The 72,089-nt window shown below is 36.7% G+C and overlaps 1 pseudogene; it reads right to left on the minus strand.

The window, feature by feature from the left end:
* Positions 1-26,282: 26,282 nt before the first annotated feature.
* On the minus strand, positions 26,283-32,772 carry LOC106832270 (serine/threonine-protein kinase 35 pseudogene; annotated as a pseudogene).
* Positions 32,773-72,089: the final 39,317 nt, after the last annotated feature.

A 72,089-nucleotide genomic window follows, 5' to 3' on the forward strand; every position in this document is an offset into this window, starting at 1 on the left:
GCTTCTCCTCTACCAGTGTGTAAGGCCAAACAAAGTCGCTCACAAAATGCTGGCAATTTTTGTCTTAGACCAGGGTTGGCAAACTTTTTCTGTAAAGGCCGAGATAGTATATTAAATTTTGCAGGCCGCATGGTCTCTGTCATTGCTACTCAACTCTGCCACTGCAATGTGAAAGATACCATAGACAATACATAAACTTGTGAATGTGATAACATTTTATTTACAGACATTGACATTTAAATTTCACATTTAAATTTTTATGTATCATAAAATACTATTCTTCTTTTAATTTTTTTTTCAGTCCTTTAAAAATGGAAAAAACATTAGCTTGCCCACCTCTGTCTTAGAGCATTCATTTAGTTACCACTATTTACCCTCTCTTCAATTTCTCTTGTTCTGAAATGGCTTTCCCAGCTTTTATTCATTGAAGTCAATGCAGACTGTTAAGTTTATCAGTTAGAGGAAAGTTTGGAAGTGTGCCAGCTATTTCTCAAAGACTCCTGCTCCTAGATCACAGCAGCCTGCCTCAGATGATAGGAATGCACTCAGATGATAGACCTTTCCCTTGGCAGAACCCTTCACTCCACAGGACAGATTTGATAGTCAATTCCTGCTCTTTCTACCTGGTTTTAATTACATCAAATAGGAAGATACGTGCAAAGGAGTTCTGAAAAACCTAAAGTGCTATTTTTTGTGTGTGAGGAAGATTCACTCTGTGCTAACATCCATTGCCAATCTTCTTTTTTTTTTTTTTTTTTGGCTTGAAGAAGAACAACCCTCAGCTAACATCTGCACCAAAGCACGGCTGATGAGAGGAGTAGGTCCATACATGGGATGTGAAACTGCAAACCCCCAGCCACCAAAGCGGAGGATGCAGAACTTTAACCACATAGCCACAGGGCAGGTCCCGAAAGTGCTGACTTTAAATATAAATAATGGAGTATACTGCCTTGGACATGATTTTTCACTTGATACTGATTTTTTTAGCTAGTCATATCACCTTGCTACAAAGAAAAATTCCTTAAGGCCAGGCACTAGGCCTCTTTATCCCTTCATATATATCTGAGAGCCTAGTAAAATGCAAGACAGGTAGTAGACTCATCAATAACAATTTATGATATTAAATTAAGTAATGATGAAAATGATGAAGACAATGACCTCTATCTTTCACACTCAAACGTACCACTAGCTAATTTTTGTTCCAGTTCTGCCCAAATTACTCATTATTTTTCCCTCAAAACTAGAGCATGCCCTTGACACCACTGGTCATAGCTGAGTCATCACTTTCCATATGGTTACTACATACCTCGGTGTTTCCAATCATTTTGGAAGAACATAATTACAAAGTTTAGAGTAAAACAGCACACATATTTTTTTTCTTTCTTTTTAATTCACCCACATCCGGTCAGTTCCTAAGTCATGTAGAGACAATCATTGTAGTTCTTTCTCAGCTTCCCCCTCTTTCTTTTTCCAGTATGTCCATCCTGGGTCTGAATTTCATTATTTCCTATGTGAATGAATGTAACCTTCTCTTAGCTGCTTGCCTCCATCTTCCAATTTATTTTCCTACTCACATTCATCCTAAGTACAAATTACTTGAAAAAACCTTTTCCCCCTGGCATTTAACACTCTCCATCTTCATGCTTTGGCTCAGGCTCCTCCACCCACCTGGAAATTGTACTTATCACTTCAGCCCACATATCAGAATTCTATCCATCCTTGAAAGTTCATCTCAAATATCAATCTTTCACTGAAACCATTCTCAGTGCCCCTACTCAATGTGACTACTATCGTCTTTGCATCTCCATAGTAATTTGTTCCTTGTCTATGCCATTTAAAATGCCATAGACCTTGGATGTATTTTTAGTCTCTCCTTTAGTGGATTCTATATTTCTAGAGGGCACAAACTCTATCCTTTTAATCTTCATGTTCTCTGTCTTACCTATACATAATAAATGATGAAGAATAAATATGTTGTTTTCATCAATATGTTCCTCCAATTCAAAGTTGATATTTCTTTCTGTCTTATCTCAGGCATTTTGCAGGATCCTTTTTGTATGGACAAAACTGTAGTTGACTCTTTGATGGGACAGATTTGAGATAAAATTGTAGTTTCTCTGCTACAGTTATAGCAAGGAATAACCTACATACATTCTGTTTTGGAAATAGGGGAAATGGAAGAATGACACACACATAGCTCCAAGTTTAAGAGGGGTAGAGCATAATAATGATCAGAGTGGGACTGATCTGGGAAGTCTTCCTCAAGGACCCAAGTCAGGGTTTCTTATATTTATCTAAATACTTAATCCATCTGGAATCACAATAAGTATAATGTATATTTAAAATGTTAGAAATAAAGAATTTAGAGTTAATTGCATTTTTATTCAAGCTTAAGATTATTAAGGTATAAATATTCTACTTTTTTTCTAAACAGTTAAGATTCTATTAAAGAGTTCAAGAATTCAATCACGAACATTACAGGTGTTACTTGTTAATGTTTACTCTTTTGGACTTCACTTGGAACAGGGCCTGATATTTATGCACACTGTCGCTCTTCTGAGGTCATCTGTCCATTATCACTTGTCATTTGTGCCATCATACCATTGACTAGGCAGGCACTGTTGTCATACCTAATCCAGCAGATGAAGTGGTGCCCTGAAAACAATAAAAGATGGATGCGTGCCGATTTCAGATTTTCAGTTAGAGAAAAGGAAAGTGTGAGTTTGAAAGAACATGTAAAAGGAGTTAATGCATTTGAACAGAAACTTCAATTTTTAAAAGATCTCTTATTTGTCTGGGTTGTTCTTCTGTTTGGCTTGAAGACTTTCAAAGTATTTACAAAACCCTGATTATATGCTTGACTGTACAGAGCCCTATGGCTGAAGTAATAGAGCTGGTGTGAAGTTTTCCTCCTCCTGAGGCTGGAGATGTGGTGTGATTAGTTGTGACATTTTGAAGGGTGTGAATGGATTTAGAAGAACAGTGTAATGGACACAGATTGAATTTTGAATTAGCTGCCAAATGGTTATAAACTCAAGTACTATCAACCAATTTATTTACCTTTCATTGTTTTAGAGGCCAAATAAGAGTAGCAATATTGCACTAATTTGTTTAAATCGTGATTTACATTAAATTTTTCAAAAGAACATTCTCAAAGATATCAAAACTTCATGAAGGACTGTGACTTTGCACTGATGTAGACTCAGTAAACAAATGAGAAACTGATATTTTTTCTGTCATCTAGGTATCTTTCCCTGTTTCATAAGATTTTGGAATAATGGATGTCACGTGGATCCCTAATAAAATTGAGGGACTAGATGCTTGGATGTTTTAAGGATCAGATTCACCTCACCCCTGAAAGTCTACCTTGACTTTGATTACATATTACAGAATAAGTGTGTTGTTTCACGACTTAGCTACTAAAGGTAGCACTGGCTAATTAAAAAGATCTAGAAATAGATCCCAGAAGAGCTACTTTAATTAATTACAAAACTAAAGCAGTTTGAAAACACTGAATTATTGTTGAATCAGAATCTGTTGGGGCATCTGGAGATTTCCCAAGCTGTGCTGTGTTTCTTGCTTTTGCCCATGTGGTTGACTTAGCTCTCCTTAGTTTCAGCTCTGTAGGTGGGTATTGTGCCTTCTCCTTTTAACTTGACCAAGTCATAGAGCGGCCAGGTGGTAGCTGGCTTGGACTTAAGAGCTTGACTGTGGTTCTCAATACTCAAAAGAAAAAACTCACAGAACACCAACATCAGATAAGGTAACTCTGTGCTGTGATGGGCTAAGACAAAACAAGACAACCATTATCACGTATGAGCATAGCCAAAAACAAGCAATGTACAAACCACCAAATGACCAAACATTGCCATCTCCCAACTAATATAAGTGATTCCTTTACCCCTTATGGTCTTAGTCTTACTGCTCCTAGATAAACATTTTTGATGTACCCAATCATAGAATTACCCTTACTTCTGGCAGCACCCAAACCAGAGAAAACACCTGCTTCTTTAATTTCTTCTCAAAATTACCTATCACAGGCCCAAATTTTATAACTAACCCCTCCTGATATCCTTTATCTTAGCCAGCCCTCAGTTCCTCAGAGTGCACAGTCTTCCTTTTTGCATCAAATAATAAACTCACATTTGTTTGCTAAGGAGTATGTTCTTGGTGGTCACTGGCAGGTAGGCATTGACAATTTATTCACTGAGCATTCATCATATGAGTTCCAACATCACAGTACTCTGGTGGATACTATGGTAAATAAAAAAATATGAAGATGTCCCCTCTCTAAAAAGGCACACAGCATTTTAGAGAACAGAATATTCTTAATGATTCCTATATGTTAGGCAGTATGCTAATCACATAATGGGCATTAACTCAGTGATCCTTACAATACTCTCAGAAGGATGGTAGTGCTATTATCTTTATTTTTCCCAAAATAAAACTGGTTATACAGGAGTTATATTGTCCACAATCTCCATCGCAGAGATTAAAATTCACCCCCTCAGATCACCTGCTGAGGGGAGCACAGTGGATTGACAGGCCCAGGTGCCACCCCCTAGATCCACCACTGTGTTGCCATCAAAGCCATACTCCTCCTAGCTTCTCCCAGGCAAAAACACAGCACAGTGGGAGTATTAGAGTTGAACCATTCCTGCAGGACAGGACTCCTATAATGGACAGCTGTGGCTCAAAGACTCATAGTAGGCCTAACCAAACCTTTCTTAGAACGGAACTGCAGTCTGAGACTTTTCCTACCAATCCTCCATCCTTCCTGCTCTTCTTTCACAGGTGCAAGACGTGCATAGTGGTCTAAAGACTATCTTGCTGTCTCCTCCTTGTCTGTCACAGGTGTTTCCCCAATACAGCTCTTGCACACATAATCCCATCTTGGCATCTGCCTTTTGGAGAATCAGAACTCACACAATCACTCAAGGTGTAAGCAGAGGAGTTAAATTTTAACATCGGACAGTCTATTGCTGTCCCTAATGTTTTTAATACTCAGTGAAAGAATGAGACCATTTTAACTGTCAAACCTTGATGGATGACTTTAAGATGTCAAAGACAAATTTAACGGAGACAGTGCCAAACATTTTATAAAATTTGTCTGAGCAGCGTCATGCTTAATTTCATATGTGAGATATGGATTGCCTCCCTTAATTCTTCCCCTCATTTATTCCTGGGGCTTAGGCTTGCCTCTTGCCTCTGATACCTATATTTAAATTATGGATTTCCATATTTCATTAGCTCTGACTAGACCTTTCTTCCTTCCTATATAAAACCTCTTCTTCATTAAGATTCACTCAGCTTCTTGAGGGAGCTTCATGGATGTATCTGAAGGCTTGGTCTGGGTTCCTCCTTTTCATTCTACTACAGCACTTTGTGCTTATCACACATGATGAAAATCACTGGTTCTCCTACTTTTATCTCTCTTAGACAGTGTCAACAAGAAAAAATATTTTTAATAATTGCAGCTCCTTGCAGAGTTTCTGGTATATTGTTGCTGATAAATACATCATTATTAAATGAGTGAATAAGTGAATGAATGAATACTCATTGATTAATTATTTTGATTCACCTCTTAATTTCATATTTCTACATGTACTAAATGGTATTGGTTTTGACTCATGCAAATGTCTGTTGTTTCCTTTGCTGTCTGCCCACTGTACTGACTCATAAAATTTAGAGTCACATGCTCTACTAGGTCCTATCATGACCAGCCCTATACATCTTGACTGTTTTCCTGAAAAATCAAGGTATCCCTGGATATTACATTAGGGATGTATGATAACATGGAATATAAGTCCAATAATGGCAATGACTTAATCTGTCTTGTCATTGTTCCATATCCAGCACCTGACATGCACTAGGAACTCAATGAAGGAACATGGTATCCGAGTATATAGACTGCTACCAAACACAACAGAAGGTCTTGTTAAGAGGATGGGAGCTATAGAGATTTCTTGAAGAGGTAGAGGCTTGACATTTAGAGAAGAGGCGGACAAACCTATTATATAATTAAAGATTACTGGAAACTCTTCAGTACTGCAGAGCTTTTAACAATTACACAAAGGCACATGAATACCCAAATACTCATATACAGGCCTCAGAGATGGAAAAGCATGACATAAGTGACCTCATCAAACTTCAGCCATTCATGAATGTGCTGTGAATTACTGAAGCAGCCAACTTTAGCCTAGGTACTGAAATGTAGAAAGTCCAGAATCTGGACAAGGAGCAGTAAAGTCAATGGAATTTTGAAACAGTTCTGAGATTAAATTCATGTAGAGCAATGCATCCAGTATGGCATGTGGCTGAAGTGCTGGTAAATACTATTTCACTGCAGATTATCCATTTTATAATCCACACAAAAATGCAAAAAAGCCATCTAGGTGTGGTAAATGAAACAAATTGGTTGTTATATTTAGCAATGAATGGAATAGTAAGGTTTATAGATTTAAATATAAATAGGAACCTCTTTGATGTCAAGGAGGTTATATACAGAGAATTAACAACTTATTTATAGGACAATAAATCTCCACTGAGATGTTGTACTTAAAGTTGGAAGAATTTCTTCCAGATGGTAACATTTCCCATGAAAATCATGGGTCTATAAAGTACCCAAAAAATCTGGATTAAAATGGAATACGGTTGACAAAACCATGTGGATGTTTGGCCAAAACAAAGAAAAACTTATTGTGAAATCATGTTGTTGAAAAATAACACATACCTCCTCATGGCAGGAGAAAGCTAATGAGAAAAATTTTCAATAAAATCGTTAGTAACATTTCCACTTAGTAATAACAGCGTTTCTTTGTCAAGTTTAGGGGAGGTAGAAGAATAGTACTTTTGAACGTCATGATGGTAAACTATGCTTACTGGCCTAACTTTACAGACAAACGTAAGAATATTTCAGTTATGACTTTGCTGCTTCAAAAGAGGCTCCTCTTTATCTAAGCAGGTAAGGCAAAGTATAATAAAAATTCAAAAGCAGTTCTTGGCACAGGCCTACTTCTTTATCAAAAACGATCTCTGTGTTGCCCCAAATCTCTGACTGATATTCAGTTGGTCATTCAATCATGCATCTGCCAAATCCTTCCTGATTTCCCAGTAAGGGGCTAGGTAGCAGGGAGGCTACAGAATTCAGTATGGAAGGTAAGCCTCCTCCAATTGTGAACATGCTCTTGAGCATATGTAAAGGCTACCTCAGCTTCCTCATAAATAAGTGTCCCATCGAAGTCCCAGTGGAGGCCCAACTGAGGTAAGGGAGGTTGCACAATGGGGAAAGGAACCAATAATTTCAAATTAGAAGCCATCGAGCCTCAAATTCCCATTGCCACCTTGGACACAATTCCTAAGCAGTTGTTTTACTCAGTGCATTTGCTTCTGGGGGTACAAACCCAGAGGTCCACAGCAAATGTGAAGATTCTCAGCTTCTGCTGTGGAATAAAAAACCTAGGCTTGTTTTCTCAAATTAGCTATCAAACAATGGTTTTAAAATGAAATCTTTTGCAAAAAAAAAAAAAAACACTTCTGATTATCAATCTGAAGCAGAGAATAGTGCTTAGTAAACAGATTGATCGAAATAAATTAGGTGGATATGTCTTTTAATCACCACTACTTGGAAACTTAAGTTCTATGAAAGTTCAATATCTTGCCCAAGGTCACAATACCAGGAAATGTCTGACCTGGGATCTGAAGCCAGAGTCCACATTCTTTACCCCCTACTATATTTTGTGATATTATAAGGGAATATAAGATCAATGGGTAAAACTTACCCAAAGATAAATTTCAATTCAAAGTAAAAAGTATTGTCAGTAATTATAGTGCTGCATTAATTGAACACACTGATTCTTGATGTAGTAATTTCATATCCTTAGCTTTTAGGTTCTGAGAATAGTGAAGAAGTTAACTAGTCAGCTATCACAGATGGTATATGGGAACCTGAACTGTGTTTCTACTGACTGTAAATTATTAAAGTATTTAAAGGTTAAGACATTCTTGCCTTAGTCTAAAACCTTAGCTGCAAGAAAAAAAAATTCAGTCTAGGGAGGTTACATATAGATTAATTTATCATAAAGAATTAGAAGAATAAAAAAAGTCTCATAGAAGCCAATAAGTAAAAGTACAGAAGTGTCCCAAGGTGAACTAGGGTGATGCCCAGTTCCTCTCTTGATAGATAGATACACAGAAAGATAAATAGATGTAAATAATTTTTACAGTAAAGTATATATTTCAAATATATTTAGCATATTGTATGTTAATTGTACCTCAATAATTGTTTAAAAAGATGAATCACTTCTACTCTAAAAAACTGGTAATAAAAAATTGTTTCTCTCTCTCTATATATAAATAAATATATATATATATAAATATATATACAAAAAAAAGAGAGAGAGAGAGAGAGAACTACATGTGTTGGCTGCAGGCTACCAAATGGGCTTCCTGAAACAGTCTTATCCTCACCTCCTAAAACATAAACCTGCAGTCAGCTTTGTGTTGCTGGCATGGTAGCTCAGGCATCAGGACCATAAGGAGTTAGAGAACAAAATGCATCCTTTCCTCAGTTTGAGTCATCTATCCACCACTGGCACAACCACCAGTGGTCAGAGAGTAGGGTCACCTAATACTAACAAGGCTTTCCAAAATCATTACTTCACCTAGGACTGAGGTGGTGTGGGAGTCTTTACAAAGCAGTGTGTGCGTGCTGGACAGATTTCTCATTGAAGCTCGGCTTGGTCAGCATTCACACTCCCCTCATCTACTTGTTCTTCCAAGTCTCCTCAACAATCGGTTCACACTCCAATTACAAACTCTAAATTCTAAAAATCTAAATTCCTACTGTAGAAAAGCAACTAAAGTGAGGTAGAATATCTTAATTGATTAGAGGTTATGCCAAGCTTCAATCATTCTGTCTTTCTATCCCTATTCAACTGTCACCAGCTTAGATTACCAAATTGCTTCAGGATTTGAAGCCAAAGCCCGTTCTTTAACCTCTAGGAACCTGAGTTGAGTAGGGAAAGCATTTTCATTTTATGCAGAAGCTTTTGGTATTAAACTTCATGTATACGCATTATGTTACCATTCATTATTTAATCTTTTGGTCACCAACATCCCTCGAAATTGAAACTTTCATGTGAATCTGCCAGAATGCATTCTTTCGTAAGTGATAAGTTTGGCCTGTCATTCCAGCATGACAGATTAGCTACATGATCTGAGTTCTTGTCCATCAATGGTCAGTGACAGATGCCACAAGTGAGTGATAGACCTGGCAAAGCTTTACATCAGTCCATATGCTCTGATCTGACTCTGGACATCAAACTGAGTGTCTTTCCTCCCACACATTTAAATTATAGTTACCCTTTCGGCCATAGGCCTGTTTTGTGATTCCATGCAATCTTCTGCATACCCCAGCCCTTCTTTTTCTTCATATATAAAATAAGTATGTACACCTCCAACCTCCAAGGCTACTTCCAAGGAATATTATAGGATTAAGGTAGAGATTCTGTAAAGTGTGCAAAGAAAAATGAAGTCTAAAACAGTATGCAGATATACAGAGCTGGAGAAACAATTTTTATCACTATTTTTTTAGAGTAAAAGAGATTCATCTTTTTAAACATTTATTCAGGTACAACTAACATAAAATATGCTAAACATACTTGAGCTGTACAATTTGATGAGTTTTGGCATATATACATACACCTGTGAAATCATCACTACAATAAAGATCATGAACGTATCAATCACCCTAAAAGTTTCCTCATGCCCCTTTGTAACCTCTCCCTCCCACCCCCCTTAACCTCTCCAAGCTACCACTGATCTGTTTTCTGTTACATATATTATTTTGTATTTTTTAAAATTTTACATAAATGACATCATAAACGTTTACCTTCTTTTTTATCTGGCTTCTTTCTTTAGTCTAATAATTTTGAGATTCACTTATGTGGCTGCAAATGTCAGTAGTTCATTTCTTATTGCAGAACAGTATTCTACTGTATTTCTATACCACTATTTGTTTATCCATTCATCTGCTGATGGACATTTGGGTTGTTTCTACTTTTTGGCAATTCTAGATAAAACTGGTAGGAACATTTGAGTCCACTTTTTGGTAGGTGCATATGCTTTAAGTTCTCTTTGGTAGATTCCTAGAAGTAGAATGGCTGGTGGAAAGTATATGTTTAACTTTTTAAGAAGCATCCAAAATATTTTTCGGTTTTCTTATAATTGAGTCTTGTGTGAGGTTTTTTTTTCTTTTTTAAAAGATTGGCACCTGAGCTAACATCCGTTGCCAATCCTCCTTTCATTTTTCATCTTCATCTTTTTCCCCAAAGCCCCCCAATACATCGTTGTATATTCTAGTTGTAGGTCCCTCTGCTTGTACTATGTGGGACGCCACCTCAGAACGGCCTGCTGAGTGGTGCCATGTCCACACCCAGGATCCGAACTGGTGAAACCCTGCACTGCCAAAGCTGAGCGTGAACTTAACTACTTGGCCACAGGGCCAGCACCTTGTGTGTTCTTTTTTTATGCTGGAAACAATTCTTTCATCAGATAAACAATTGGCAAATATTTCCTTCTAGGCTGTGACTTGTATTTTCATTATCTCAACAATGAATTTGAAGAGGAAAATGTTTTAAATTTTTGATATGATAAAAACTAATTTATTTCTTTAAATTTGGATCATATTTTTGGTGTTATGTCTAAGAAACATCTGGTTAACCCTGGGTCACAAAAGATTTTCTTCTGTGTTTTTGTTTAGTACTTTTATAGACTTAGGTTTTACAATTATGTTTTTCATAGATTTTGAGTTGAGTTTTTTATATGGTATGAGGTATAGAGTGAAGATACAGTTTTATGATTATCCAATTGTCTCATCACCATTTGTTGAAAATTGCCCTTTCTCCCCTGAATTGTCAATGTACCTTTGTTGAAAATCAATCGTCCTTATGAGTCTTTCTAGTAGTCTCTCTTCTGTTCCTTTGACCTTTTTGTCTATTTCTATACCAATACCACAATATCTTAATTACTGTAGCTTTATAGCAATTTGAAATCAAGTTGTGTTAGAATTCCACATAATTCATTTCCACATGAATTTTAGATTTGGTTAGTAAATTTCTCCAATATAAGCTTTCTGAGATTTTGATTGGGATTACATTGAAACTATAGATTAATTTGGCGAAAATGACACCCTAGTATTGATTGTTCTGATTTATGAACATGGAATTTATTAACACCTATTTAGTTCTTATTTATCTCAGAAGTGTTTTATAGTATTTATTGTACAGGTATTGAACATATTTTGTCAGATGTATCCATCAGTATTTCATATTTCTGTTGCTATTGTAAATAGTATTGTTTTTTAATTTTAATTTCCAAATTTACATTCTAGTATAGAAATTCAATTGATGTTTATATACTGATCTTGTATCTTGTTACCCTGCTAACCTTGCTTGAATTGTATATTTTGTTTTATTTTTGTAGAATCCATTAAATTTTCTACATAGATTATCACACAAAATGTAAATTAAAAACAGTTGTACTTCTCTTTTCCAATTTGATACCTTAATGTCTTTCATAAATTTCAATTAGGTCAAGTTGATACCAGCTCAACACAAGGTTGACATAAGGGAAGCCATATTGTACAAAGGAAACCATATTGTAACTTTAAGTGACCTCTGACTAACGAGCGCAGACATGCTCTGTAGATTTTGCAGCCCCTCTCAGCTGCTTTAAGATGATAACTTTGTTCTTTTGAGTTTCTTAGGAATGTGATGACCCTCAGGGCAGAGAGCTATGCTGACAGCCATCATCAATGGCAAGTGAAAGATCAGGGTGTAGGGCAGCTGCTCCAGTCTCTGACGCATATTCAGTAAAACAAAGGACTACCAGGAACTGGGACCGATGTCTGCCCTCCCCCAGAGACCAGCCACCTCCTCCATCTGGAGACCCGGCCCCTGTATAACTGGCCTGTATTCTTTGTTCTGCAAGATGGTTCTTTTGGAGATGAGTCAGCTGTCTTCACTCTTGCTAGCAAGCTGTAATAAAGTCCTTTCTCTACCACCTTGCCTCCTGACTGTTGGCATGTCTTGCGGCAAGCAGATGAGCCCCTTTGGGTGGTAACAAAGTCAGCTGAAATTGTTTTTCAAGTCTTCTATATCCTTACTAATTTTCTGTCTACTTCTATCAATTTTTTGAGATGGTTATTGAAATCTTATATTGTAATTTTATTTTTCTATTTCTCCTTGTAGTTCTATAAGGTTTTGCTTCATGCATTTGAAGCTCTGTTATTAATTGCATGAATATTTAGGATTTGTATGCTCTCTTGATAACCCAACACTTTTATCACTATGAAACCACTTCCTTTATCTCAGATAATATTCTTTCCTCCAAAATTTATTTTATATTATATTAATACAGCCACTCAAATATAACAGATATACTCAAATATACTCAAAGTATAACACTCAATATATGCCATTTGTGTTAGCATATATTGTTTCCCATTATTTTACTTTTAACCTATTTGTGTTTCTATATTAAAATTATATTCCATTGTAAACAGTATTAATTTGTGTCATGCTTCTTGAACCAATCAGTCTCTCTTAATTATATTTACTATGATAATGTGGTTAGTTTGAATCTATCATTTAACTATTTGTTTTATATTTTACATCTCTCCTTTGTTTTTCTCTTTTTGTGCCTTCTTTTGTATTATTTTATTATTGTTTTATATTTCTTAATCTACTAAGTATAACTCTTTCTGTTTTGACTTTAATAGTTGCTTCAGAGTTTATAAAGTACACCTCTGTCTTATCAAAGTTGACCTTCTAGTAACATTGTATAAATTCAAAGATAGCTAAGAACCATACAATAAGACACTTCCATGTCCTACTTTCTATCCTTTATGCTATTGTCGTCATATCTTTTATTTACATATATGTTATAAAACCAAGTCCATTGTAATTTTTCAGTTTTACATTAAAGATATTTACATCATAAGAAAAATAATATTATATAATTATCCATACAGTTACCTTTTCTACACTCTGTTCACTCTGGTGCAGTCTGTTCCTTTTTTTCTTTTTTCTCATACAGTAGTTTCTTTTTCCCTGAATGACTTACTTTAACATATTCAGAAGTGTGGATTTGCTGGTGATAAATACTTTCAGCTCTCATACATTTGAAAATGTTCTAATTTTGCCTTCTTTTTTAAAAGATATTTTTGCTGGCTATATAATTATAGGAATTTTTTTTTCTCTAAAATGTTGCTCCACACTCTTTTTCTACAATGTTATTCCACACTCATTTCAATTATCTTGTGTTTTTTGAGAGTTTTCTTTCTATAGTAAAAAAGAAAAATTGGACTTCTGGTTTCCAGTCTGACATTTAAAGAGCTTAGAAGCCATCACAACAAAAAAACAACAAAAACAAAACAACACCAAAAAAAGCTGAAAAAGTGAAAATCAACAATTCTTCTTAGATCCATCAGAGAATGAGGGTCACAGGACAAATGACTGAAAACTAGAGAGAGAGCAGATAGAGAGAACCACTTCTTACCAACAGCAGAAACCACTGCTGGAACCAGCATCAAATAGGACTACTTTTAGGGTAGTGGAATAAATGCTGAAGACTGGGTATGGACTAGCTTGAAAGAGGAAAACTCCTGTAGGCCCAACCTTGGGGGCATCCCCACACTTTTTGAGTTTTACCTCCAGGAGATCCACCAGATTTTTACTTGAATATTGGAGAAAAATTCCCTCCTGCTTCGAGCAGGAAGAGAGGAAAAGTAGCCATTGCAAAATAAGCCTACACACTTCTGTACTCCTTAACAAAATCTTGCCCTCAAGGGAAATGATTTTATAGAGCTTAACCAATGTGAGGGAAGAGAAATACTCAATTGCAGCCCTTCACAGAACAGGTGAAGAGACTCATTAAAAGACTGAGATTTAATCATTGGGTTATAGAAAGCTTCCTTCTCCTCTCACCCCTCAATCTTACTATCACCAAAACAGGGCTCCTGTACAGCTTAAACTACAGCTAAAAACAATTACAAGACTCAGATCCTAAGAAAGAATTCCCAGGGAAACACAAAGACAGCTAGGGAAATGAAAACTAAGTCACCAAAGGAAATTTTAGGCTGTGATACCTACAGCTACAATAAACAATGAACAGAGCCTAACTCCCAGCTAGATAAACATAAACCCACACAATAAAGACCTATTTACCTTGTTGCCTTTTAACTGATATATCATGTCTGGCTTTCAACAGAAAATTACAAGTCACACTAAAAAGCAAAAATACAGTCTGAAGATACAGAGCATATATCAGGACCAGAGCCAGATATAACAGAGATTCTGGAATAATGAGACCAAGAACTTAAAATAACTTTGATTAATATACTAAAGGCTCTAATGGAAAAACTGGATGATGTGCACTGTAAGTAGAGAGATGGATATTCTGAGAGAGTATCATAAGGGACTGCTGGAAATAAAAAAACACTGTAACATAAATGAAGAATGCCTTTAATGGGCTCATCAGTACATTGGATACAGGCACCAAAAGAACTGTGAGCTCCAGTATATAACAACAGAAATTTCCCAAAGTGAATGGGAAAGAGAAAAAAGAACGAAAAAGATGGAATAGAATATCTAAGAACTCTGGAACAATTACAGAGGTGTAACATACACATAGTGAGAACAGCAGCAGCAGAAGAAAGATAGAAAGGAACAGAAGAAATATTTAAGTAACAGTGGCTGAGAACTTCCTAAAATTTTTGACAAACACAAAGCCAGAAAGCTCAGAGAATACCGAGCAGGGTAAATACCAAAACAGCTACACTTAGGCATTTCAATGTCAAACTTCAGAACATCAAAGACAATGTGAAAATCTTTAAAGAATTCAGGGTCTGGGGGAGAAGTAAACACCTTACATATAGAACAACAAGGATAAGAATTACATCAGGCTTCTCTCCAAGCACTATTCAAACAGGAATAGAGTGGAGTGAAATATTTAAGTGTAGAAAGAAAAATAAAACATAAAAAGCCCTCTAGAATTCTAGATCAAGCAAAATCATCCTTCAAAAGCAAAGAAAAAATAAAGAGTTTCTCAGATAAGCAAAATTTGATGGAATCTGTTGCCAGTAGATCTGGCTTGCAAGAAATGGTAAAGAAATTTTTCAGAGAGAAGGAAAATGATGTAAGTCAGCAACTCAGATCTACAAAAAGAAAGGAAAGACATGGGGAAAGGAATATACGAAGGTAAAATAAAATCTTTTTATTTTTCTTATTCTTAAAAGTTCTAACAGATAACAGTTTGTTCAAAATAATAATAGCAACAATATTTTGGATGATTATAACTTACGGTTAAGTGAGATGCATGATGACAATGTTATGAGGGATGGGAAGGCGGAATTTGGAATATTCAATTATAAGGTACCTGAACTAGCCATAAAGTGCTATAGTGTTATTTGAAAGTAGACTTAGATTCATTTAAGTGTACACTGCAAACTAAGGCAACCACTAAAAAAAAATTGAAATGAAATATAGTTGACATGCTAAGAGTGATGAAAAAATTGAATCATATAAAATGCTCAATTGAAAACAGAATGTAAAAAAAAATGAATAAAAGACAAAAAAGAAACAAAGACAAGGGAAACAAATACAAAATACTAATAAATATGGTAAATAATAAAGCAACTCCCTCAATAATCATTTTAAAAGTGAATGAGCTTCATACACATATAGGGATTTTCAGAATGGATAAAAAATCGAGATGTATATGTTGTCTACAAGAAACCCACTTTAACTATAAACACAGATAGACTGAAAGTAAAGGGATGGAAAATATCCTATACTAACATTAATCAAGAAAGTGGGAGTAGCTATATTAATTTCAGACAAGGAAAATTATCAGAATTAAAGAAGACATCACATAAAGAAAAAGAGGTCAATTCTTCAAGTAGGCATACGATTCTTAACATGCATGTACCAAAGAAATGTACACCAAGATAAGTGAGGAAAAAACTGATAGAACTGCAAGGAGAAATAGAAAAATCTACTATTAAACTTGGAGACCATAAGCCCTAATATTAGTAACTGACAGATCCATGAAGCAGAAAATCAGTAACCATATAGTTGAACTGAACAGCATCATCAATCAACTGAATCTAATTGACATTTATAAAATACTTCATCTAACAGCATCAAAATACACATACTTCTTAAGCTCACACAGAACATTCCACAAAATATACCACATCCGAGATCATAAAACACACCTTAGCAAATTTAAAAGAATAAAAATCATACAAAGTACATTCTCAGATGACAACAGAATTAAACTAGAAATCTATGACAGAAAGAAGCTAAAAACTCTCAAAATATTTGAATATTTGGATATTAACACCATGCTATGAAGTAACACATGGGTAAAAGTAGCATCGAGGAAATTTTTTTTTAACTGTTGAACTAAATGAAAATGAAATTACAACTTTTCAAATTTTGTGTGATGCAGCAAAAGCAGTGCTTACAGAGAGAAATTTACGATGTTAAATACATATATTAGAAGAGATGAAAATCTAAAATCAATAGCCTAAGCTTCAACATTAAAAAACTTGAAAAAATAGAGCATATTGAATCCAAAGTAAGCAGAAACAAATAAATAATAGAAATCAATGAAATTGTAAGCGGGACATTAATAGAGAAAATGAATGAAACCAAAAGCTGGTACTAGAAAAGTGAAACAAAATAGACAAAACTTTAGCCAAGCTAAACAGAAAAAAAAGGACAGAGGACCAAATTATTAATATCAGAAATTAAATTGGGGTCAACATAACTGATCTCATGGTCATTAAAATGATACTAAAGGAATATTATTAACAACTCCCTGCCCCCAAATTTGATAAGTTAGATGAAATGGACCAATTCCTTGAAGGATATGATCTACCAAAAAAGACACAAGGAGAAATAAATTATTCAAACAGGCCTACGTCTATTAAAGAAACTGAAGCACCAAGTAACAACCTTCCCCAAACAGAAAAAAAACAGGCCCAAATGGTTTCACTGTGAATTCTACCAGACATTTAAAGAACAATACCCATTGTCTACCATCTAGTCTAGAAAACAGAAGCAGAGGAAAGACTTCATAGTTCCATGAGGACAGCATTACTCTAATGGCAAAATCCAAACAAAAACATTACTAGGGAGGAAAATAATAGACCAATATCTCTCATGAACAGAGATGTTAACATCCTCAACAAAATATCAGCAATTGAATCCAACAATGTACAGAGAAAATTATACACCATGTCCAAGTGGGAATATTCAGGCTGGTTTAATATTTAAAAATTAATTAATGTAACCTATCATATCAACAGGTTAAATAAGAAAAATCATATGATCATATCAATAAATGCAGAAAAAGCATTTGACAAATCCAATACCTACTCATTATAAAAACTTTCAGCAAACCAGGAATGGAAAGAAATTCCTCAACTTGATAAAGAACGTCCACATAAAAACCTAGCGCTAACATCATACTTAATGGTAAGAAACTAGTTGTTTCCCTCCTATAATCAAGAACAAAGTAAGACTGTCCTCTCTCACCACTCCTGTTGAACACCATACTGCAAGTCCTAGCTAATTCAATTAGACAAGAAAAGAAAAGGCATACAGACTGGGAATAAAGATATAAATCTCTTTGTTCACAGACGATATGGTTATCCATGTAGAAAACCCAAAAGAACTGGCCAAAACAGACACACACACACACAAACCTTCCAGAACTAATAAGCAATTATAGCATAGTTGCAGTATACACGGTTGATATACAAAAGTCAACTGGCTTCTTATATGGCACCAATACACAATCTGAATTTTGAATTAAAAACACAACACTGTCTACATTAGCAGCAGCAAAAAAAATTGAAACAGATATCAATGTAGCAAAATAAGTACAGATTACAGAATCTATAAGGAAAACAACACTCTGATGAAAGCAATCAAATGTGAGAAAAATAGATATTCCAAGTTATGGATATAGATACATTGCTAAGATGTGAATTCTTCCTAACTTGATCTATAGATTCAATAAAATCCCAATCAAAATCCTAGCAAATGATTTTGTGGATATCAACAAACTAATTGCAAAGCTCGTGTAGAATAGCAAAAGATCCAGAACAGCCAACACAATATTAACTACGTGACTTCAAGACTTACTATAAAACTACAGTGATCAAAACTTTGTGGCAATGGTGAAAGAACTGACAAAGGGATTGATGGAACAGAAGAGGGGGCCGAGAAATAGAATCACACAAATACAGTCAACTCATCTTTGACAAAGGAGAAAGGGCAATTCTGCGGAAAAAGCTTAGTAATTTCACCAAATGGTGCTGAAACAAGCAAAGAGCCACATGCAAGGAAAAAAAAAGAATCTAGGCATAGTCCTTATACCTTTCACGAAAGTTAACATAAAATGGATTATAGATGTAAATATAAAATTAAAATAATATACAATTTCTAGACTATAACATAGAAAAAAATCTATATGACCTTGATAAAGTACCAAAAGCACGATTCATCAAAGAAAAATTGATAAGTTGTATTTCCTTAAAATTAAAAATGTCTGCTCTGCAAAAGAACATATGAGAATGAAAAGACTACATACAAACAGGGGAACAATGTTTCAAAATACACATACGGTAAACAACTGGTATCCAAAATACACAAGGAATCTTAATATTCAACTATAAGAAAACAAATAAAACAATGGGCAACAGATCTGAACAGACATCTCATCAAAGAAAATACACAGATGGCAAGTAAGCATATGAAAATGTGTTTAACGTCATACGTCATTAGGGAAATGCAAATTAAAACATCATTGAGATACCACTACATACGTATTAGATGGCTAAAATCTAAAACATTGACAGCATCAAATGTTGGTGATGACGTGGAGCAAAAGGAACATTCATTCACTGCTGGTGGAATGACAAATGGTACATCCATTTTGGAAGACAGTTTGGCAGTTTCTTATAAAGCTAATATTACCTTATGATACAATCCAGAAATTACACTCATAGATATTTACCCAAAGAAGTTAAAATGGTATATCCACACAAAAATCTACAGATAAATGTTTATAGCAGCTTTATTCATAATTGGCAAAACTTGGAAGCAACCAAGATGTCTTTAAATGGGTGAATGGATAAACAAACTATGGTATGTCCATACAATGGAGTATTATCAGTGATAAAAAAGAAATGAACTATAAAGCTTCAAAAATACATGGGGGAACCCTAAATGCGTATTACTCAGTGAAAGAAGCCACCTTGGAAACTGATATACTGTATCACTCCAACTACATGACATTCTGGAAAAGGCAATATTGTAGATACAGCGAAGCTCAGAGATTTCCAAGGGTTCAGAATAAGCGGATTAGGGATTAATATGTGGAGCAAAGGGTGTTTTTAGGGCAGTGAAACTATTCTGTATTACGGTGTAAAGGTGGACACATAACATTATATATTTGTCAAAACCCACAGAACTTTATAACACACAGAGTGAACCTTAATGTAAACCATGTACTTCAGTTAATAATATATCAATATTGGTTCATCAATTGTTATAAATTGTCACACTATTACAATATGCTAATAACCGAGAAACTGTGTTGGGGAAGGAAGGAGAACTCATGTTTGGCAACTCTGTACTTTATGCTCAAGTTTTTGTAAACTTAAACCTGCTCTAAAAAAATGTCTCCTAAAAACCTAGAAAAGAAAAAGAGTGTTTTTAGAATAAATGAATTTATGGATCACAACAGATGAGATTTTTATTACTTTATGTTGCAGAAATAAACTTTTTATTAATTATTTTTTTTATTTTAAGACCTGCCTATATAGTTTCATGCATTAATTTGATTATCTTAAAATCAATTTATGTATGACTTTGTTTGTAGAGCCTGAAGGGTACAGAACGCAGAAGAATGAAAATTCATTACTTAGATATGTTACCACTGCACCATATTCACTCCCTTTAATCTCAATACCCTCACAAATTTTCTTTGTTACATTTTATACCCCTCTAGCTGGTAGTTACCTAGCCACCATCCCTCCTCATTTCCACTAGGAGATCTATTACAGTGATGCATTAATGAAACATTAGAATAAGTTTTAGCAATAAGAACGTAAAATGGGACTTAGAGATCTAGGATTTGATTAATTTTCAACTTCTACTTAATTTGGAATTCTAAATCAGCTTTCTTTTTAAACTCCTTTAAGAATTTATAATTAGAAACCCTGTAAGACTAAACAAAATTAATAAATTATCCATTATCAATATCTATTTGGTATCCATCAGCAAGATACCAAAAGAAGAATATTTAAATATTTATTTGCCTCTTCCACTAAGAAATACATATTTTGAATATATTTACAATATGTTATTTAGTGTTGCGATAGAGTGATGTCACTTATTACTCTCCTTAAGAAATTCAGAGTCTAAATTTTATGATCACAAAATTTGCCTGGTCTGATATGTTTGCTGCTATGTAAATAAATTGAACTTGCTAGAAGTGGTCCTTTAATGCATATTAAATCCTCCTGGGCCTTATTCTTGCAATTGAAATACCTACTGGTTGATGTTGTGTATATGCACAAAAATGGCTTACCCAGTAGATATGTAATTGAGAGTTCAGAGCATTTGGCGTCCAGTGTAACGCTGTGTTCTAATAAATATGTTTTGACTCCATATGCTTATGTACAGAGAATAAGTAGTTAAGATGATAATAATGACTACTATGTTTCAGATATTTTGTTCACAGTTGACATATACTGTCATACTTAATATTCACAAAAGCTTCATGAGGTAGATAACACTATCAGAATTTTGTGAATTAGAACTCTAAAGCTTATATAGGTTAAGCTGCAAAGTCCCATAGGAAATAATAAACAGAGCAGCAAGAATTTGAATAGAGGTTACGTGACTTATAGTTAATGCTCATAATCACTACTATGAAACAGTAAAAGAATGTCCTGCAAAAAGAAGGATGTTAAAAATAAATACATATACATCAGATTAGCTATTTTCACAATAATGCTGCATAATAAAAACTCCACAAAATTTAGTGACATACAATAATAGTGATTTCACTCATGTGTCTGTGGTCAGCTGGAGTATGGCTGATTTAAGCAGAGCTCAATTGTGCTAGATTCCAAGCTGCATGCTGGATCACAATCTGCTTTATGTAACTCCTCTTTTCCTCATTCGACCAGCCCTTATCCTTATAGCAAAATGCAAGAGCTTGAAAAACCAAGCATAGCCACACAGCCATTTGGAGCTTCTGCTTGTTCTACATTCCATTGGCTAAAGTAAGTTACTGGCAAAACCCCACATCGAAGACAAAGGAAAGTACAGCTTCCACTGTGGTCACCTGGGACGTGGTGAACATTTGCTATGTAATAATCTAATCTCGCGCGCGTGCACACACGCACACACAAACACACCCCCCACCATCACCCAATCCCACAGTTACATATTGCATATGGGTATCATTTCTTTTCTAATCAAAGATTTCTTTCATTACTCAACTCAGATCACCCAATCTCCTACAGTCTCTCCAGCATTTAATTGGGTTCTTTGAGTCTGAGAGTCCAGTTGCAACAACCGTCATATTTCTAATTCCTTTTCAAAGAAAAAATGAATGCCTCCTTCTGGGCTTAACTACCCATCTATATATTTGAAGGAGAAACAATTTGATATCACTGGAGAGATATTAAGACTCTAACGACTAACTTGCAAAAAACAAAAAAAAAGGAGTGAGGGTAAAGATAGATTCACCCTGGAGTTGGAGTAATTATGTAAAGTTAGGGATATAGGTCACAATATTTTTGGCCATTTAGATATCAAACCTGTCTGCTCATAAGCACATTTCAGAAATAAGCATTGCCATATATGCTTATCTAATAATCTATGAAGTTTGATAATCTGATCATTGCTCTAGCAGGATATTGGTTTCTTGGTGCCACACTAAGAGATATACAGGGATGAGGTTATTCAAGCCAAGAGGTATGTGTAAGGCTTTATTCATTTAAGGCCTTTAAGAACTGACTTTTAAGTTAATATATCATACCTGTGTGTGTTCTTGACACGTAAATCCAGGAGGGGAAGAATAATTCGAGGAGATTACACACTTAGGGTCACAGCATGATGAGCAATCCTTTTTCAATAATAGAAATATTTGCTTCATAAAATCATTGAATGGTTTTAAAAGTCACATGGCAAATAAATTTGTCTTCTGCAAGTGAGAATCAATTTAGAAAAGCTGCTTGTGCCTTCTCCACCACCACATGTTCCAGTCTTACAAATTTATTTCTTAGTACTCAAAACAAACATTTGGGAAGATTCTAAGATTATCAGATAAGTTCTCCTCATTTTGCATTGCCATCTGGATGCAGAATCCAAAGCAGCACCATTTCTTCAAAAAAGCTATTCCTGGAAAACAGAGCTAGAGTTGAATTGAGGAATGCTATGATTTAATGCTTAGTCTGATTTCATCATAATTCCAACCAATTTAAGGCAAGGAAGACAAAGCAATCCTTTCCAGAACCTCAGAATTCGGTCCAAGCTTAGTCACTTTTCCACCATATGATATGGTATAGATTCAATTTATGAATTTCTTCTTTTGTTATTCAAGACAAAGAAGTTACTAAGGACACTTGTTGCTGGGTCTGCCATTCACAGGCTCTATGCAAGACTATAGCAAAAGCATTTAAAAACGGAGAATTGTGGGATTGAGGTTATTATAACGGTGAATACAGGGCAGAATTTTGCTTAGAACACACTGAAAACTTGTTACTACCCATTCTTGGAAGGGGAAATATCAAAGTTTATGCACTTATGAAGGCAATAAAGAGTACGAACACAGCATCATCAAACTCTGGAAGATATCTTAGATCCATGTGGACCTAGAATACTCAACAGTATGGTTTTGGCATAAAAACAGACACAAAGACCAACGGAACAAAATCGAGAGCCCAGAAATAAACTCATATATACATGGTCAGTTCATTTTCAACAAAGAAGCCAAGAATATACAACAAGGAAGGGCTAGTCCCTTTAATAAATGGTTCTGGTAAAACTGGAATAATCACATGTGGAAGAATAAAACTGGACCCCCATCTCATATCACTCCTAAAAATTAAATCAAAATGGATTAAAGACAAATGTAAACCTCAAACTATAAAACTCCTAAAAGAAAACACAGGAAAAAGCTCTTAATATTGGTTTTAGCAATGATTTTTTGGATATGCCACCAAAAAAGCAGGCAACAAAAGCAAAAATAAACAAATGGGACTATGTCAAACTAAAAGGCTTCTGCAAAGCAAAACCACCAATCAACAGAATTAAGAAGCAGTCCATTGAATGGGAGAAAACATTTGCAAACCATATGTCTGACAAGGAGCTAATATCCAAAATATAAAAGAAACTCATACAACTCAATATCAAAAGAAAAAACAAATAAGTAATGCAATTAAAAAACGGGCAGAGGACTTGAATAGACGTTTTTCAAAGAAAATATACAAATGGCCAACAGGTACATGAAAAAGAGCTCAACATCGCTAATAATCAGGGAAATGCAAAAAAAAAACCCACAATAAGATATTATCTCACACCTGTTAGGATGGCTACTATCAAAAAGACCAGAGATAATAGGTGGTGCCAAGGATGTAGAGGAAAGAGAACCCTCACGCACTGTTGGTGGGGATATAAACGGGACAGCCACTCTAGAAAGCAGTATAGAGGTTCCTCAAAAAACTAAACACAGAACTACCATATTATCCAGGAATTCTACTTCTGGGTATACAGCCAAAGGAAATGAAATCAGGATCTTGAAGAGATAACCACACTTTCATGTTCACTGCAGCGTTGTTCACAATATCCAAGATACAGAAACAACCTAAATGTTCAAAGACAGATGAACGGATAAAGAAAATGTGTCATATATATTTATTATATTTATTTATATGTATTGTATTTGTCATATATTGTATATTTATTTATATATATGTAAATTTGTATATACATAAAATTCTGGCATTAAAAAAAGGAAATCCTACCTTTTGTGACAATATGGCTGGATCTTGGGAGGAGTATGCTAAGTGAAATAAGTCAGAGAAAGACAAATACTATATGACCTCACTTATATGTGAAATCTAAAAAAAGTTGAACTCACAGAAACAGAGAGTAGAATGGTGGTTGTAAGGGTCGGAGGGGAGGGGAAATGGGGAGGTATTGGTAAAAGAGTGCAAACCTCCAGTTATAAGATGAATAAATTCTGGGAACGTAATATACAGCATGGTGACTATAGATAATAATAGTGTATTACAGTCCTTGAAAGTTGCTAAGAGAGTAAATCTTAAGTGTACTCACCACACAAAAAAGGTAATTGTGTGAGATGATGGAGGTGTTAACTAATCTTACTGTGATAACTTTCACAGTTTTTTCATGTATCATATCATCATGTTATACACCTTAAATTTACACAATGTTATATGTCAATTATATCTCTCTAAAGCTGGAAAAAAGAAGTTTCTATATCCCTGTAAAGGGTGACTCAACTAAAACTCTTTTTATGGACTATCTACTAATTAAGAAAATACTAAGGTCTCAGACCCTCTTCTAGAAAATGGGACCCTGAATATTTATATCAGCCATTTCAATTTAGCCCAAAGAAAATGATTTTCCTGAACAAACACCACTGCATTATGCATAAGGGTCACAGGGTCAAGTTGACTCCTTTCCTAAAAATGTGTCCAGTCTCTGAGGTCCTATAGCCTCCATTCCAATGCCAAAGGTGTGAATTTACACACACACACACACAAACACAAGGCAAGGCTTGAAATGGACTGAAACTGTTATAAGAGAAACTGCTTCATTTTCTTTCTCTTTCTTGGATAATCTTTGTTCAGAATGTCCACTTTTGAGCCAGATGACATTTTGTCTTTTTGTTTCCACGCTGCAGAGACATCCACTAAGATGAACCAAAGTGGTCTCTGATTTATATTTAACTAATAATAGGCAGTCCCACAATAAGATTCCAGGTTCCAGAAAGAGCTATTAATCTTTCCAATTAAAACTGCTGGGAACTCCCTTTCTTGTTCTAAATCTATTCTTCCCATCATTATTTTCACAGCTGCAAAACGGGTCTTTAGCCAATAGACGCTTCCTTCCTATGGAATGAACTTCCTGTTCATGGTGTTTCCTATCAAATTGGCCTTTTTTTCCTTTTTCCAGATACCACTGAAACAATGAGATTGATAGAACGTGCGTATATAACAGAAAGAGGAGTAGAGAGCTCCTTGAAATTTGAAGGAAATAACCTGAGGTAATTCTTACATGCTATACAACCTAAGGAAAATAATTAATGTCCTCCTTCATTTAAAAAGGATAACAAGGGCAGGCCCGTCACCTAGTGGTTAAGTTTGGTGAGCTCCAGTTCCGTGGCCTGGTGGGCATAGACCTTCACCACTCACTACTCATTGTCAGCCATGCTGTGGCAGCCGCCCACATACAAAATAGAGGAAGACTGGCACAGACGTAAGCTCAGGGACAATCTTCCTCAGCAAAATAAATAAATAACAAGAATAATAATACTTGATCATTTTAACTTACAATTTGCTCAAGTCAAATGAACCAACTAGCCTTTTTGTTCTGCATTTTCTATAGTGAGCATTTATTAACTGATGAGATAAAGTGTTTCTAAGTAAATAGAGACAGCTTAAATGTAACCACCACTCAGAAGAATTCTTTACACTTTCCAACTCATCCTCAAATAATCCCACATCTTTCCTCATAGAAACGTGGCGGGATCTTTGGCAACACGAACTTAGGTTTTTGTTTTGTTTTGTTTTTTGAGGAAGATTAGCCCTGAGCTAACATCTGCTGCCAATCCTCCTCTTTTTGCTGAGGAAGACTTGCCCTGAGCTAACCCCCTGTGACTATCTTCCTCCACTTTTTATATGGGACGCCTGGCACTGCACGGCTTGTCAAGCGGTGCCAGGATCCAAACCAGTGAACCCTGGGCCGCCAAATCCAAACCTGCGAACTTAACCGCTGCACCACCGGCTGGGCTGGCCCCAAGCACTTCGTTCTATTTGACCCTTCCACTACACTGGGCTGTCCCAGGGCCCAGGGTGAAGTATCCATTCCAGTAAGTGTGCAGGGAGAACAAAAAGTACACTCACGTAGTTTAAAAAAACCCAAGATGCTTTGTCCGCAATTTTAAACAGCACCTAGGACCTGGTTCATTCCGGTTTCAAGTTCAAAGGCATCCGGCCGGTCCTGTGGGTTAACAGCTAACATATTTTACAAGAACTGCTTAATCCCCAGATTAGTGCTGCGTTTCTGGGGGATATGCAACTCCATCTTTGGGTGTTCTAGCAGTGCCTCACGAACAGGGATGACCCCGGGCCCCTGTTTAATATAGGTCTCAGAGTCAAGGAAAGTGATTCTTTCTATCACTGCCCAAATGATAATGCCTGGACAAAGATGTTGGCCTTGGCCGTGCAGTGTCCCCTGCAAACTTCAGGGGCCATGTCGAAGTCTGAGCCGCAGCCTGAGGGCTGCCAGTATTTACTCACATTCGCATTTTTGTTGTCTTGATCGTCCTGTTTGGCTCCAAGGGCCATCCCTGCACAAATCTTACATAGTCCAAAGTCAGACCCCTTAAGGATGGGGGTGCCAGGCCGCTCCATGATGAGATGTGTCTGCCTTTGGGTCCTTGTGCAAGATGTGGTTTGTGTGCAGGAAGGCAACGGCGCGCGTGAGCTATAGCACGAAGCTTTTCTTGGTCGGGGCTCCGGGACAGCACACACCAATTCAGTTCTCCACCTTCACAGAATTTAGGGACAAACCAGAGGCAGCAGAGGTCCACAACTTAATCCAGGATACCCTCTCCTTTGTGCGAGGTCTCCACCAGGCACAAGTAATGCTGCTAGCCCGCTGCGCTACGCAGTCGTCCAATTTAGCGACGCACTCCTCAAATGCGTGGCGCACTCCACCATCTGCATGACCCATGCATGACGCACTCCTCCAAATGCGCGACGCACTCTTCCAAAATGGTGGGACACACACCCCCATCTGCATGATGCACTCCTCCAAATGCGCAATGCCCTTTTCCATCTGCACGACGCGCTCCTCGGATTGCAGGATGCAGTGCTCAGAATGCACGACGTTCTGATGGCACCACTTGAGGCCGGTCAGGGTTTGTTCAGTGCCAGCTCCGCGTCCTCCAGGGTGTCTCAGTAGATGTACCTGACCGCCCCCGGGTGCTGCAGCATTCTCCCTCCGCCTCGTAATCCAGGCTTTAGCGGGGTGGCCCACAGGCTGTGGTGCGGCCGCTGCCGTGACAGGTGGGCCTCGCCTGGGGCCTTGGCCGCCACCAGATGTAAAGTTTCATGAAAAAATATACTTTAAATTTAAGATAAAAGACTTTTGTTTTAAAATTCACCCTTTATTAGTCATAGCTTTCATGGCAATGTGAGTGTAATTTCAATGTGAATTACAAAATCTGAGTTAGAGCTCTGCTAAGATGATTAAAATCACTGTTTCCATTTGCTTCTGTCTAGGCCCTGTTGTAGCATGAAGAATCCCATCTGCCTCATTCCTTCCTACTCGAACAGATGGATCATAAAGGTATGGGCTCACCAAGGAACATTTAGTCTCATCCCATTGCACCTGCTGGCTGGGGGACAGATACAAAACAGCCACTCTCCAATTCTTGTACTTATAACCATCCACGAGAGTGGGCTGGAGGCTTTGCTGGCCAGCTGGGTTTGTCCTTGGCTTGCTCCCAGTTATATAAAAGTAAATGTTAGTAATTGCTGACTATTAGCTATCACATGTATGCAGGTCCTAAGAACCGTATTACTTCTAGGAGTAGGTGAAGAAAATGGATCCCTAATAGGCAAAATTGAGAACTATTTAAAAAAAAATTCTTCAGTTTGAACAAACGGTCAAGAAATGAGCCTTGTTTAAAGGACCATAAATCAATACAATCTATGAGATAGGAATACCTATTTTCAGGGATCCTATGCAGTTTACCCTAAGGAACATGATATGCATGTGAAAATCTATATTCATAAGTATGTTTATAAACGTTTACCGTTTGTCATGAATGATAAATGGTTGGAAATAAAATTTGTATCTATGAGGGACTGATTAAATAAACTATGGTATGTGCATACAATGAAAAACTAGGTATATATCAATAATAATGAGTAAAATTGAAATTATTGATATGTAAATTTGTCCATGATATATGTTTGCATGGGTTGTCTATTATAATACAGTTAAGTCTGTGTTTCAAAGTGTGTGCGTGTGTCTAAGTAGATATACAGAATTCATTAAAGTGTTAATGATGGTGAAATTTTGGTGAATTTGCTTTTTTGTCTCTGTTTTCCACTATGTTATGTACATTATTTCAGTATATGTCATGTTTACCAAAAACGATAAATCTTATTTTAAAGTCATGCCAAACTACATCTCTATGAGGAACACAAACCTTTTAATTTATTCATTCGTCATTTCCAAGGACCTGATGTGTTGTAGTGGCCAGTTTCCTTATTATTCCTCAAATCTGTGATGGAAAAATGCAATAGAATAAAATATAATAAAGCTATGAAAGACAAGTCAAATGGCTCACTAGACACATGATCACATGCTTAGATGTCATGGCAATATTCAATTGCTATGAAAAGTATTTACAGTCTTACTATCAATTTCTCTACTTATTTAATTGCTAACTGGTAACACACAGTTTGTGATTCAGCACGATTCTGCAGATCACACTTTGAGTACCACTGCTCCAGAAAACATGGTAGTTACCAAGGAATCAAGGAATGATATTTTAAAAAGACCATTTAATTAATGAGGATAGGCCAGTCTATGCTGAGGTTAAAAATAAACCATAAAATCTCAATTGCTTAAATTAATAAAGCATTCCTTCTCAATCATTCAGAGTCAATTGTGGTTCAAGCCATGATCCTCTACCTTATAGCTCATACCATTTGGAACACTTGGCTTCTGTATCTTCATGACAGGGGAAGAGAGATGAAAGCGGAATATCAGTTCTTTATTGCCTCTAGCTATAAGGAATGCATATCATTACTATTCTCAGTCCATTACCAGAATTAGTCATATGGCTGCAAACTAAGTACAATTTAGGGTGAGAAATGTTGCAGAAAAAGTAGATATTTAGTGAGCACTAACTTCCTGGGGAAATTGTTCATCTAGATTACCTGACACTATCAAAATCATAAAGATTGTAAAAGAGTTGGGACTGAAACTCAGGTTTTTTCATTCCAAATTCAATATATATTTGTATCAATCTGGAGACTAGGTTATGCTGAAGTAATAAATTAATGCCCTAATCTCAAGAGTTTAGCACATGGAAGTTTATTCCCTGCTCCATTTGGAGGCTCTGCAGTATCAATGTGTGATTTACAGGGTGACAAGAGCAGGAGAGCAGAGTGCCTGGAGAAGTCATACCTATTTTCTGTATTCTAGCTCAAAAGAGATACTTGTCACTCTCTCTCAGAGTCAGTTGGCAAGAGCTGGTCACATGGACACATCCGTGCAGGAAGACTGGGCATTGAGGAAAAGCACATGTATGTTTGGTAAGCAGTATATGGGTACATGGATATTCTGTCACATTCAACTAAATCAAACCAGCTCTCGATAATTAGCTATAGTTTGGATATTTCTGCCTATCAGCTGCATTTATGTTTAGAATGATCGAATGAGATTTGTCAAGTTCTAGTTTATCCTTTATCTTTTACCTTTCCAACTTTATATAGCTACCAAAAGCCAATTCAGCCATTTTCCCTAAATTGTTCAATCTCGTAAGAAAAAAAATCAGTCAAAACTATCAACAGTTATTTGAAAGAGAAGAAAGAGACAAATCTGTCAAACTGAAAATGTGTATAGACTTAGCCTAATATTATCTCCTTTGGTTTCCAATGATAAAAATGGAAACAGCGACATGTCTAACTGTTTCTCTCCTTTTCCATCAACTGAGAAATTGATCATTCTGTTTGCTCTAACATGGCCTAGAAAATGTGTAGGGCATCACTTGTCAGGAAACCCCTTTATTTAAGTCAGGTTGTATATGAGATTTCATCCTTGGAGAACCCTCCAAAAGAATACTCCAATGTGTATTTTAATTAGTTGAAGAGAAGAGAAAGCATGTGTCCCAGATGATCTAGACTTTCGCCAGCGTGAAGCCAGGAGGAAGGACCATGTGATGTCTCAGACAACTAGGAGTGTAAGAATCAAAGCCATGTGTTAGATTTGCATTGTATTCATCACACAGGCTTGTTCTTTACCTAAAATATCCATATTTCATCAGTTAATACGAGTTCAAAAATAAAGGCAAGGTGATGTAGGAAAATGGCACCTGAAGTTGTAAATGTGACAGCACATCACATGGAATTTGTCAAGATCTTAGAAAAGAGTGTTTTGGTATGCCATCCTCCACTTATCAAAATTCTGTCTGAGGTGCCTTCCATCTGTCTTGGCAGGTATGTGGATAAAATTATCATTTATCTATTAGCATATGTTTTGCTTCTTGGATGTTTGTTTATGAAGAAAATTAATGTAGCATGCAACTTGCAATTAGTTTTTTACTGTTAATGACAGGATCCCATAAAATGTCTTGCATTGAAATATGGAAGGTAATGGCGTTAATAAGATATACAGATACTTAGACTCAGATTTAGAAAAGGGAAGCCAAGTCAATAGAGTTTACTGATAAAAATTTGAGTCATTTGACAGGATCACTAGGAATTTTGCAATTGGTTACCTGTTGAGTTAACTTGAACATTAAGGAGTTATTTATGTCCAAAGGCTTTGATATAATTTGGCCCTTATGGTTAAATAAGGAGCAGGTTCCTCTCTTTTACCTATTCATATATATATAAAGTTATGGTGAGAGCTTCAGTTCTTCTTCTGTTGAAAAACTGCACTGGACTTGGTTTGAAAGATAAACCTATGAGTGAAGCATGGTCCCTGGCCTCCAGGAAACTGATTATAAGAGTGATCCGTATGTATCATTGCACATTAGAAACACCTAGGAAACATTTTCAGAAACAGAGATTCCCAGGACCCTCCCATCAGAATTTCTTATAAGTTATAATTCATTAATTCTTAAGTTAGGTCTGGGCACCTGCTGTTTTTAAAACTTCCCATCCCTGAGATAAATAGTCAGCTAACAAAAACCTGAGAATCTCCACTAATCTAGTTCCTATTGTGTTCTTGGAATGTTCTATTATCTCCATCTGAAATGTTTTCCTCTCTCTCTCCAATTTTCCACAGCATGTACAACTTTAAAAAAAGTGATGCACGTAAACGTTTCTCCATGAGACTTCTCAGTTCAAAACCTCTAACAATGAACACTCCTGATTGTTGTCTCATTCTCTGATGATAGAAAGGCATATGTGCAAATAAGTAGGCCTTTCTATGGATTTTCCTATTCCATACATTTTATATAATTATAACCATACAGTATGTGTCCTTTTTTGTCTGGGCCTCTCTCACTGTGCCTAATTTTTTGAAGGCTCATCCATGTAGTAGCATGAGTCAGTACTGTATTCTCTTCTGTATAGCTGAATAATATTCCATTGTATGGCTATATCACAGTGTGCTTAGCCATTCAGCTGTTGATAAATGTTTGGGTTGTTTCCACATTGTCTATTATGAGTAATGGTTTTATGTACATGAACATTTATGTACAAGTTTTTTATGTAGGCATATGTTTTCAAATCTCAGGTATGTGCCTAGGAGAAGAATTGCTGGGTCATATGGTAACTCTGTTTAATCTTTTAAGGAATTGTCAGACTGTTTTCCAAAATGGATGCATCATTTTACATACCCACTGCTGGTGTATGAGGGTCCCAATTTCTCTATACCTGAAACTTGTTACTATTTGCCTTTAGTAATAGCCATCCTAGTGTGTGTGTGAAGTGGTATAACATTGTGGTTTGGAATTATATTTCCCTAATGGCTAACGACATTGAACATCTCTCCATGATGCTTTCCAGATGGCTTATTTGCCATCTGTATATCTTCTTTCAAGAAATGTCTTTTCAAATTCAATTTTAATTGGGTTATTTTTATTTTCTTAATAGTGAATTGTAACAGTTCTTTATATGTTGTGGATACCAGATACTTATCAAATACACAATTTGCAAAGATTTCTTTGATTCTTGGAGTTATCTTTTCAGTTTCTTGATACTGTCTTTTGAAGAACAAAAGATTTTCATTTTGAAGAAGTCAAATTTATCTATTTTTTTCTTTGGTTGCTTGTGTTTTTCATGTCATATTTAAGAAATAATTGCATAATCCATATTTATGAAGAGATATATATATATATATCTGTATTCTTATAAGAATTTCATAGTTTTTTCTCCTAAATGTAGCTGTTTGATCCATTCTTATTTAAATTTTGTGTGTGTTGAGAGGTAGGGGTCCAACTTTATTTTTCTGCATGTGGATATCCACTTGTCTCAGCATCATTTGTTAAAAGGATTATTTTTTTCCCAGTTAAATTATGCAGTAGTCTGTTTTGGCTGCTCTAACAGAATACCATTGACTGCTGGCTTATGAACAACAGAAATTTATTACTCATAGTGCTGGAGGCTGGGAAGGCCAAGCTCAAGGTTCTAGTAGATTCAGTGTCTGATGAGAGCCCACTTTCCAGATCATAGATGGTCATCGGCCCCTGTAACCTCATATGGTGGAAGAGACAAGGGAACTCTCTGGGGTTTCTTTTATGAAAGCACTAATCCCGTTCATGAATGCTCCACCCTCATGATCTAATCACGTCCCAAAGGCCATACCTCCAAATATGATCATGTTGGGGATTAGGTTTCAACATATAAGTTTTGGAAGGACACAAACATTCAGTCTATAGTAAATGGTTTTGACAACCTTGTTGGAAATAAATTGAACAAAAATATATTGGTTTATTTCTGTGCATTCAGTTCTGTTCCACTGGTCTATGTGTCTATCCTTATGCCAGTACCACAGCATTTTAATTACTGTAGATTTTTAGTAAGTTTTGGGATTGGGAATTGTAAGCCCTCCAAATTTGTTCTTTCCAACATTATTTTGGATCTCCTATGTCCCTTCTATATCCTTATGAATTTTAGGATCAGCTTATAAATTTCTGCAAAAAAGGCAGCTAGAATTTTTATAGAATTGCACTGAATCTATAAATCAATTTAGGGAATACATTATCCTAAATATTAAGGCTTTAAATTCATGAATAAAGGATGTTTTTCCATTTATTTCTGTCTTCAGTTTCCTTCAATAATATTTTGTAATTTTTAGTGTACAAGTCTTGCATTTTTTTAAATTTATAGCTAAGTATTTTATTCTTCTTGATGCTATTATATATGGAATTGTTTTCTTAATTTCATTTTTGGATTGTTCATTGCTAGTGTATAGAAAAAAATCTTAATGTGGAAGATTACTCTTTAAAGGCCCTATCTCCAAATACAGTGGCACTCTACGGTACTGAAGCTTAGTTCTCTAACATGTGAATATGGAGGGAACACAACACAGCCCATAACACTATGATCAGGCATATCTCCATGCTGACTCATCATGGACATGTACTGTGAACAAAACTTTAATACATTTTTGTTCATATTGAGTGAGTAAGATTTGGGGGTTTTGTTTACTGCAGCCTAATCTAGGGAATTCTGAATGACATATTTCACTCAGTAACAGTATTTGGTACATCAGTCTGTGCAAAAGAAAAAAACAATGAGCAAAACCACAATGTCCCTGCTCTAATGGACCTTAAAGTTTAGTGTGTGGGGATAAGTGCTAAACAGAAAAAGAACTCAGACTTAGTAGATGATGGGTTAAATGTTTTTCTGAACTAATCTGGGAGTATAAACCCTTTAGGAAATTAATCTGTATAAGCTATGTAATTTAATAATATATATAATATAATAAAACAACACATATAAAAGTAATTGAAAACTAACTGAAAAACATTTTAAAAAGTTATTTACATAGTTTCCTTTTGTTATGCTAAGAATATATTTAACACATTTTAAGCTTTATTTGTGGTGAAGCTGAGGGCCAGAGAGCTTGATTAAATTGTCGAAGGTCACATAGCTGGGGAAAAGAATTAGTCTCATAGAAGGACTTCCGTTCTCAGACCTTGCGTATTTTTTTTCTCTTTTACCATTGCATTTTTGCTTGATTGACTCAAATTTCAATTTTAAAGCAATAGTGTTTCTTTGATCTATGCCTTAAAATCCTAGAAGGTATGTGAACTGTTCTGTCCATGAGAACAGCATTCTCCCTGGTCCTTGCTTGATTAAGCATTTAACTGAGTCTTTTATTTCTTATCCTTTAAATATTCATTTTCTGGTGCAACCAGAGAACCTAATGTGCCTGTTCCATATATATCATCTAATAGATGGATGTTAACTTTTTAAAGTATAATTCAAAAATACCTCAACTGATGGGAATTCACTTTTTAAATCCTGAAAATTTAAGACATTGATAGCATTCAGCATTTTATAATTAAAATGAACTTATTCCTTTAAAAAAGATGCAAATTAAACCAGATACTGGCCTTTTCTGTTTGTGTCTATGGAATTAACTGTTTTCCCTTGCTTCTACCAAAGGATATAATTATGGGATTAGTTATAATCCTATTAATATATGTGGACACTCTGTATGAGATTAGCAGGTTCCCTCTCTGTAGTATTTGATTACATGTTTTCCAAAGAAGATTTTGCTCTTACCTGTGAAGACCTTGTAGATGATAAATACCAGCTGACAGGACAACAGCCTGGTAGAATATTGATTCAAAAATGTCAGTACAAGAACCTTGCTTAGGCTTGGAGTGATGTCACCAAGGAGTGTATGAATGATGTCTGGAAGAAGACACTTAAGAGGTTTGTCCGTGACTTCAAAGGATTTGCCAAGGATGAAGAGATTGCAAAAATCAACAAGGCTGTGGTTGAGATGGCAAACAACTTTACCCTGGGTGTGGATGAGGATGACACTGAGGAGCTCCTAGAAGTGGTTCCAGAGGAATTGACTAATGAGGAGTTGTTGGAAGTAGAACAGGAATGCATAGCTGAAGAAGAGGCAAAAGAAAAGGAAACTGCAGGAAAAAGAAAAGAACTCCCAAGAAAATTCACAGTGAAGGGTTTAACAGAAGCTTTTGCGAACCTCAACAGGGTCCTTAAAAAGTGTGAAAAATGGACCCAAACACTGAAAGATTTTCATCAGTTGAGTGCTACATAATCTGCTTACAAGCAAATCTATGTTGAAAAAAAGAAACAAACCAAGCAAACCACCATGGACGTATTTCTGAAGAGAGTGCACCTCCTCAAGAGGGGCCTCAGGCACGTCCTTCAAAAGGCATTCCAGAAGAAGGCCTTGTTATCATAGGAGATGACAGCTCCATGTGTATTATTGCCCTTGAAGACCTCCCAGCAGGACAAGATGTAGAGGTGGAAGACAGTGATATTGATGATCCTGGCTCTGTGTAGGCCTAGGCTAATGTGTGTGTTTGAGTCTTAGTCTTTAGCAAAAAAAGTTTAAAAAATAAAATTAAAAATTTTAAAAATAGAAAAAAGCTGATAGAATAACGATACAAAGAAAAAAAATCTTTTTTGTACAGCTATACCACGTTTGTGTTTTAAGCTAGGTGTTATTACAAAAGAGTCAAAAAGTTTAGCAAATTAGAATGTTTATAAAGTAAAAGAGTTACAGTAAGCTAAGGTTAATTTATTATTGAAGAAAGAAAAATATTTGTTTATAAATTTAGTGTAATCTAAGTGTACAGTGTATGTAAAGTCTACAGTAGTGTCCCATAATGTCCTAGGCCTTCACATCCACTCACCACTCTCTCATGACTCACCCAGAGCAACTTCCAGTCCTGCAAGCTGCATTTATGGTAAGTGCCCTATACAGGGTACCATTTGTTATCTTTTATACAATATTTCTACTGTACCTTTTCTGTGTTTAGATGCACAAATATTTACCATTGTGTCACAATTGCCTACAGTATTCAGTACAATAACATCTTGTAAATGTTTGTAGCCTTGGATCAATAGGTTATACCATATAGCCTAGGTGAGTAGCAGACTATACCATCCAGGTTTGTGTAAGTATTCTCCATGATGTTCGCACAACGACGAAATCACCCAACAATGCATTTCTCAGAATGTATCCCTATCATTAAGCAACACATGACCATGTAAGACACATGATAGATTATCTTTTTATGTTCTGGAGCAGGTTTTTTTTTCCTCCCCCAATTTTCTCTGTGATTAAAGAAACTAAGCTGTTGTTATCATCACCTTATCACATTTTCCTCTTCCAATTTCTTCCCGAAAGTTTGCAGAGAAGTTTTTTGGCCTTGGGTTGCCTCTTCCAGTATCTCTGGAACTTTCTCATAAAAGGAGTGTCAAAAAACTTCTGAGTCTGTGAAAGACATGTTAGCCCAGAGGTTGTGGAGCTACATTTGAAGACTGTTGGATGATTTCTACCTTTTTTCCCCTATCATTTTCTTGAGCATTAATAAGGAAAACAAAACATTTTTTAACATGAAGAATCTTTCCAGAAATTGGCACACTCTTACACTTTGATAATATCCTTAGTTATATTAACTCAGATAGATTGAACCATCTGAAACCCAATTTATTTTGATAGATGGGTATAATGCACATATATTTGATTATCTTGGTTGATGTGGTCACAGTACTCACCCTTAAACAGTTAGACTGCAGAGGGCTTCTTGGGATTTACACTGTCAGATGTTCTGCAGTTTTCTCAGGCAGAAAAACAAGTCAAAGCTCTGGTAGGTGGTCCTAATAACGTTGTTTGCCTTCTTTGGATTCAGTTCCCTCAAATGTAAAATGGGAATGATAATTTTATCGCTTAAAATATGCGTTAACAATATCTATTTCATAGAAATGATGTGAACTTTATCCCTTGTATCTTTTGCTGAATTCAACTATCTCAGTTTGTGAAACCGGTTATGCCCTTATGGAATCTCCAGAGTCTTTCAAAATGACTATATCCAGCTCACACGCCTCCTTTGAGTCGCTAAAACTTAGGACATTATTTTGTTAATTTCTCTGGCTGATCTTCCCTTTCTTGTGAACCTTTATCCACAGACTAGTGGAGAAAGTTATATTTCCCAATCGAAAACATCTCATTCCTTCAAGTTTAAACAACCTCTTTTCAGTTTAAACATTTAGCCTTCTAAATATTCTGAATATTTAATTATATTTAATAATATTCTAAATATTGAAACTTCTCTTATCATAAATAGCTTAAATAAGTTGCTACAGATGATTCAGTGCGTTTAGAAAAATTATTCATCCCTGAGTTCTGTCCTCTTTTTTGAATCCCCTTCATGGAATCTGGGCATATACAGGGACTTAATATATTTTGTAGTTGTGGGGAGAAGGGGCTTTTTCATGAATGCAGTGTTTTCTGGATCTTCACTCTCCTCTGTTGCATACTGCCTAATTGAGGACCTTCTCTCAAAAGTGATAGTTGAAGTCACAGTGCAAGGTGACATGCTGGAACCCACTGCTGGACTACTTGATCCCAGCTGTTGCTCATGCTTGCTAAGCCACTGAAGGGGTTCAGAATTTGTCACCCCAAAAAATCTCACTTTGGCATATTGATTGTTTTGAAATACAGGCACTTAAGAAACAATAAGTGTAAGAAGGACACGCTGACCCTTTTTTGTCTTCCTGAAAGCGAGAAAGAAAACTGCCATGTGAAAGGTATGCCCCCTGTATTAGGAGGCTAGTTGACATCCTTATTACCAGAGACAGGAATTTGGGGCCAAGAAATCTGTACAAACAAACCTTGTTAAACTGACCCTTTATCTTCCTAGCTATGTTTTCACCATTTCCTATCCCTAGCCCAAACTCCTTTGTCTTGTCAACTATTCACAAATGTGTTTCTTTGCCTAAAGGGTATGAAAGCTTCCTGCTCTGGTCACTTCTTTGGTTCTCCATTCTCCTGTTAAGGTTCCCATGCACATGTAAAAATTCTATGTAATTTGTATGCTTTTCTCCTGTTAATCTATCTTATATCAGTTTGATTCTTAGGACAAACCAGAGATGCAAAGAGAGTAAAGGAGCATTTTTCCTCCCCTCACCACTGACACCCTGGCCTCTGGGACCAGAAGCTGAGTCTCATTTGGGCATTCACAAAGCAAACAGGAATGCTAGGGGCCCACAACTCCGCAGGCAGCTGAGAAGAGGCAGCAACAAGGCATCAGACTCATCTATGCAGACATTTCACGTCTGGGACCTTGTGCCACTGCCCCTCATCTCCTTAGAAGTAATAATTTGCTGATTTTCTCCCAAGACGTGGGTGCTTTCGTCTGCCGTGGTCTCAGACTTCCCACAGCCATCTGGATCTTCCTCTCCCCTTTCCCACTGCCTCAGGGAGAAGGGGGAACATGCCCACTGATATGTGCCAGCCTCTATCTTTCCTCGTCCTTCAAAGCTCTGAACTAGAAAGGGTAGATTCTTCATACACTCTTAAGTCCATTCCTGGGTCTTGTCTTTTCCGGCAAGTATGCACTCCGAGGCCTAATATGACCTGGTTTTTGTGGTGTCAAATTTAGTTATTTCTCTTACTGTAAAATGCAGGCATAAAAGAAAACTGTCATCTCCCTAAAAGCAGTCAAATTAGTGAACTGAATAGTAATCTCTTTATTCTAGAGGAAATTTTCTTCTTCCTGGAGTGATAGCTCAGCCTTCGAGCATAAGTTTCTGAGGCTCAATTGTTAGAAGAGAGTGAGCAATATTTAGACTCACAGTGTTATTTTTAAGATACTAAACAACTTTGCAATATAAAAAGTGATCTTAAATCATTCACTTATTTAAATTTTTGTGGATATAATTCAATGGAGAAGGAATCATGTTTGAAATCATCCTTATACCAAATAAATATGTACATGTATTAGATGTCTATGATTTATGTGACAGCGTAGTTTGATGGAAACAATACAGACTGGGAAGTATGTGCCCTGCTTTCTAGGTTTGTTCTGCTTTGAAGTTAGCTTTAAAGGCAAATCTCTGCTAAATCTAATACACGATGATTCCATAAAACACTTTTTAAAAAAAGTTTTAATATGAATTTATGTGAATAAAGTTGTTTCTCTTCCATGTATCAGTAAGTCTTTTCTCTCTGATTCAAGTCTTGCATCAGGTATGATGCATGTAGCGTGCCGACTTCATGTGGCAACAAATCGGGGGCATCTCACTTAATTGCATTTTACCTTTTATCATATGATCATGTACACACTGAAATGTGTTACTCTATTTCCAAAGTCAACCTGAAATTGATATCTGTTGGCAAATGTCTTGGGAGGTCAGGTTAGAAAGGAGCTAAATAGTGAATTCGGACTAACTGTGATGCAGGGAGCAGAATAACGCATGCAGTTTGTATGCTGCATGGTGTCAGCAATTTTGTCTGTCCCCACTCATGTTCCAGTGATTTTTCTATAAAGTGATTGAAACACAGGAATATATCCTTAACCAGTATGAAAAGCAGATGGTAAAAAAGCTAAAGAATATGCTTCCTGACATTTATCATTAGGTAGAAAAAAAGCACAGTATCTTTGCACATTTTTCTAAGTCATTAAATTGTATCTTCATTGATCAGCACACCGTATTTCTGGAACAGATTCAATTGTATTGGTACGTGTCACATAAGAAGGGCAAACATAGTTCTCTGACCTCTGAAACTGCAGGGCACAGTTGCCTAATAGAAGCACCATTTCATGATGGAAAAGCATTATGGTGGTTATATGGAACGTTGTCTGTCAAACATCATCATCATCTGTTGTAACTGGGGCAAATCACTGGATCTTGAGCTTCAGTTTCTTATCCAGCACCCCTTCCTTTGAGTTCTTACTCTGTTCTAGTCACTGTCACACTTCACATGAGTTATTTTCATAAAAATCTTAACATATAGGTACATGGTATTTCTTCATTTTGTGGACAGGAAAACCGAGCCTAGAGAAAGCATGTTTATTGGTCAAGGACATATAGTAAATAAAACTGGATATAATGGCAGGTAGTCTGGCTTTTGAATTCGTATTTTCACAATCAATACATTAGCCTCAAAGACTTATGCTTGTTTCAATATTCAGTTGGACAATAGACATCAATATTTTGACAATATATCTTGCTGCAATACCAGAACTGCCCAGCTACATAGGCAACAAAGATTTTGTCTATCCTAGGAGGCAGGCAAAGTACAGCCCTGGAGCCAAATCTGCCCAAACATCTATTACTGCAAATAAAGTTTTATTGGGACACTGTCATGCACGTTTGTTTGTGTATTGTCTTCTTTTGTGCTACAATTGCAAAATGGAGTAGTTCTAGCAAAGATTATATGGACTACAAACACTAAAATATTTACTATCTGGCTCTTTGGAGAAATGTGATGACCCTTGGTATCCTACAGATTTTATTGCTCTCTCTTGAATCACTTGAAGATAGCTAAGCATCTTATATTTTAGAGTGAACAACCTGTCTCACTCTAGCTTTCAAGTGCAGTGGCAAAATTACCAGCCCCAGGTGAGGTAGTGGGTCATTAGCGGTACCCAGCAGGTGATATACAGATCACAGTGATGCTGTGGATATTAGGTAGAATACCAGGGCTAGAGGAAGGTGGAGCTGGCAATCTGAGAAGGTGGATTCATTCATACATTGCAACCAATTATTAAAGAGTGCCTAATTTGTGACAAGGTTTGCAGTGGGCATTTAGGGTAGAGTGGTGAAGGAGAAAAAAATACCTTTTGCCTTCTTGTGGCTTAAGGAAGATCCCTGAAAACAAGAGACTGCCATCTCATTATAATCCCTGGTGCTGACCGTATAAAAATGCTTCTACCTTTGGTATCCACCTTGTGGGAGCAGTGCTGGGTCTTTTTCTCCCTTCTTCACCCTGCATACCCCTTCATTAGGATTATTTCCATTGATAGCTTCTCCAGAGACCCCTGTGTCCTCCGGGTGTTCACCCTAATCACTGCTTCTGCTTCTCTAGCCTACTCACCACCCTGCTGCCCCACTGTTCAGAGCCCAGGTTTCGCAGGGAGTTTAAGCAGAGCTGGAGGAGAGAGCATACCGTGCCAAACTCACTGAGATAGAATTACAAGGTTACTGGCTGAGAGTGTGCAGTGGATGCTATATATTTGGGCTGAAGCAAAGAATTTGATGAACTGTGTCATGAAGTTTCACATATAAAATTGGTTCAGATTGCTCGGAGAAAGAACGCTGTCAAACTGAGAATTGGCAAGGGCCTAAGAGGCAGAAACAAAAAGCTTCAGTCTGAAACGTGTGGAGTTCACAAATATCTGGGCTTGTGTAAATTGGTGGAGAATGGGACTCAGAATTTTTTTAGCCGTGATGTACGGAAGAGAATGGAAATTACATTACATACCAAGATTTCAAGGAATACAATTTATCTGCAAAAATTTCTCTCCAGCTCTGGCCTTTCCCTTTTAAAAAACAATCATTTTCATATAGACCAATACCATAACCGTTGAAGCTCATGAGGAATGTAGATAAAATTAGGCCAAATCCAGGATGTGAATAAAGCTGTTTTTCTTCTCTCCACACCCTCATGTTAGGTACTTCCTTTTGACAGATGCTCAAGATTCTGATTTGTCGGTGTCGCAATCCAATGTACACATCAGGATAGATGCGGAGAGGGCTGATGGCCACTCTGAGTTTATTATAACCAGTATTTCAATATATACATAGCTTACAGCTGTTAAACATACACAGGTGTTCTGGATGAAGTAATTAGCAAATGCCAAGAATTCTTAGTGATTTCTCAAGGAGCCCTCCCTTGGCCTCTGTTTTGATGTTATTATGTTTTTGCTATACTCATATATTTTTATCTCAGAGCAGGCAAGGCCTCCTAGGCAACGGCCCTTCCTGCTCCCGATATCAATATCATGTCTCCATCTGTGCCCCCAGGCGACCGCGCCTGACTTAGATTGCCTCCCCCTGGAGGTCTTACCCGTCATTGGCTGACCGGCCTTCTCACCTCTTGGTCACAGTTTGTTGGCAAGCCTTTTCCAGTGATTATTAAGCCTTCCTGCCTCAGGGGCGGCTACATGATTGTAATATTTTATTGCTGTAGGTCTCTAAAACTCCTTTCCCCTCTCCAAATCACCCTGTTGCATCACTCTATGTTCTTTATCTCATTTTTAGGCTTTATAAACTTGATTGCCCAAACAAATCCATTCTCAGCATCTCCATCTCACCAACTAGCCACACCCAGTCACTCAATTACAGCCCACTTTTAACTCAGAACTATTTCCCAAGCTCCATCTTCACTGTCTCTGCTGAAAGGAAACAGCACATAAGTACCTGGACAAAGTCAACAGATTCATCTAGAACCATAGTTCTCAAACTCTAGTGAGTGTCTGAATTACCCAAAGACCTTGTTCAAACACTCATGATGAGGCTCCACCCCAGCGTTTCTGAACCAGGATTTCTGGGATAGAGACTAAGAATTTGCATTGCTAGAAAGTTTCCGGGTGATGCTGATATTTCTGGTATGGGGAACGCATTTGGAGAATAGCTACTATAGAACTCCAGGCTCTGTTCTCTTTCCTCACTCACTTGCCTCTGCTGTCAGAAAGAACTGAATTCTAATATTAGCCCCTTGCTTGCAATTTGTTGCTAGTACCCTCAAGTTGATTCCAAATTCTGGGACCCTGTGTAGAGCAGTGTGGAACTCTGCAGTCTTTTTGCCCATCCTCTCACCTTCTCAGGCAGAATTAAGAGCAAACTGCTTCCCATGTAATGTCTCTAATAATAAATCCAGCTTCTTGTCCCAGCCTGTCCTCCCGCTAGAGCCCTTGAACTCTGTCCACCACATGCTATGCATTAGTTACACCAAACTACTTTTGAATGTTCAGAAATCCCTTGCCTTTTCTTCCTGTTGTCTCTGCACGTGCTAATTCCTTTTGTCTGCCTGAAAAACCGGTTGTCAAGCATCTATTTACATAGACAATGTCACCTTTACTGTAAAGCATTCTCACTTTCCCTGAAAGCATTAGAGACTTCATTTTCTATAGATCTTGAGTTTGCATGTTTTTGGGCGTTTATTCCATTGTGTTGCAATTGCTTTCTTGCTTGTCTTTCTCTAGGAAGGGAATATATGTTCCTTGATTGTACTGACATGGATGGCTTAATTGTCGACATACAATCCCACAACATCTTGCAAAGAATCTGGCACATTTTAGGTACTTCTATATTTTTTTATTAATAGTTCCTCCATATGACACTTCATCCTAGGTCTGCTCTGTGAGCCAGATCTTTCCTTTCTTCCTAAGGCTTCCTCTGCAAAACTTAAACTAACCAATCTTTATACTAGCACTAGTTACAGGAGGCCAAGATTTTTTTCATTTCCTTCAAAATCCTCTTAGAAGTAGTGTCTTAGGCTCACTCTATGTAAAGTCAAGTTTAGAAATAATGATATGGTAATACTTTATAACAATAAAAAACAAACTTAATATTTGATATTTATTATTTTGCCTTCTTTTTATGTGTTTGGAAATATTGCTCACAAATTAATTTCTCATGAGTCTTCAAAACATTTTTCTCACATGAGTGCTATTATTAGTTCCATATTACAGATGGAGGGATAGAGAAACTAAATATATTTTTCAATATCATACAGACTGTAATTGGTAGTTGGTGATTTTATCTGAGGCAGTCTAATTTCAGTACCCTGGGTTTAAGTAGTACTCTAGAAATATGTTTAAAACACACTGTTGCAGATTAATTTTATTTCAACATTTAAAGGATTTTTAGAACAGTCATACATCCTTGCATTTAAAGTAGATTTCTCAGGCCGGCCCAGTGGCACAGCAGTTAAGTGCGCACATTCCGCTTCTCGGTGGCCTGGGGTTCACGGGTTCAGATCCTGGATGCAGACATGGCACCTCTTGGCACGCCATGCTGTGGTAGGCGTCCCACATATAAAGTAGGTGAAGATGGGCATGGATGTTAGCTCAGGGCCAGTCTTCCTCAGCAAAAAGAGAAAGATTGGCAGTATTTAGCTCAGAGCTAATCTTCCTCAAAGAAATAAATAAAGTAGATTTCTCTTAAGAAATAATTCACCCTACACTTTGTGTAAGAGAGATAAGTCATCCAGATTGTACATTGTGGGGTTCCTCAGTCTCAAGAAATTTGAGTGGTGGCTCAGTGTGACACATCTGTGAGGCAGGGCTATGTCCATCATCCCTGGTTCTGGAGTAGAACTGCTAATTTGGTTGGAGCAACAAGAGAAGACAACTCCTCCTTTACTAGTAGAAGCCAAAAATAGATAAAGGAGGTTCTGGAAGATGTCAAATAGATTTTACAATTTAAAAGATCCTAGAAGTCATAAACTAGACTGAATGAGTGCAATGGAACATAGTCTAGAATGAGAGAGTGCTTGAATGTGACATTCAAATGGAAAATGTCCTGCTAAAAGGATTATTTTGAGTAGAATACAGGAGTTCACTAAGTTATTCAACAAACTGTATTCCTTCACAGCAAACTTAGAGATGGACCTTATTTTATGTCTTGTGATCACTTTACTGCATCATTGTATATTGGTTATTTGTATTCTTCTCGTACACCATTTAACAAAGAGCTTGATTCTCCTAGCTCACTAATGCCATCAGAATTCAAAAAAGTGGCAAGATTAGCTTTCTTTATGTAATCAAAATTATCTTTTTTAAAAATTTCACCTCTGTTAAGCACATTCCTGTGAATGTATGTAGAGTGAGTACTGTGCGTAAGACCATACACCAGGTACTTATCACAGATATGTGGATCAGTAAGACTTAGTCTTACTCTTAAAGAGCTTAAAATCCAACAAAGGGAACATTAGAGGCTTTGATGTACTTGAACAAAGTTTCATACCCAGACACTTGGCTGCCAGAGCCCACAGTCCAAATCACTACTCTACTCCCTTCAGTAAGTGGGAGCAATCCTTGATAAGGAGACTGACATGGTTAGAGATGCATTTAGGAAAATTAAATCAGAGGGCAGTGCTGAGAAAAATTTAGACTGGGAAGTATCTGCAGGTATGACCTAGAAAGAAGAGGTATGGAGCCATACTCAAAAGCTCAGGCTTTTTTGGATTCAAATTCTAATCTACTTCCTTGTTATGTGATTTGGAGCAATTTGTTTAAGTACTCTGAGCCTCATTTTCTTTACTGGTAAGATGGAGAAGATACCAATGTTACTCTTATGATTCATTGAAATAATGCATGTGAATTACTTAACAAGATACCTGGCACTTAACAAGTGTCCAAAAGTTAATTATTAATATGATTGCATTATTATTGTTTCTATTATTTAGTGTGGAGAAGAAGAGAAACATATATATGAGAGAAATTATAGAAGGAGAACAAAAGATACAACTTGCTGGCAAGTGGAGAGAGGAGCAAGAAAATGTCAGGGTACTCTAAAATATTGATTCTGAGTAAAGGGAGAAAGTGCATCACTGGCAAATATGAGAACCACAGTGATTCTTGCTCCCTAAGTCATCTCCTGGCAACAGAACTAGCAATAACAAAATGCAGAAAAGATTATTTGGATTCAGCCTTTCATCATCTCCTTCTCAGAGGCACCTATCCTCAATTAGGGAGCACTAGACTCATGCAATTTAGGAACAGAGAGTGACTGCAGGCCAACAAAATTATGCTCATGAGTGACTATTTTGGAGCCAAAGTCATGGGCACTGAAGAAGCCAACAAAGGATATTTTTATTTATTTATTATTAAATAAGTTTAGTCCATAATGTTTCTATGTTTTTTTCCCCTCTCTTATTATCCATCTCTAACCTGTTACACTCCCACATTTTGCAATTCCAGTCTCAAAATGTTCCTCCCCAAAGGTGATATGTTGATTAATATATCCTGAAAAATGAAGGATTATAGACGCCTGACCATAAATTAATAATTTAAATGATAATTTAGACAATGCTTGAAAAAATAAAAAGGAAAACCATGACAACATTCTTTATAGTCTTGAGAAAAAAAAAAAAAACAGATGAAATCTATGTTCCAGTGATTTTGCGGCTAAATAAAAATCAAATGATTTTTAGCCGTTGAGTAGTTTGAACTTCCCTGGGCCAAAGGAAGCAGTGTTGGCCAACAGAAATTTTCTTCTTTTCAGTCCATAGATCTGGTGAACACATAGAAAGCTTCCTGACAATGTTCAAGCTTTCTCCTGTATGAAATTATGTGAGGTTGACTGTAAAAGCTACAAATATACAAGTTAATTAAAGCTCTAGTTGCTCTCATTACACAGAGCAAAACTATGCTTTATAATAATAAATATGTGAAGAAAATGAGTTTATAAGGATTGTGAAAAAGGTGTCTGTGTAAAGGAGCACATTGAGAGCATAAATTCTTTTCTCTGTGTGGGTCCATCCTGCTTCTGTCTAATGAGCACTCAGGCAACTGCAAACTAACCTTCCACTCCAGGAACCAGAGGTGATAATTAGCCCATACTGTGATAGTATTTGATTAGCAAATCCTCCAGGGCAGCTGCATTGAGCACTTTAAGAAACGCCTGCTGGAGGTCTTTCCTGAGTATCCCATGATGATGCTGGAGTTTACCACCTGCTCTTTTTAAGCCTGTGTGTCTTAGAAATTCAGGTTCTTTTCTGTTTCCTCCTATTCCATAACCCAGCTCTATGGAGAAGCTCCCCTCTATACCTAGCCAAATGTCTGTGTGCTTTATTCTTGCCTATTCCTTCAAGTTCTTTTCTAATAATTTGGTTCTGTATTAAATATCTGCGCTCTTTTTCTTTAATGGTTTTCTTGAGTTGGACCTTGATTCTCCCATCAACTTCTGACATTCCAAAAACTATGTATTTCCTTGCCCCCTGGAGTGCAAGCCAGTTGAATTTGGGTCTTTCCCTAGATTCAAGTTGTCTAGGCTCTTATTTGGACATGACATTATTTTAAAGTATTTAAGAGCTACTTTGCTCAGCCTCTACCCCCCAGGTTCATGTTAGCTCCCACCCCTGCTAGATTTGGTCCCTTATCACTTTTAGGATGATAGTCTGAGGCCCATTAAGTGAAAGTATATTGTCAGGATTTAACACTGGAAAACAGAGTTGGAGAAAGAAGACTCAAAAGTAGTTCACATAAACGAACAGGTTTTAACACCACTGCCCTGATGATAGATTTCCTGAATCACAATCACATTAAATGTCAGGTCACCTCAGAATTAAAGGAAACAAGGATCAGATATAAGGCTTTTCAGAAGCAACAATATTTGAAAATGAAGAACAGATATTAAATTTGGGTACAGTGAGGGTCCTTACATGACTCAAGCCTTTCTACTCGACATCTGGACTAATTGTGTATACTGACTCCTAAAGATCCCCTGGAATTTGGAGATTTAAACAGACATTCTGGCCAGTATAGTTTTTTGATTCGCTCATAACTATACATTAGATGTGAGGAACAGAATTTCTCTGTGAGAATGGAGTGTGTGTGTGTTAAGAAAGGAGTGTGCAAGCATGCCCTCACAAGGATGGATGCGATTTCACGATTTCACTGGGGATAACTGTTAAAAATTAGAGTGGTGCTTCCATTATTAACATGCCCTAAGCTTTACTTCAGGTCATTTGGGCTTCTCTAGTAGTTTTAATCTCAATGAACAGTGCCAGAAAGTTTATCATCACTTTATCTTAATTTCATGTGAAACTTTCATCTTAGTTAAAATGCAAATGTTTTTTTTAAAGAACTTTACTTGTGTATTTAATTCCAGATTATTTTCTGAGCATGAAATTTACTGAGCGTAGAAGGGAGAACAGAGCCAAGGGCACTTTGTATCTTAATATCTTAATATTTTGAAGAAAGAACAGGAGGAGGAGCAATACAAAAACTGCAGATCATGGCATTATATGTGATTTTAAACAAAGCTTAATTCCTCCTACCTCTTGACCTCTCCGAAAGAGGAGCTACTCTTTAGAAAATGAAATTATCAAATGTTTATCTTCATTTCTCCTCCCGTCACCATTTTCTTCTTCTCCTTTCCGTGTCCTAATGCTAAGATTCCAGAGTCAGCTTGACTTTCATAACAGATTGCCTGTCTTCTTTTTTGTTTTTTTTTTTTAAGATTTTTTATTTTTTCCTTTTTCTCCCCAAAGCCCCCGGTATATAGTTGTATATTCTTCGTTGTGGGTTCTTCTAGTTGTGGTATGTGGGACGCCGCCTCAGCGTGGTCCGATGAGCAGTGCCATGTCCGCGCCCAGGATCCGAACCAACGAAACACTGGGCCGCCTGCAGCGGAGCGCGCGAACTCAACCACTCTGCCACGGGGCCAGCCCCCAGATTGCCTGTCTTTTGAATAGGCTTATTTTATTGTTGAAGTACTCCAGCTTTAGAATTTTATTTCTTAAATTAAGCTCAAATTTGTCTGTTTCTAGTTCTTCCTCTGAGGCAATTCAGAACAAGTCAAATTCTTGTTCTTGAGAGTTTTTCAAATAATTGATAGGACTGTCATGTTTCCCCCTAAGTCTTACCATCTAGATAGTTATTATTCATATTTTCCTGAGTTTAAATGACACTGAAATACAGGTCGACAGACTCTTTACCAATATTGTTCAACTCAATCTGTTATTTTGACATCATGTGCATATCACCCTTGGTTATTGAGATGAGTATGTTTCCTTCTTCAGAACTCCTACCTAAAGGAAAAACAGGCTGAAAAGTCTGTTAAAATTTTAATACAAACTTACTTGCCGTGGAATCATCAAGGGAAGTGGTAAATTCAGTTTTTCAAAGATTTTGGAGATTATTGAGTTGGAAAAACATATGATCAGAAAGTTCAAAGGAATAACTTTGGTTATTGCCCACTGGAAAGCAAATGTCAAGTATAAACTTTAATACCATTCAGCTCCTTTTCTACCTTCTAAAATTAATTTGATCAGCGATATTTTGTGAGAAAAAATATTTTTCAGAAATGAAATGACTTTGTTTTGGCTTACATTATTGTTTTATGTATCTTCTCATGATTTTCCATATCTATTTTTATATTTCTGATTAAATTTCAGCTTTCTTTATTTTATGAATTATTTTATAGATTATTCATGAATTTGCAATCAATGAAGAAATAGAAACTATAACAATTACTAGACCAATAGAGAGCAATACAATAGATTATACAATGAAAGGACAAATGCGAACAAATCAGGTAGTCATCCCCCAAAACAAACAAATCCACTCTGTTCATCTCTGTTAAGTAGAGCCTTAGTTCTGTGTTCTCTGTATTTGAAGTTCACATTTGAATTAGGAATACAGAGAATGTTTTACCTTTTTTTTCTTTGCCAAACTAACTTTGAAAATATTTTCTACCATTTTGTTGAAAATCTGTATGTAAAGACGTGCAAAATTATGATTTTTCGTCAACAAATGACAAAATTACAAACAGTTCAATACAGAATAGAAGAACATATTGCAATGTCTAAAACCAATAAGAAATTAATATGTAGAATTTACAATAAACTCCTAAAATCAACAATAAAGACAGACCAAATATCCAACATAAAAACAGGAAAAGAATAAGAATAGGAAATTCACAGAAGAGGAAATAAATAGTCTGACAGTACTTGTTGCCTGGAATAAACACAGTTGTCCTGGAGTAAAGGGTATACATATTGGGAAGAATGACATAAAACTGTCTTTGTTCACAGATAACACGATTGTCAATATAGAAAATCCAACAGAATTGACAAAAAAAATCCTGGAACTAATAAACAATTATAGTAATGTTGCAGGATACAATGTTAATATACAAATGCCAATTGCCTTCCTATATACCAACAATGAACAAGTGGAATTTGAAGTTAAAAACACAATACCATTTACATTAGCACTCTTCCAAAAATGAAATATTTAGTATAGATATAACAAAATATGTATAAGGTCTAGATGAAGAAAACTACACAATTCTGATGAATGAAATCAAAGAAGAAATAAATAAGTGGAGAGATATTTCCCGTTCATAAATGTGAAGATTCAATATTGTCAAGAAGTCACTTCTTCCCAACTTGATCTATAGATTCAATGAAATACCAGCCCAGTTCCCAGCAAGATATTTTGTGATTCTAAAGTTAATATGGAGAGGCAAAAGACCCAGAATAGCCAATAAAATATTGGAGGAGAACAACAAAGTCAGAGGACTTTTGCTGCCCGATTTCAGGACTTACTATAAAGCTAAGGTAATCAAGATGGTGTGATATTGGCAAAATAATAGACAAGTAGAACAACGGAAAAGAATAGAGAGCCCAGAAATAGACCACATAAATGTAGTCAGTTGATCTTTGACAGAAGAACAAAGGCTATAATAGAGCAGAGATAGTCTTTTAAACAAATGGTGCTGAAGCAACTGGATATCCACATGCAAAAAGATGAATCAAGACACAGACTTTACACCCTTCACAAAAATTAACTCACAGTGGGTTACAGACCCAAATGTACAATGCAAAACTGTAAAACCACTAGAAGATTACATTGGAGAAAACCTAGATGACTTTGGATATTGTGATGCCTTTTTATATATGACACAAAGATAAGATAAACAACCCAATGAAAAAATGGGCCAAAGACATTAATAGACACCTTATCAAAGAAGATATACAGGTGGCAAATAAGCATATGAAAAGATGCTGTACATGGTATGTCACCAGGGGAATGCAAATTAAAACAATGAGACACCTATTAAAAAGGCCAAAATCCAGAACCTTGACAGTACCAAATGCTGATGAGGATGTGGTGCAACAGAACTCTCATGCATTGCGTGGGAATGCAAAATGGTATACAGCCGCTTTGGAGGACAGTTTGGTGGTTCCTTATAAAACTACACATATTCTTACCATTGGATCCCACAATTGCTCTCCTTGATATTTACCCAAAGGAGTTGAACACATTTCTACACACAAAGCTGCACATTGATGTTTATAGCAGCTTCATACATAATTGCCAAAGCTTGGAAGCAACTAAGATGTCCTTCAGTAGGTGAATGGATAAATAAACCGTGGTACAAACAATGGAATATTATTCAGCCCTAAAAAAGAAATGAGGTATCAAGCCATGAGAAAACATGGAAGAACCTTAAACGCATATTACTAAGTGAAAGAAACAAATCTGAAAAGGGTTCATACTGTATGATTCCAACTGTATGACATTCTGGAAAATGCAAAACTATGGAGAAAATGAAAAGATCAGCGGTCGCCAGGGGTGGAGGAATGGAGGAAGAGACAAATAGGCAGAGCACAAAGGATTTTTAGGGTAGTGGAAATATTCTAGATGATGTTAGAATGATGGATATTTGTCATTATACACTTGTCTAAACTCATAGATTGCCCAACACCAAGAGTGAACTGTAATGTAAACTATGGACTTTGGATGTAATAAGATGTGTCAATGCAGTTTCATCCTCTGCAAAAAATGTACCACTCTGGTGGGGATCTTGATAATGGGAGAGGCTTTGCAGATATGAGGGTAGTAGTATATGGGAAGTCTCTGTACATTTACCTCGATTTTGTTGTAAACCGAAAGCTACTCTAAAAAATATAGTCTTTTAAGAAAATAATCCCTGGGCATGAGGAATATAAAATGTTTAACTTAATTTGTCATCAGATAATGGTGAGTAAAAATGATCATGAGATGCTACTATACGTCTATTAGAGAAAAGCATTAGAAAGTTGAATAAAACCAACTGTTGGCAAGAATTTGGGGCAAGAGGAATAGTAGTGTACTAGTGATAGAGTAATGTCTGGTGACACTTTATGATATGAGGAGTATCCATATCCCATGACTGAGCAGTTGCAATTTTGGGAGTGTTCCTAGGCAAAACATTCTCATAATTTGTGAGGGATATATAAAAGGAAAGATGTTGCACCTAATATAGCAAGGAATTGGATGCAGTCTAGGTGTCTGTCACCTGTGAAATAGAAAATAGGATTTAGAGATGATATATGGGATGTAATTTCGTGGAGTAGTGCAAAGAAAATTGGCCTGAAAGTCATGGAACAGCATGGAAACATCTTTTAAAAAGGTATGGAAAGGGTCCGGCCCAGTGGTGCAGTGGTTGTGTGCACGTGGGCATGGATGTTAGCTCAGGGCTAATCTTCCTCAAAAAAGAAAAAAAAAAGGTATCAAAGGAATAAAGTAAAAAGACAAGATTTATAGAACAATGTTCTTCCCCTAAATTAAGCAAATATATATATATATATATATATATATATATATAATGCCATATATTTTACAAATATCCAGTGGAATAAATTGGTGCTTCTGAAGGTATGTGTCAGGAATGACTGGGGGTGGCCATCTGAGAGGAAGGTAAAAAACAAACTAGATAGAGTAGAGAGAGAGAGACTGACCTAGCATCAGTCTCTGATGACTCATAGGTGACCTACCTGTGAGCATAGTGTGCCACATACTGGAAATCACAGTTAAATCAAGCCTATGTACCTGAATGATAAGACAAACAAAAAAAATCCTCTTAAAATTAGGGGCCAAGAGAACTATTCTTCCTCTCTTTAAGTACATGACTCCTCTCATTGATTCATTAATTTTTATGTTTTTACTGACCAGACATTAGGGAGAACCTATTTCAAATGGAGTTACCTGGATGATCAAACAGCAAATTCGTGTAACACTGGTTCTCCCTCCAAGGTCTCTCCTACCTACCGGGGGCACATACACATCTTTCCCCCTCATTACTATCTGGTTTTTCTCCTCTAACTCTGTGGAGGAGGAGGAAAGTTATCCTTGATGACACAGCAAAACCGGACAGAAAAATTTTAGTAAAATACGACATTAAACTTATATAAAAAGAAATGACGAATATTATTTGAAAGATCAGAGTCGATTGTTTGTTTTTAGCAGTGGACACCAAGCTCTATGGAAGTTTTCTACTTGCCTCTAGGGTGGAGACAGTAGTGAAGAGGGGTAGCGTTTCAAGAGGGGAGGTGACTGGAGAAGCTCAAGAGGTGAACGGATTGCATATCACTGTCTAAAGTCAACTGCTCATTGATTGAAAGAAACTCATGGAAATAAGACATATTTTTGAACTTTTAATGGTTGGCTAATAACTTAATCATTTCTTTTTAATGATGATCTGTACCATTGTTCCCTTGTAGGAATAAAAACTTGTTATAAAACAATTAAAAGTCAAAATTTGTGCTAACTTGGGGATGCCTGTCTGCAGAATCATTCTTGAGGGATGAGTTGGAAATATGAAGTTACAGAGATGGGGGGAGCAGTTATAAGGCTGCGGTGGGGAGAGTTGAATGCAAATCGGCTAACTTCATGCCAAGAGCTCTTTCTAATATATTTCAGCTGGGTTTCTAAAAGTGATAATATATTCCAAAGCACTTTGTAAACTGTAAAATACTAAACAAATGGACAGAATTAGTTTGCTGAATACCAGCTATCCCAAAATTATTCCTGAGCTCCAAATACTGTATTATGCATTCAGTTTGATCCCTTGGTGGGGGATACATCAAACTCCAATTTATAGTTGAACGTTTTGTAAGAAAACACAAAAACAGTGGCAAACTGGACAAATGTTTTGCAAACATGTAACCTGACTTAGTTATATTTAATGAGACTCTACCACGTTTGTATGACCGATATCCCCCAACAGAAAACACTTAGGGAAATAGATTTATAGATCAACTATCCCAGATCCGACTTATTGAAGGCAACTTTTAGCCTTCAGGGCTGGAAGTCAGGTCTAGCCAAACTTTGAAAATACTCATCAATGTTGCAATTCCCCTTATGCCCAGGCTGTCAGGATTGCACAGTTGAATTTATGTTCAATTATAGTAACTCTATTAGCCCAAGTATTTGGCATATTTATATCCCATTCCCTCCATATAATATTTGAACTTAACATTTAAATTTAAGTGGCCTTATTTTATGTCTTTTATTGTAAGCAAACTCAAAAACTTTTAAAGCAGATATAAATTAAAGCTTCAATAAACAAAGATTAAATGAATAAACATGGTTTTGGTGAGAGAGTTTGGGGAGAGACCAGAAACATGTCCTGCCTATGTGGCAGATACAATACTTAGAAAGGCCCTGGCCCAAGAAGATGCTCAAAGAATAGTTGCAAAAGGAAGATGAAGGAAAGGAGGGAGGAAGCGGGGAAGGAAGGGAAATAAAAACAGATGCAGTTCTACAATACTAGGATTAGCCATCATCCCATTTAAGTTTTATTGAGTTTGTTAGCTAAGCTAACTGTCTCTTATATCTTATCTCATTTAATCCTTACACTAATGTACAGGTAATCATTATTTTTATTTTCTTCATACTAAAGATGAGGAATTTGTGAAGAATCTCCCCTGCGGTCATACATCCAGCAAGGGCCAGAGTCAGGAGTGATCATAATGCTGTTTGACCACAAAGCCCTTTTAAACGGCAAAGTCGGTTTCAAAAAAAAGTGAAGATAATTACAAGTCAGAGTAATTGTGAATGGTTTCCTGGGGAAATTAATCCAAACTCTGAGGGGGAAAGTAGGACATTTTTAGGCAGGAAAGTAGCATGATTGATAGAGGCAGGGATGTGCCACTGGATGGGGAGGTGTGTGACAATAAGATAAGAGGTAATCTGCACACTGTTTATTACGTAGTACCAAGTGTAGGTCATTTTGTTTAGAGATTTTGTTATATCGGTGCATGAGTTGAAATATGATTTATTTAACTTTTTCTTTATAGTGAAGCACTTCTTTCCTTGAGTAAGCTTATTCATAAAGAAAACACTGTAGCACATGCACAAATGGAAAACATGCTTTAATAGTGGGAAACCATAACATAAACTGAAAGCAAAGAAAGTTTTTGAATTCTAGCAAGATATTGATGCCTGTCTGCCTACCTAAGATTCTGAATCTGCTTTTTCTTTTATTTTAACAGAAAATAATAATGGCATTAATAATGGCTAATGGAATTGGAGCATTTATCATGTGTGAGGCACTCTATTTTCTAAATACTTTATGTGGGTGTGATGACACATTTGATTCTGACAGCAACTGCTTGAGATAGGAACTTTTATTATCCCTTGTTTAAGGATAAGGAAGCCAAAATGTAGAGATTTATTTGGCAAGGGGTAGAGAGACAGTAAAGATAAAGATATACTAGCCACAAGCTAAGTTTTTCTACTCCATGAATGAAAAGAGCTGAAAAGATGGGGAAGGAGCTGCCTTTCCAGCAATGAGATTCGATCTTGTGCCCAGATAATTCCCCATATCAGAGGTTCCAGCACTTCACATAACCTTTCCTCTGACCACCTGCTCCATGCCGAGGAGCATTAAGGGAGGATATACAGGGGTGTAACGCTAAAGTTATAACATCATTGTCTTTTTGTGAGCTGGACAGTGACGTCATATTTGGTGTACAAAAACATTCCTATGGGTAGGTGGAAAGCAGGAAGAAGTAGCAGTGAGCTCCTTTATACTCCATTGATCTAAGATTCCTACTTTGCAGGAAGCAGAGGGAAAATAAAGCATAAAGACACTTATAAAGAGTCACAGAAGAGAATCCCTATAAGAAATGTGTAGAAATTTTTTATACCAAAAATGAGCATTCAGAAGACAGTCTGACAAATTGAATGGGGAGTTAAATCTTGGGCATTCAGAAGGGACTTGATCAGGACACAGTAGCACGCCCCTCCCTCCCACTTTTTTCTTTTTTAACTGAAAAATTGGTTTCTACAAAAGTTTCTGTTTCATATGCTGATTTGTGCAAAGGGTTTGTGTTTCTCTATGGGTATCACTAGAACAGATTCATGTAACATTTATGAATCAAATGGGTCTTGAATTGCAAAGATGTGAGATCTAGGTCAATATGATCATGTCTGCACGAAACCATGCAGGTAGATTTACTAATGAGACAAAGGAAGGCATTGAAAAGGCTTCACTGCTTCCCTCTCCTCTAATAATGTGAATTTGCAGCACATCCCAAGTCATAATCCCCTGCATGGCATTGCAGTCTCCAGGAAAGAGAAGCACCTTACACAGTCCCTATGAGAAGAGCATCTTTTCTAGTGAGAAAAAGACAGAAACAAGCAAATTGCCGTTCTCCAAAGAAGAGTTGGCCTTGAACAATTGCTATTTCTTCACTTATAACACCAGGTTAGCTGCAGAGAAGACCTTGGTGCCACAAAAAGCCGTGTACTCTATATGATTTGGTGTGCACCAAGATGTTCTTTGTCCACAAACCCTCCAGAATGCCTAACAGTTGTGCCATTAGACATTTATTAAATATAAAAGTGATATGTCTGAGATAGAATGCACTTAACACGATCAGCAAAAAACATCATACCATCATGGTCAAGATTAACTGTCCTCTGGGGATGATGGAAGCATAGGACAGTGGAGAGTGAGGGGCATAGTTATCACAAGATCCTGCTTACGAGAAAATGCATAAGAAATTGCCGTATTCAAAAACCCTGGAAATACCACGGCAGCTTTTTGGGGAAGAGGTGATTATTGAAAGGGACATAGAACTGTGTTTAAAAGAGTACTCATCCACCTTACGTCTTTGTTAAGTGTGTCTTCTGTATAATGTATGTACAGGCAACTAATTCACCAGTTAACCCCATCGGTGTATGTAGCAAGTATAGATAAAATCCAGGCCTCACAGAATCCTTTTCTGGCAATGACCTCTGCTGAAATTATTTAGACAAATGTGCCTATGCTTTAGATACCATTTCTGTCAACTAGCAAGGAAAATTATTAAAATGATCATCTTTTGCTTATATAACTGAGCAGTGCTCACTTACAGTAATGTCTTATTTCCTCCTAGGATAACTCTTCCTTATGCACCAGGGCACAGAGCAAATTGAGTCTACTGGGTCAAGTTTTCCTCCTTTGTGCTCATATCACACACTGTGCTTATTTTTATCATAGCCCTACCTGTTTAGTATTTTCATACAAGAAACAATAACCACAAAACAAGGCAGCCAAATGAATGATCTATATAGGAATTGTCACAAAACTTCAGGGGCAGTAGGGATTGGAATAAACATGGTGCCAGGGAAACTTCACGGAGGAGCCAGTTAAACTAAGCACTGAAGAATGGAAAGGGAATGAATCAGGATGCACACACCGTACTGTGGGAACAACATGATTAAATGAACAGAGGTGGGGAGAAAAAGTGTCAAAAACTCTCCTTTCATAGTGTCTTCACTTGATCAATGTCCCCAAAGCAGTTTTTTAAAGTCTCTCTTTTTTTTAAACTTCACATATTAGCAGATCAAAGCAGAAGAAAAGACTAAACAGTATGCATGATGAGTCATCTGGGCACCTGTGTTGCTATGGCAACAGCTTCATACACAGAGGGAGGGAAGAGACTGTTACTTACTAGCAAATGATTGAATCATGTCTACCTCTCATAAAAATGTGTTAGCTTGAGCTGTTCTAGCCAATAAGTGCCTACAGTCCTGTGAATGTCTTAACAATTGTTTTGTGGATTCAACTTTTTCTAACAGAGCACAATTGATTTTATGCTAGCAACCAACAATTTAGTTTTCTTAATATACTCATATTGGCAACGAATTCTTACAGAAGCACCTTTCATTTTCTTCACTAGATAGGTATATTTATATGAGGGCATGAATATTCCATACGGATCCATTTTTCCAACACCTGTTGAAAGGGGAGGAAGGAGCGTGCTTTCAAAAATAGTTTTACCAGCCTGGACATTCACATATCTAACCATGGCAATTAAATTCACATTCCATACTTTCCCCAAAGGTCTGTAAATGCCGATATAAGTTCCATAAACTGAAATACATTGCTGTAAGGTTAAGAGAATATCATTGTTAACAATGCCCCTTAGTGCACTTATCATTTCCTTCTAAGAGTTATTGGCTGAGGGACATTCCCAAGCCATATGGATATATATTCTCTAGTCATTATGGAAATTCCAGTGTGAGCACTGGTATTCTCATATTGTACTGTGGGCTGCATGGAAAGCATAGAATGTCCTCAATTTGCCTCTTTTTTCTTTTTTTAATCATCTTCAGAGAAGACCAATGTGGCATGCAAAATGAACTCCCTTGAAAGCCAACATTTCTTGGGAATGGTTCTACACTACATTTAGGTTTATTTTCCATTTAGCCTGGATCATTAGGTCTTTTAAGTTGCCATCATTCAAGACATTTTTACAACTTGGTGCTGGGTGGCTGCTCCTGGAAAATTCTTGGTCCCACTTTACACCTTAACATGCAAATCTCCATCAGGATCTCCAAGCAGTAAGAAGAATCAGCTTGTGAATCTGGAAAAGGAAGAGACTGCAGGGGATTTTATCACAGACCAAGTTCTTTTTTTTTTTTTTTTTTTTTTTAAAGATTTTATTTTTTCCTTTTTCTCCCCAAAGCCCCCCGGTACATAGTTGTGTATTCTTCGTTGTGGTATTCTTCGTTGTGGGTTCTTCTAGTTGTGGCATGTGGGACGCTGCCTCAGCGTGGTCTGATGAGCAGTGCCATGTCCGCGCCCAGGATTCGAACCAATGAAACACTGGGCCGCCTGCAGCGGAGCGCGCAAACTTAACCACTCGGCCACGGGGCCAGCCCCACAGACCAAGTTCTTACACTCTAATGGAACAGATTGGAGTATTGCAAAAACTGTTCCGGTTTCTATGGAAGAATCCCATGAAGTAAATCCTATGCACTGCTGCTCAAATCTTGCATCCCCTATGGAAGTACTCAACCCCAAGGACATTCTTTCTTGTCTGAGCATCTCCTAGATTTTAATTCACTACCATCTAGTCAGGCAATACATCATAACTTTGTCGCCTATTTTGTGTTGGAAATAATTGATAGTCAACATCTTTAGAGAGTGATTCTTTTGTTGTTTTTTTTGGCACATCCAACATTAAAATCTAGTCCTAAAGAAAAGTTTAAGAATATAAGCATTTTGTAGGGTATTTATCAACTAGTAAATGAAAAAGTATATTTATATATATGTGTGTGTGTTTGTGTGTGTGTACCCCTTATAATAACCAGAAAAACTAGGTGACATTTCAAGTCTATAGGGCTAGAATGTGGCAAAGACAGGATTTGAAGACAGGTAAATTATTTATAACTGTAGTGGGAGACCCTCAAAATCTCTATTATGAACTTTTGAGGAATCTCATATAACTCTAAAATAAAATTTTGACGGTATCTTGGATATTTCTATACCATTTACTGCCATCTGCAATCAGTTGTCAATTTCTGTTAATTTATAGCATTATAGTCATCATTCACTGAAGGTCTGGATACTGAGCATTACAATATGGACTTTACATCTATTGTTATCTTTGATCATTTACAGAGGCCTCTGATATGAGTAATATTGTCTTAATTTATCAATGAGATCTGAGGCTTGGAAAGGTTGTGATATCTTCTTGAGGCTGTATTGTCAGTAAGCTGAGGATCAGGGAAATGAGTCAAGCTATGTCTCCCTAAAGCCTGATTTTATCCCATTTTGTCACACTGCCTTGAATGCTAATCTTTTCACTACCTCATATTTAACATCCCCCACTCATTACCTTAAGCCTTTGTCTTTTCTCATTTTTATGTAGTTGTCATTGTCCTCTGCAAGAACACTGTGTATCCGGTATCTCCCTATCCCAAAGCTATCTATTCACCATTGTCTGTGCAGTTCCTCTGAAGCATAGCTCAGCTTCATTGCCCATTTCCAAGATCAAAATCTTTTAAATGCTGGTTTCAGTAATGTTTGATGAATAAAATCTTAACTATTTATTCTGATATCAAAGACCAATCCTAAAGTTAATTCCAAATACTGTCTTCTACAACTCTGTATCACCTTCCAATTTCACTTGAATGAATTGGCAAATCCAGTGTATAATCTAGGCATCCCCTGTTCATTCTGATGTCACATCTTCTTTTTCTGACTTTCTTCCAAATCTGCTTAATGACAAACCAATCATGCTTAAAATCCCAGTTTTAATGCCTCTTGTCTCATCTCAATGAAACTGGCAATTCTCAACCCTTTCTGCAGTCCCATAACTCTTGTTCTAGTTCTCAGTTATGAAATTTATTATGATTTACTTTGCAGTGCTGCGTACATGTATTATCTACTCAGTTAGCCTAATAGATATTAGAATGACTGACTCTGACTCTCTTGTCTACACTTCCAGCTCTGAATCTGGCCCATCCCACCACCCAACTTGCCTACTCTCCCATTTCCAAATCTAGCACACTTGACTTTCCTTGCCTCATCCAGTTCTAGCAGTTCTGGGGATTGATTGCTAAGACTTTGGTCCTCCAATCTACTGTAGAGTGACCAACCATCCTTGCTTGACTGGGACTGTCTCAGTTTCCCTGGGATTGTCCTCCTGCTTTTAGTACTGCATGACCCATGTCTGGGGAAGTTGTCTCAGTTCCAGGTAAATCAGAAGGGTTTGTCATCTACTTACCTTCTGATAATTATGCCCCTTCTCTCTACTTGGCTGTTAATCAGCTGAGAGCTTGCCAAGTTCCATCTGATTAATGGCCGACATCTTACTTTTCTAGACTAATCGTAGTATTCTGTTCTCCAACCTCTGCCAAAATGAGCGGCTTAGATTTCTCTAGAGCCTGGCCAATTTTTTCTTCCACAATAATATCCTTGCTTCACATCTTTTTTTCTATTCCTGGGGCTTACACATTTACCTTGTTTTGTGTGTTGTTGTTGCTTTGTTGAATTTTTTTGCTGTTATATTACTGTAATCAGGATGTTGTTTCTAGTATTATGTAGATCATGAAGATCTTTCAACTATGGACATGGTGCTCTCTAGTCTAATTTCTAGTTCTAGAGTTCAGAGTTCCAACTCTAATTTGTCTAATCCCTTCTATTTTTTTTTCCTTGAGGAAGGCTGCCATATTTAAGACTTGATTCAAAGAACAGCCTTTTGGTTGGCTGGTCAATGTTTGTGAATTTCAGATTCTTCCTCTGAAAAATGTTATTAACAATAATTTCCTATTGGCTACTTTGACAAAATTAAACAAGGTGGAAGAAACAATAAATACATGTTCTAATGCCTGGTGCTTTATAAATAGTCAATGAATCATAATTAATCATTAGGAAAACACAAAGCAGTAGGGTGTCATTAGCAAAAAGAGAAGATTCCTAGTTTTCCATTGACACTAACTTCATGCCACACACCCCGCAGGGGCCTTCAAACACTAAGCGGCAGGCCACAAAGGAGTCACCCTTAAGATAATGAAAGTAAAGGCAGAACATTTAGGAGATCTCATCTCCTTGGTTGGGGTAAACTAATTCCACTCCTGTTCTCTTGGTGATTCTTTTCACCTGAATCCTCAGTGCTAATTTGATGGATTATACTGTAGGGAGGTTCGCCCTGAAATGTATTATAAAGTAACACAACCAAATCTCCGAATCTACTTCTAAACACATCTCCCACAGGGCCAGGACTAGGGTAAGGCAAGTAAGATATTTGTCTGAGGTGCACAATTTCAGAAGGTTCCAAAAGAATCAAGAGTCAAGATAATAATACTTAATCAAATATTTTTAAAAATCAAAACTGTTGCAAAAAATTATCATGAAAAATAATCAAATTTTAAAATGGAGATACGATCAGTATTATTGATTTTTCCTTTTGCCTAGACTCCAATATGTCTTCTATACCACTGATCTCCCAATATAAACACACAGGAAATATACAAGAACCTAGATTCATAAAAATATATCTAGAAGTTATTATATTAGGTACAAGGATGAAAAGTATTCCCATGGTGAATTCAGTGCAGAATTTTATATATTTTGTTTCTAGGAGCAAAAATAACAGGAATATTTTGGTAGGCCTTGTGATGATTGTTGTTTCAGAATTAGCTAATAACAAGTCTGCTGCATTAAGGGGAACTAGGAAGGATTCTGACATTTGCCTGGGGTCTGTTATGAATACAGAGCTCCAGATGTATAATCTTATTTAATCCTTACAACAATTTATCACTATTCTAGACATAAGGGAAGTAAAGTTCGTGGAGGAGAAACAGCTTTTCCAAATGGTAAGTGTGTTGACTTATCAAGATTTGTCTAACTTCTAACCAAGTGACATCTTCTCTACAAACTTTTATTTAGATTGTTCATGCCTTCAAGTAGAGTGCAGTTGAAGATGTCTACCTAGACCAGCAGTTTTATCTTATTCAATCATTAATTCTCTCTCTCTCACTCACTTGCTCACTCTAATTGGCATTGAGGTCTTGGCAAATGTCATTCTCTTTCCCAGTATGTCTTCTCTCCCATCTCCCATTTTATAACTTGATCCTTCCAGATGCCCCGTTAAGCATATATTTTAAAATTCTGGATAATGTATCCTCCATGACTTACAATTAAATAATTTCATAGAAATTATTTTGTGTTTATTGCTAAATATTACTGTAATTTTTTCTAAATATTACTCTAATTATTGCTAAATATTACTAAATTTCTTAAGTAACTCTTGGCAGGCAAGAAATCTGTCTCAAACTAATTTATTAACATTCTCCCTTTATATTTAAAGCAGTGCTATAGAAGGTACTCTGTAAGCTTGGTTTGGGAATCAAGTGATTTAATGAATGAATCATTCATTCAATATGATCATTCTATGGTAGTTTATTTGGATATTGAAAAAATTTAAATTGTGTCTTATCACAGGTTTCTATATAGATAATTAGATTGTTTTTATACATCAGAGCTCCATGTCTTTATTTTCCTAAATGAAGATTTACTTGATCACCAGGATAAATCTCACCATGGCCAGGAATGGTCAGCAGGCTTGCCAGGAGACCTCAGCTATCTAAAAGGATCTGCCCTTGGCCCTCTGCCACAATGCAATGATGACATAACCACTTTCAGAAAAATGACTTATCATGTGAAGTGAATGAAAGTCTTCAGGATCCCAGGATGTCATTTTACAAATTACATTCACAGTGCTACAACTGTTCCCTATAAAGGTCTGAGGATGCGAGTTGTTTTTGGTGAATGACAGATTTGTTGCCTTAGGACAATTTACTCAACAATGATAACATTGAAATGGAGAGGATGGACAAGCTGGAAAATAAATGATCATTGAATAAATGGCAATGAGAGGAACCTTGGCCTGTCTTTTGTGGGAGAGATTCAGGAAAAGCCATCCCAAAGAGACTGAATACTTCAGAAAAAGCATGGGCAGCCTCCTCCAAAAGAAATGACAAAGAGCCATACATTTCTCATAGATTTTCACATCTCTCTCCTACCTCATCAGGATTCTCCGCACTTAAAAATGTTTAGTGAAAATTTCAAATGTAGGTAATGCATTTAATTTTAATGTATGCCTCCATAATTTGTAGAATTGTTGTTGTTCCAGACTTTCCCAGTAATCACTCACGATAGATTCCTTGAAAGAAAATTAGTCAGTCAGTTAAGGAAGAAGAAACATAGGCTATGTGTTCACATGCCTAGTCTTCAAAAGTGGATGCTGATGGTTTTGAAATCTGTGGATACTCTGTGATGCAACTTATCATTCCCACTCTGCCTTGGTCTCAGGCTTATTGATAAGTCCTCACATCAGCTTTGAAAGTATATTGTAGACCAGCATGAAGAAACATATCCTTACCATCAGGTTGGAGGAAATATTGGAGATAAATTGTTGTTTGAGGATGACCCTGTGGTGAAGGGAAAAGAAGTACAAAATCTAAAAGAAGATGAAGGGGTCGAATCAGCAGTTGATAGCTTGAGTTAGGAGAGCAAGTAATCATATTGGTGGGTCTGACTGAAAACTTCAGGCTTGATCCAAGACAGGCAAGACTGAAAACTCTGATTTGTAAACAACATAGGATCCTGGAAGTCAGTTCTAGGGCATGAAAGCAATCCAGGTCTAATTGGCAGCAAAGGATACTCAAGAACAACATTATGCTGGAAAACAATTCATTTATCCATCTATTCTCAACAAATATTTATTGATCACTTACCATGTACCAGGCTGTATTCTCATCCTGAGGAAGAAATTAGGTAGGTAACTGAGTTCTAAGTTCTGTGCAGAGAGGCTGAGGCTGTACTATAATTCTTCCTCTGTCAAGACTGGCTTCTCTGTGGGGCAGGCAGCGCCTCTGGGTAGCGGTCTTTGATGAACGTGGGGAAAGGAGTGAAGAAGGCAGAGGTGACAGACAAAGTGAACAGGAATGAGGCAAGGAGGGTGGGGCTGGAAATATAGCCCTCTATATATTCTAGCAATTACTGAGACACACTTCCTTTAAATATTCCTATAATCTCTGCTCATAATTCAAAGGACACTTTGAATAAAAGTTTAGTAGTGCATCACAGATGTTTTTCTACTTATCCACACAGCGTATGTGTGTGTGTGTGTGTATCTTCATTTGTCCTAAATATTCAATTTTCTCTCATTATCAGTGACTTAATACTTGATTTGTGTGGAATCTTTACATTAAATTCAAAAATATTTTTTGCCGTCTTCGTCTTTTTCTATTTTAAAGATAGTTGATTTTCTACGTGCTCTTTCTATATTCTTTAGGCATTTATGATCTAGTTTTGTAATTATTTTGTTTGTTATCTGCAGACATTTCCAATATGAAATGAAACATTTAATACTACTACATACAGCAAGTTGAATACCAACTCCTAAATTCTATGATGTGGATTTGAGATCAGGTATGTCAATGTTAGATACATGAAACTAAGAAATCACTTGTGGTAGTAAACACACCATGAATATCCTGAGATTAAAGGTATCCCAGCTTTAAGAAAAATTTCATTTTTTTAACTTTAATGCAAATATCCTAGGTCACATGTAAAAAAATTAACTATTACATAAACTTTCCAGAGCTATGATAAAAATATTAACCTGAATCAGTGACTAAATAATAAATCTGTTTTGCTTTTAAAATATGTAATATTTCTGGTGTAAACTTAATAAAATTATGCTATATTGCTCCTCCTTTAAGTTTTATAACGGCATAGTTAATGTGAAGAAAAACTATTCTAACTCCAAAACAATGAAAATTAGGTTACGTCTACCGAAGTCCTCAGAAGAGCAAGGTTGAAAGAGGTTATTATTCTCCACTACACAATTAATAACTCTGTCCTAATGCCTTTCTAATCAAGACAAATAATCCTCCTCATAATCTCCTTTTACTATTTTTCCCCAACCTAAATTCAGCCATTTGTTCGTCATTATTTTCCATTCTCCTTTTTTTTTTCCATCTACTACCATCTTCTGGATGTATTATTTCTCAACTGGTTCTTCTGTAAATCAGTTTAGATGACAAGCAAATGAAGTGGGGAGTCTGAAGAGGGGATGATCCTATGGGTCACTGTGCTTTTGCAATAGAGTAATCGCCTGGGCCTTTTCTACCTGTGGTATACATATCCTACCACCAACACTCGCCCTCTCTACCCCCCACATACACACTCTATTCCACAACAGGACATAAAGAGTAACCACCAAAAATGTTGTAGTCCTTTAAAACAGTTACTCAACACATGGGAACTAGACTATACTCAAGATTTTGTAAAAAACTATCATATGACAAATAAAAAACTAATAATTACTGTTTATAATATCTTAAATTATAAAATGGTTAGTCAGATAAACTGAGAAAATATACTTGTCTACCTTCTCTACCAGGGGAATTCAATTATGCAATTTAGGACACAATTTACCATATCCTAGGACTTGTGCCATGGATTCTAGAGCTGTTTTGAAAAATCCAGACCTCTTGGTGCCATCACTCCACTGGAAAGACAGGTTGCACACTTGTGAACCAAGCTGAGTCTGAGTACCTAAGGGCACTCCTTCCCTTGGTACCACTTACTTTCAAGGTTCCATTCACATAGCTCAATGCAGCTTACTGGAGAGCATTCTTCAAATTTATCTCCCTGAGTCTGGATTTGAGTATCCAACTTCATTATTTTGCCTAGTACCAGGATTACCCTATTCTGTGAGTGATTCTGATGTGGGCTCGATGAGTCAAGGAGTCGAAAGAAAGATTTGTTGGACTCTCAAGGTCTGGCAGTAGTGCTCCTTTATTCAGAGAATAGTATGGAGTAGCATGAGGACAGGACCCATGGGCATTAAAGAGCTGCCAGCATAGGGACGAGACCCATGGGCAGTAAGAGCTGCAGGCCTGGGGACAGGACCCATGGGCAGTAAGAGCTGCAATGTGTTGAGGGTTAGGGCTAAATTTATAAGGCATGGATACGTGACTCATTTTTACTAGACAAAGGACAGATGAAGTAAAAAGTCATTAAATGGTATCAGTACAGGTGGGATCTGGTTATTGTGTGGTCATATAACTTTAGATATGTATTGGGTCATATAGATCGGCATGTAGGCCAGGAGGCCCTGGGCTCCTCTCCATGGGGCAGCCCTAATCCACACCATAAAATCCATTGGGTTGTATAGATCGGCATGTAGGCCAGGTCACCTTAGGCTCCCCTACCTGGGGCAGCCCTAATCCACACCAATTCCACAGGACCTGCTTTTCACCTAGATGATTGTAGTGTTGCCTTCCTATTTAATGTGTATTCCAATTTCAGCAGCTTTGGCATCACCAGGAGCTTCTTAGATATTCAGACTCTCAGAACACTCCACCACTATGAATCAGAATCTGCATTTTAACAACATTCATCAGGATTCATATGTACATTAAAGTTTGGGAAGCACTGGTCTGTGTGGTAGATAGTGATTTCAGATGTAAACCTCCCAGGCTGAATTGGCTATTCAAATGCTTATAAGAATGGAGGCAATGTAAATGTGAGATGAAAGTCAGATATAAAACCAGCCAGGAGTAGTGAGTGAGAAATAAATTTTATAAATGTTCTATCTAAAATGGTGCAGAGGGGCCGGCCCGGTGGTGTAGAGGTTAAGTTCGCGTGCTTTGCTTCAGTTGTCTGGGGTTCGCTGGTGTGGATCCCAGGCGCAGACCTATGCACTGCTTATCAAGCCATGCTGTGGCAGGCATCCCACGCATAAAATAGAGGAAGATGTGCACAGATGTTAGCTCAGGGCCAATCTACCACAGCAAAAAGAGGAGGATTGGCAGCGGATGTTAGCTCAGGGCTAATCCTCCTCAAAATTAATTAGCTAATTAAATAAAATAAAATGATACAGAAACCACATATTTCTAGCTGATTATTGTCATTCAGGAAAGTGGACACTAGAGGTGGCTGAACTTCAGAAGAGGAAATCGTTATTTTTATGTAAAGTCTTCAGTTATTTACAGACTGGTAGTTAATTACATGTTTTCAACACTGAGCCTAAAGCATCCACTTGCTGCATCTGGACCATGAAGCATTAGTTTACAATCACTGTTTTGAGGTCTATTTTCACGTTAAAGGAGGACACCTAACAGAAACTCAGACTTAAGTGAATATTTTTATTAATATTTTGGATAATTTTAGTAAATTTCTTAAGGAATGGAGATCCTTAAGCTACAAAGCTGAAGTACAAGTTGTCTTTATGGCCTCATTTATTATAGAGAACTAGGGATGGCTTCCTTGAGGAAGTGAAATAATAACTAAGTCTGATGGATGAGAAAAAAATATTTAAGTAACAGAGGGTGAGAGTAGACAAGGCGGGGTGGAGCACTTCGCAGGAGAGAGGACAATGAACAAAGGCCTGAAGCAGGAAGGAGTTACGTGCCTTTGAGGAATTGAAGAAAGTCCTGATGACTTAAACTTGACTTGTGATTATGACATAAAATGGTTAAATCATGAAATTCACCTTCTATTCTTAGCATTTGCCTCTTTTTCCTATGTTAAATAAATGAGGGGAAAAAATTGTGACATTCGACATGATTAATTGAGGATTTACCTCTACAGTTATACCTTTAATGACAGTATCATATTGGCGAGCAAACTCAACTCCTCCTATATAAGGAAGCATTTAATCGATTCTGAACGTGTATCTGGAATATTATAGTTCTAACTAACAGTCTGATTCTAAATGTGGCCTCATTTTGAAGAAGGTTTAAAGTCATTCTTTTCCCTGAAATCCTCAGCCAGCCTGTCATTACCACCAAGACTCTCACCAGAAACCGGTTATTGATGGACCCTTGAGTGTATCACCAAAGTGGTGTGAGTTAAAGAGACTAGTAAGTTTATCCTGATAGATATCCCTTGGTTCCCTTGTCTTGTGCCAGGATCGTAACCACTGAATATCCAGTTCCTTTACCAGTAAAATAAGTAAACCTTCTTAGCATTGTTGTGTATTTTATGTAAGATAATATATTTATAGTCCATAGTAGACAATGTTATAAATAAATAAATATAAAATTCCTCTTCTGCTTGGACAAACTGAAGACAAATATTTAAAGAGATTTGCAATTATTTTTTAGAATTTTGGCAAATTGCTTGATGATCTGAACTTTAGTGTATATTATCCATTTCTTTACTATAACTATGGAAAGGAAATTCATCTTAGAGCCTTGTGACTCAAAATATAGTTCAGTGGTTTTGCCTTGGGAAATTGTTAGATATTCAGATTCTCCGATCCTACTCTACGTATAATGATGTGGATTTTAAAACAATTTTAACAGAATGTGCATTTTAACAGGATCTCCAGGTGATTTGACATTCACACTGAAGTTTAAGATGCACTATCTCAAAGGGTCTTTTGGCTGTCCCCTAATTTACCTTCTTAGAGGCAGCTCTAAAGCAGAAATCAGGCATGTACCCTCTCGAAACTAGAATCGTGGAGATCAAAGCTTCTGGTTTGATCTCATTTGCTAATGCTTCTTCATGACGCCTGCTAAGAATGATTGCTCTCTTGGGTTCTTCATTTTCTGACACGTTTAGTCGATACTTCTGTCTGACTTTCGAGACTCTGTATTGGTACCCACTGTCTAGCTAAGGTTGTTTCCCTGCAATCCTTAGAGGCATCTTTGCTCCATGGACACTGCTGCATTGGATACTCTTTGCAAGCTTCTACTTCTGGCTCTTCTTCATATTGATAAATCTCTCTGATTCATTCTAACCTTCTTCCTCCTGGAGATTCCTGGACCTCATTATTTTTTTAAACTTCCAGAAGACATTTTTTAAAAAAGGGGGGCATGGGAGAAATAAAAGAATAAGAAGAGCCAGAAAAAAATGATTACTTGAAATAAATAGTGTGAAACAAGATCAAAACAGGATTTTGGAAAATTTGAATTCATGGTATACTCTAAAACATGAGACCTGGTGAAAGAAAATGATAAAAATTATAGGATGGATGTTTTCTTCTGTCGATATTCTCGGTGTATATCTGTGACTATATGTATAACTACAATGGTGAGAAAATCAAAACTTGTGGACATTTGCAAATGTCATACAAATTGCCGCCTCTTTTTAGACTTTGGCATTGATTATGAAATTATCTTATTTTTCAAGCAAACAAAACCAATTTCTCTGTGTTATTCTTTAACATATATATGTACACACATAACTACTACATGCTATAATAATTGAAATAAATTTATCCCTATGATCACTCCCCATTGTTTTTAGAGTTTCTTTTATTTCTAGATGGAATTCTACCTCATAATTGTTTAAAGAGTAGTCATCCTACAGCATATTCCCTTTGGGGATGAACTCTAATGTCTTGGAGTGTGCTGAAAGGTACAGATTGATTATAACCTTTATTTACCTTTTGGATCAGCAAGTGATGGATGACTCTCCTTTGGCTTCCATGAGGCTGCAGTGCTAGCTGCTGCAAATTTACCTTGAGGGCACTGCTGAGCCTCAAATTATGTGCAATTGTTGGAAAGTTAGGCACCTCATTTCAGGGAAGAAAGGAACCTTTTAAAAACTTGATATTACATATACATCATATTTGCATCAGTAATTTTCTCTTTTACCTTCACACTCTCTTTCTGAAAAATCTGGCCTGGGAAGCTGAGAGCTAAATTTCAGTGTATGATTTCAGTGTATGACTTCCCTTCTAAAAATCCTTTAAATTACAACCTGTTACCTGCTGAATAAAGTCTAAATGCCAGTTACCTGCATCATTCAGTCTCATACTTTCATAAACCACATAAGGCCACGTGACCTCTATGCTTCACCTCCGTGCTTCAAATGCTACATGAATAAACGAAGGCATGAACAATACAAGATAAGAAACTAATGATTTGACTCACTGATTGCATAACAAATACTGTCATGCATTGGCTTAAATTCTCTTGGCGTTTATTCTCTCTCTCTTTTTTTTTTGGTTGTGTAGATGGCAAAATTTGTTAGAAAGGGGAAGAATTTATATACCATGCCCTTAGAGTATACATTTAATAAAGTTTATCTTAGCAGACACTCCAAACACACCTGTTTTGTTTGTTTATTGAGCAATTAGACTACTACTTGTGTCAAGCTTTCTGCATATGATAAACAGTCACCCCGTAGCAATCTCAAGAGCTAAATGGAGAACTAATTCAGCAAAGGATTCAGCGCGAAATTTCATGATATCATGTCTGTGCACCAGGCAACTGTGTTGCACTTCACTAAATATCAGAGTACGACAAGTGTCCAGGGATGCCACTGGCCAACTAGAAACTCTAAGTTTTTCAGGATCCAAGTCCATATGTACATAATGCTTTCCGTATGAATTGATAATAACCGTCTCTCATATTCATTCATTTTTCAAGTATGTCTTCTTTTCATTTGTTCATTCTTTTTAAAAGCTTACTCTTTGAAAGACACTGGGGTATTAAGGCATAATAAAAGGTGAAACAAGGGTGTGTCTGAGCCTCAGAGTACTTATTGTGTTGTAGAGAAATATTACTTACTCAAAAACTGTCAGGAAAGCTATCGAGCGGTAAGGAGCGTGAATCTACCGTGAGTGTCATGAGGAGAAGAGAGAGGCTTCAGGGGCAGGCTGCCTGTTCCTGGTCTAGCTCTGCTGTGCTGTGAAAATATGTTCAAGTCTCTGCACCTCAGCTGCCTACTTTATAAAATAGAGACGATAATACTACTTCCCTTACTGTGTTGTTTGGGGATTGAGTGAGACAAAATTTGTGAAGTCCTTCAAACAGTTCCTATATTATAGGGCTCAATATATATTAGGACCCCGAAGAAATTTGTTTCCATTTAGGATTAAAGAAGCTCAAATGTGCTCATGCTTGATAATCCAATTTTAACAGTTGGAAATATTTGTTTCCTCTAGCTAAAAAATGCCGTTCAAATTTTCCATCCCACATACCCTCATGCTAGAATGACTGTCTTGATTCAAATGCAGATTTAGCTACAAGTTAGTTATTATAAGTTGTTCTGTGGATTCTAACCTTTTTTCATTTATGCTTGACTTTCAGCCCTGAGTAGAATAATAGCTGCTGAATAGTGACAAATCAGTTCACGATGGCACCCATTTGGTGGATTTAACCAGTTTATTCAGCCCTGTAATCACTCTGACTGATATTGAGTATAGATGTGAGCTATGATTTTACTGTAGTCATCCAATCTGCTGGTCTTGTTGGCATCTGGCAGGTCAATTCAGGCTCCTCAGTAATTTCAGGACTGGTTCTAGAGAGGCACAGATATAGTAAATTGCTAGAGCTAAGAGGGTGGAACATGTTTTACAGTTGATAAGACATCTATACATATAAACAAGGTAACCTGTGATTTCTAGAAATTGGGTAGGTCTCCTTAACTTCAAAATATTTCTTTTCCACATGTTCATCTTTGCTTAATACTTGCTAATTTATATAATCCTTCATTCCATAGTGTGAGATGATGCTTGAAATGTCAGTTTTTCTGGTAGTGTGAATGGACTATGACCTATGTCCCTTCTAAGTTGTAAATGACCCATATTCAGATCTTTTTCTGAAAGCAGATCTCAAAAGGTAAGGAGGAACGGAACATAAGGGATGTGTTGCCTGACTGTGGAGAGATAGAGAACACTCAAAGTAACAAAAAATACTATAGTATTTCACTGGAGGGAAAAGAGTGGAATCCAGGCTGTGGACCGCAATTCGAGGGTCAGGGAACTAGTAAATGGTATGAATGAATGCCAGACCAAAACAGTCAGTTA

Source organism: Equus asinus, chromosome 6 (assembly GCF_041296235.1).
Source record: "Equus asinus isolate D_3611 breed Donkey chromosome 6, EquAss-T2T_v2, whole genome shotgun sequence".
Classification (NCBI taxonomy): Eukaryota; Metazoa; Chordata; class Mammalia; order Perissodactyla; family Equidae; genus Equus; species Equus asinus.